Source organism: Empidonax traillii, unplaced genomic scaffold (genome assembly GCF_003031625.1).
Source record: "Empidonax traillii isolate 1590-97213 ecotype Southwest subspecies unplaced genomic scaffold, ASM303162v1 scaffold30:size3273891, whole genome shotgun sequence".
Classification (NCBI taxonomy): domain Eukaryota; kingdom Metazoa; phylum Chordata; class Aves; order Passeriformes; family Tyrannidae; genus Empidonax; species Empidonax traillii.
The window spans coordinates 1,375,227-1,446,552 of NW_020955223.1; the positions used below are offsets into that span (position 1 = coordinate 1,375,227).

The 71,326-nt window shown below is 41.0% G+C and overlaps 3 protein-coding genes across 9 annotated transcripts in view; 2 read left to right on the forward strand and 1 right to left on the reverse strand.

Moving 5' to 3' along the window:
- The first annotated feature begins 18,511 nt into the window (after window positions 1-18,511).
- TAC1 (tachykinin precursor 1) lies at window positions 18,512-25,847 on the forward strand. Of its 2 annotated transcripts, XM_027910863.1 has the most exons (6): window positions 18,512-18,622; window positions 19,338-19,475; window positions 19,589-19,685; window positions 20,319-20,342; window positions 22,006-22,059; window positions 24,123-25,847. In XM_027910863.1, the coding sequence occupies exons 2-6, from the start codon at window positions 19,353-19,355 to the stop codon at window positions 24,170-24,172; spliced, it is 348 nt and encodes a 115-aa protein (XP_027766664.1). In that variant the 5' UTR covers window positions 18,512-18,622; window positions 19,338-19,352; the 3' UTR covers window positions 24,173-25,847. The 2 variants fall into 2 exon arrangements, with proteins under 2 accessions (XP_027766664.1, XP_027766670.1); XM_027910869.1 differs by lacking the exon at window positions 22,006-22,059 and having other exon boundaries at window positions 18,513-18,622.
- An 8,233-nt stretch (window positions 25,848-34,080) lies between these two features.
- On the reverse strand, window positions 34,081-51,399 carry ASNS (asparagine synthetase (glutamine-hydrolyzing)). 5 transcript variants are annotated; one of them, XM_027910897.1, is made up of 12 exons: window positions 51,309-51,399; window positions 49,033-49,316; window positions 45,587-45,824; window positions 43,943-44,128; window positions 43,532-43,633; window positions 41,368-41,495; window positions 40,512-40,638; window positions 39,101-39,207; window positions 38,685-38,785; window positions 37,238-37,319; window positions 36,822-36,977; window positions 34,081-35,520 (listed from the first exon to the last, which is right to left on the reverse strand). In XM_027910897.1, exons 2-12 carry the CDS (start codon window positions 49,279-49,281, stop codon window positions 35,311-35,313), a joined length of 1,686 nt encoding a protein of 561 aa, XP_027766698.1. In that variant the 5' UTR covers window positions 49,282-49,316; window positions 51,309-51,399; the 3' UTR covers window positions 34,081-35,310. The 5 variants fall into 5 exon arrangements, with proteins under 5 accessions (XP_027766698.1, XP_027766693.1, XP_027766680.1 ...); XM_027910892.1 differs by lacking the exon at window positions 51,309-51,399 and adding an exon at window positions 51,015-51,217 and having other exon boundaries at window positions 49,033-49,315; XM_027910879.1 differs by lacking the exon at window positions 51,309-51,399 and adding an exon at window positions 50,998-51,217 and having other exon boundaries at window positions 49,033-49,315.
- A 10,517-nt stretch (window positions 51,400-61,916) lies between these two features.
- The window catches only part of C1GALT1 (core 1 synthase, glycoprotein-N-acetylgalactosamine 3-beta-galactosyltransferase 1), a 14,343-nt gene continuing 4,933 nt past the window's right edge, over window positions 61,917-71,326 (forward strand). Inside the window, exons 1-3 of one of the 2 annotated variants that reach the window (XM_027910914.1) lie at window positions 61,917-62,120; window positions 68,414-68,653; window positions 70,324-70,991. In XM_027910914.1, coding sequence (XP_027766715.1) covers window positions 68,431-68,653; window positions 70,324-70,991 — 891 coding nt within the window. In that variant the 5' untranslated portion in view covers window positions 61,917-62,120; window positions 68,414-68,430. Of the gene's footprint in view, window positions 62,121-62,821; window positions 62,913-68,413; window positions 68,654-70,323; window positions 70,992-71,326 lie in introns of those variants that run through there. The other variant, XM_027910920.1, reaches the window with a different exon arrangement.

Here is a 71,326-nt window from a genome sequence, read left to right on the forward strand (position 1 = left end):
TTAATGTAAATATTAGTTTATGGAACAAAGCCAAATAACTCTGAATATTCACTTGAGGTTTACAAGCATATTTTTCACATGTGTCTGTAACTAAGGCTGGGGTAGGGATGCACTATCCACAAAGGTGGATGCTGGAGCACTCCTGCCACACTGAGCTGTAGATCAAACCCTACTTACCCCTTCTAGACAAGTGAGGAGAGAGTAGCCCTGAGCTGAGAAACCCTGTTTGTTACTTGCATTTAAACCTTTACTGTTATTTTTCACTTTCTCTATCTCACTCCTTCTGTCTCCCCAGTTAAGTACTAGGCATTTGGAGAAGTACTTGTCCTATTATAATATTATCTAGTGCCCCAAAACTCCCTTTCCTAAAAAAAGAATTTTTTTCTACACCCAGGAGTAAGGGTGGGTGGGAGAATGGATTCTGCTACATTGTCAGTTTGAAAGCAAATGGTATGAAAGGATGAACACTAGTAGCTTCTGCTCCATTAGCTATTTTTATGCACCATAAGGTGCCTGGTAGCTAAAACATCATTTTTCTACTGCAGGATTTGATAACTTATATCACATACCAAAGAGGGCACTTGGGCAGATTTTGAGAGTGGGCATGGCTGAGAGATGAGCATTGAAGTAAGTAGAAGGGACCAGCTGTGCTGCAAATCTTTGTCTCCCTGCAAAGAAAGAGATATCATTGGTCTGTCAGCTGCCTTTTGCTCCTTTAACAGCATCTCCAACCTCTACTGAGCTCCTGCCAACAAAGATTGCATCAGCATAATTTTTTCTGCTAGGTTTCTTTGTTCTCCATGGCTTGTTCTAAAGTATCTTGCAACTAGATAAAATTTTTTTGCGGTTTCTGTCTATGTCTTTCAAAAGATGGGGAATAGGAATATCTTACACAAAGTTAAATGTTTTTTCCAGGTTTGAAAAGTATTTTGAAATGATTTGAAATATTAATTTTCTGTATCAGAAATAGTGTGGCCAGCAAGACTAGGGCAGTGATTCTTCCCCAGTACTCAGCACTGTGAGGCCACACCTTGAGTACTGTGTACAGTCCACTGAGGGGCAGGAGCAAGTTCAAAGAAGGGCAACAAAGCTGGTGAAGGGTCTGAAACGCAAGGAGCAGCTCAGGTAGGTGGGGTTGTTTAGCCTGGAGAAAAGGAGGCTCAGGTGAGACCTTATCACACAGTGTTTGGGCAGAGGGAATGAATCATCCTACAGAGGCTCTGGGTTATTCCCACTGAATACAGAGGGACTCTGGGAACTAGTTTATACTAAATATCTAATGTCAAATAATGATACATGGAATAAGCTTCAGTAGGTCACTAAAGTTTGTATGAAATATTAATTAACCATACAAGTAATTTGTTATTTTATTATACCAACACAATACAGTCTGTAGCTTCTTCTAGGTATACCTGGACTCATAATGAAAATGCTGATGATTTCTGGTAAAAGTCTTGCCACCACAGTAGGCCATAGACATGACTTTGCTTCAGTTTTACTTTTCAGAGTCTTTATGCTGCAAATGAAAAACTTCTATTCAATGCAAGCTGAATTACAAGGCTAAATACTATGATAATGGAAGTTGTTGAAGATAGCATCATTAATTCATAACCCAGCTTTTATTTTAAGATTCTACTTAGCCTGAAAGGACATGGTGTAAATTAACCTTAGTATTATGATTTACCACTGTGAACATATATAAGTTAGCTAAATCACCTATAGAGCTGTAACTATTAATGAAGTGTGGGGAATAGACAGCAGTTGTAAGTTGTGTTACTTGTCTTGCCACTATGAATATTAATGAAGTCTGGTGAGGAGTCCTTTGGCTGTGAATGACATTACTAGGTGTAAAACTGTAAATACCAATGGTGCGGAAAAGGAAGCCTATTTGGTTGTGACTTATGCTCTTTTCTAAGCCAGTATGTATATATTTCACCCTTCAGGGTTTTGATGGGGGTTAAAGCAACAGGCTCAGCCTCCACTGCTTCTACAATAAAACAGTATTTTGACAAACGTGTCCATCCAAAATGCATGAGGTGGTTCCATTTAAGAGTTTTGAACAAAGCTCTGTTTGCCAAAGGCTGTCTCAGTCCCACCATCAGTGCTGCATTTCAGGGCTTTTAGAGGAGGATGTATCTGCTGAACTTTTGGCAGCCCCAGACACACATTTTGTACTTTGTGCTATAAGCAGTGCAGATGGCAGCACTTATGTTTAACTTTTCCCGCTGCTTCCCATTGTAAAACTTGGGTTTCAGTTGTTCTAACATTTCCCAGAGTTTTCTTGTGTGCCAGTCCCCAGCTCAGGTTTTCTCTTAATCTGTTTCTGTCAGTGCTGCAGGGAAGGGGAGGGCATGGGCCATCTCTGCATGTCCGAGGGAGGACAGCATCCTCTTTGCCCTCATTCCTCACTGAAGCCTGAGATGGTGCTCCATCAGATCTGCCTTGGAAATTCTGTGCAGTTACTTGTGTAAATCAGGGCAGAGCTCCTACTGTGCAGCTTATGGAAGGGTGAGTGCAGTGCTAGAGCAGGGTGCAGCCTGAAAATCCACCTATCTGCCAGTATCCTCTCTAATTATGTAGTGTGTATAAACATTTATGACAGAAGGATTCTCAGGCCAACTCATACTGTTGCCGTATTTATGCACTTTCCAATGCTGTGCTGTTAGACACAAGTGTGATGATTTCCAGAAAAAAAAACCCCACTGGGATGGGCAAACTGGAGATACGAAAAATACTAAAAAGAGGACTACTTTTCTGAGCAGTTAATCACAACAGTCTAATACTTCAAGGGAACTGAATTTCCTTTACTTTGTACATTTGCCTTTGAGTTTCTACAACCAGACAGGCACGTGGGCTTGTGGAAGAGGGCAGCAAATGCCTACTTTCACACTTGTTACATTTGGTGGCTTTTTTTAAGAAGGAGCAAGAATGAAAGTCCACGAGCAGAAAAAATTTTGGGGAAGAGATCTGAATTAGGAGAGGAGGTACTGTGGGGCATTAAAAGGAGTACAGGAACTGCAAACTCTCACCTTTGTCAGATATGAGAAAGCAATTCTTCGAGATTTCCTTTTCCTTTTCAGACTTTCATTTGGGAGGTTAGGTAAACACAGCTATTTCTAGATATCCAGTAATGAATATTAGATGAAACTACATTTTCTAATAAATGTCCAAGACTTCTTGACATAGCTCATATCTTTACTTCCGTTCCAGTAAAGCTGACATTTTCTGTAACAATCACAAAACTACACCGAACATGTCTTTTCCACGTCTTTCTTTCTCTTTTTTAGTTTATGGCAATTTTTTTTTCAGAGTGTTTCTATTAAAAAAGAAATGGCTTTGGAAAATGACTGTAATCCAAATGGAGTTTGTAACTATGGTACCAATAATATAACACTTTGACAGAAGAAAAGGAGCATGAAAAAAATGCAAGAAAAAGTCTGTACTGAACTTTCTTCCAGGGGTGCAAAGCACAATGGTAATAGATCCACCAGTCTTCTGGTACCTGTTAACAAAATGAGTGGTTCTGAAGATTTGTCTTTCAAGTACAAGAATGAAATTGTTTCTTGCGTCAAGACTGTGGAAACCAGGCTGTAATAGTATCGTGATGTTGCTTGAGAAGTGCCGATTTAACCAGACTAAACTTTCTGATAAAGACTTTGAATCCTAGGAGGAAAGTTTCTTAGGTTGCCTGATATAAATGTGGGTTTCTAATCCAGAAAAAGTCTGTTGATTTGTAAATGAGATTCTGTCTTAGAGTAAAGCATGGAGTGTATCCTAACATCCAAAACTTTATTAGTGTTAAGAATCCCCATGCCTACTCCAGAAATTACTGTCTAGAACAGCTTCAGTATATAGGATATGAATTAAGCAATTATATTATATTGATACTTTTAAAATACTTTTAATGCAGATGTAATTGTCTATCATGTATCAACAATTTGTATTAGTGCATATTAGCTTGTCACATTTATCAGCAATATCACCATCACTCATGTCTGCCTGTGTTTGTGTCTATTTGTATGGGAGGGAAAAAGTGACAGAGTCAGTGCTCTTTGATATGATCTTATGATTAGTCTAATACCTAAAAAAAACTAAAAAAAAAGAAAAAAATTATACAGTTGTCTACCTTTACATAATGCTACTCTACGGGATCACATTCTTAAAATCCCATGTCATTCTCATTTGCTTTTCCATTCAGGTTCAGTTCCTATTCAACCTTTTCCTCTCCAGATATTAGCAGCCTTGTTCACCTTGTCCTTCTACTCCTTTGTGATCATCTCCATATCAGTACGCTCATACCCACAGCGAGGTCTCCCAAACCCATCTGCTTGCTCCACACCCTACTGCCCAGCAATAGCTTTCAGGGAAAAATCTCACACAAATTGAGCTCTCCTTTCTCATATTTAGAGCTACATTGCATTGGATAAAACCATGGCCAGCAGGTATTAGCTTTCTTCATACTGCTTCACTTTCAAGAGCTGAAAAAAAATACCTCTAGATTTTATTTAACCTTTATTTGACTGCCTAATATGATAATGACACAGCTCTCTAAATATTATGACCAGTAATTATTATTTGCAAACAGCTCATTTCTGTGAAGGCCCAGTTTTCTGTATAAAATAAATAAAGAACAAAAGTATTTGTAGTTTTAAATGTCTATTTGCCAAAGGAAACTAGGAATTTTCTCTACTTGACTAGCCCAATTGTCAGATCCTCTGCCTGCCACCCACCTGAAGTTCCCAAAGCATCTCACATCATTATGAACTCAATGGCTTCAAACCAAATGGCAAGGACTCTGCATAAATTTTTATTATATATATAAATAAGGGTAAGTCTGAGGTCTAAAGAATATGGATACGTTCAAGTAGACAAACTGTTCAGTGAGCAGGCAAATATATGCATTTGATTTCTTTAGGCTCAACCCTATTTTAGTTTTCCACAGCCACATCCTATGTCCTTCTCTCCAAAAGGGAGCAGTAATTTCAGCCTTGCTGTTAAAACAGGCACTCTGTTTCCCTGAAATTTGAGGAAAATCTTTCAGGGGTCATTACTTTTATCAGATTTGGTTGGAATTGTGACTATCATGTTGAAAAATATTCATAGTGAGCTGAAGGACTGATGCAGAAACACACAGACATCATGATGATCTAAGCCTTATTTCCTAGGAAGCCGAGCTAAAGCTTACAATGAACTAATAAATTATTACTCATTCCAAATCACATTTCTCATATGATCTATTCTTTTATGAGCAGAAAGGGATATTAGGCCCATAAATCCTTTATTCACTGACAAGATAACAGACCTGTTAACATAAAAGCATTTTTATTTTACATATGAAAGGTAAGTCTTTTAACCAGTTTAATAAGAAAGCATTTATCTTCTCTTTTTTCTATTGTTTTAGTGATTCAAAGGTGGAAAAATCCTGAATTAATTAGAGAATGAATTAGCTACTAAATTAATTATCCTGCATATTACTTTACTTTGAAATATAAATGCTGGTGCAAAACAGATGAGAATGAAATTCTACATATGAAGTGTTAATATGGAGGGAATAATTTAATCAAAGCAGGAGAATGATTCTTTGGTAGTGGTAGAGGTGAAGGAAGGGGGAGAAAAAGCGTTCCAGACCCCAAATTTAAATCCTCTTTAAATGAAAATGGGTCCACCCTTGATAAAGCAACCTTGTGCTACATACTGGCACATTTGGCACATTGTATATAATCACAGCAGTATAGCATCACTCTGCATTCCCATTTCCAAACATGATTTAGTGGTTAGAATCCAAAATTCCTGGCTTATTGCCTTTCTGTATCATCTTTATTATGCAGATACCCTCAATACATTTGCAATGAGTTCCCATATCCTCCCTATTTTTAAGCAGCTCAGGTGCTTTTGAAGCAGTATGGAAGCTCTCCACTTTTCTCATCATATTTCTTGTCCATTTCTCTTCTCATGGTATAATTTCTGTTGAGCAGCTCCCAATTTTGGCAGTGATATATGGTCTTGAAAAATTTATTTGCTCTAAAATGTTGAACAGGGATTGCAGTCAGCTGAGAGACATTGGTGGCATTGACAGCTTAGACACTGCACGGCCCATCACTGAGAGGAAGAAATTGCAACATGTTTTAGGAATAGCAAATGAACCTTTGAAGATCAGCTAACTTTCTTCACCAAGACAGATTGATTGAGTGGAAAAAAACCTTTTACATATTTTGTGCTTCTTTTGTATCATTTTTTAATGTCCTACCACAGCACATTAACCTGTGCAGTTTACCTAACATGGTGGTCTGATCATGATTTAATGGATTTTCTTTTTTTCCCCTCCATTTTTTACCTACTCTGTTAAAATAAAACCTTTCGAGTGAGAATATCCACCAGATCCTGCTTCTATGAATTATTAGGAAAATTATTTTGTCAGCACTTCACAGAGTCGTGTATAAAGCCATCTCTACTGAGTGTCATAGGTAAGGTTATTTTACATGACACAATCTTCTTAGATCAAAACCAGGGTTTCTGACAGAGTAATGTAATATATGAATGTACTGGAAAACACTATTTTCTACCCAAACAAGGTGGAATATATGAGGGATAAACATTTCAGAACTAAGGGGATCAAATCCTCACTATTCTTATTTACTCTGATCATATATAATTCTGAGCTTGGTTTTCCTTCTAGAAATCTGAAAATTGTCTTGTACATCCCTAAGGGCAAATTGGCCAGGCATTGGAGCATTCAGTGAAAATGGGAAGTTGTAATTCTTTTATTTTGAAAACGGAAGATGCAGTCACTCTTCAGTGTTTGAATGCTACAGGTAACATGATCTTAAATTCTCTGTAGGATGCTTGATGCACCCTTGGAATAGGAATAAAGCTGTGCAACTGTATCCATATAATATTTATTATGGTAAAATGCCATCATATAGGCAATGTCTATATTACTGGCTTTGGAAAACAGAATCCTGACTTCGGGTACAAAACTTAGCCATAGACTAACTCTGTCCCACAGTAAAACTCAAGTACTCACTACCAGGATGCGGGAGAGGAATCACAGAAGATGCAAATAGGTTGTGTGTAACTGATGGTAGTCCCGTGGCATATCACAGTGTGCATCAGAAGGTGACTCAAGATGCTAACTCAGGGCTCTTTTGGAAAGGCGGCTCATCCCTACTGTCACAGGACAAATCCCACCCTGCAGAGTCCCTTAGGCAAAAACAGTTTTAAATGCTCCTCTGTGAAATACAGCCAGTCAGAAAAGGATGAGAACAGAGCAGGAAATTTGTATCACGAATCTTGAAGAAACCAGAAAAATACTATTGCTCTATGCAATTTTAAATATAATAGTTCCTTTTTGGAAAGAAAGAAAAAAAATCATATTTTAATATTACCTTACTGCCATGTTATATTCAAACCATCTACGACTTCAACGAAATTACTATGTACAAGGCAGTGATAAACTACTCAAATAATCTGTTTTCCCTTGTGAGTAGAAATAGTCAACATGATCATTTCTCTCTCTTGATTGTACTAGCAGCCCTGGACAAGCAATGGTTCTTTTTGCCTGAGTAAATAGAGCACAGCAGCCCTGATCACTAGTGGAACACAGATGTATCCTAAGTCACAAACCCAAAGTGCAAAAACACTCCCTGCCCCCCAACTCTCCCTCTGCACAGGAAAGACAACACTATCTTTTCTGAGCTCTTTTCAGGTCTGCTGTTTCATGTATCATCTTTCTGTTTATCCCAAACAAAAAACTCCTTAATTTAAAGGGAGTTTCTTTTTTTTTTTTTTTAATTGATTCTCTGCTGATGTGCTAAAGCATTAAGCTAAAGTCAAGCAGCAGATCCTCACCACCTCAACAACTGTAGCACCAGTTCTGACGTAGATGTGCAACAAACGAGGTCTTCCATTAGACCAGGGCACTTGCGACAGGAAGGCATCCAGCTTGAAAACAGCATATTCCTCACTCAGCAGTCACCAGGCTGACTGGGACGTGGGGGGCAATGGTTGCAGGAGAGTAACAAGAAAAGAGGGAGTTTGAGATGTGTTTCCCAAACCAACTCTGCCTGTGTCACTGATCTTGCTGCTCATCGTTAAATGCATCCCTCTTCACCAGAGAAGAGGCTGAAAAGTACCTCTGAGCATCATCCAGTTCATCCCTTCTCAGTGCTAGGGTAACTTCAAAGTTAGGTTTGGGACAACAAGGCTACTCTAGTTGCTTGGTCATGTAGACATGACTAAGCTTCTTACTCATGAACAGACTGAGAGTGCACAATCTCGTGATTTTCAAGCAGTTATATGTACATCACTACATGGAAGGGGATCATCTTCCACAGCAAAGATTCCACCTAGCTAACCAACTGGGACACGTTATTTTCTGATCATTGAATCAGTGTGAGTTAAAGCAACTATAAAAATTTTTCTCCAAGTCCCAAACTCTTTTATTTCCTCCAAGGAAGTATTACCTCCAGCACGCAAGCCAGAGCTGCAGTTCTATCTTTAGCTCTTACCCTGTCTTGCTCTACTTTGTTTCTTCCTCTTCATCATCACTTTTCAGATTCTCAGAGGGTGGGATCCCCTCTCCCATAATGAGATCAATCTAGTGTAAGTACTAGTCTTCAGGACTGGCCATGTGACTGAGAGTAACTTGAAGAAATGGTTTCATTTATAGGTGATTTTTGACATTTTGGTGACTCCTTACCAGCATCTTCTTCCTTCTAGAAACCAACAAAATTTCTCTAAGATCTTGTCTGTATGCAGGGCTGTATGTGACTGCTTCGTGATCATCTTCATGCTTTAGTTCTGTTTGCCACCTTCTGTTCCTTAGGTACTGAACTCACATCTTTTTCCACAGATCTTGAGAGCATGTGGGGAGTATGGCATTTGTGAAGACCCTTGGGGTAGAGAAGACCAAGAACTGCTTGCAGTATCACAGCCTCTGTTCAAGATGCACAGCTATAGCAAAAAAAAATTACAGACTTGTCTCTTTAAGAGGAAGCACCAGATAAATCTATGCATGTTTTGACATCAAAGGGATTAAAATGGTGCTTATGTATGCTCTGGATTGGGGATGCTCTCCTAATCACCGCTTTACTTCTCTGAAAAGTCACAACAAAATAATTTATGCTCTCTAAAAGGTACAAAAGAGATAAAATGCTTTTAAAGTACAAGTAATAGTGACAGTGATGGCAAAAGTATTCTAGCCCTTAACAAATGTGTTTATTGATGTTTTTAAGAGAAAAGGATTTTTTTCACCTGATGTTTGTTTTCCATGTTGTATATTTGACCATGTGTGTAGAGTTTGGCTGTACATTAATAAAAGAATTGTAATCAAATCATAGTCTACCAGAGACAAACCTTTGCTTTCAAAAGATAGTATAAAAAATAGTTTGATTCAGAAACCAAATGCAGTCCTCTTCCATTTTTCTCAGGCAAAGTATCAAGGGAAAAGTATAAAAAATGTAAAAAACTACTAATGTTTAATGAAACACTTGAGAAACATATGAGAAACAGAATACATAATGTGTCCTGAGGTAACAGACCTCAGATCTATGAGTAATATTTTTATCTTTGATGTGTCCAAATATATTTAACATTTCTCATTATTTGCTACACAAAACTTGGGGTAAGTTACTCAAACTTAGAAATATCATAACTAGTATTTTTATGAATTATATATCAGCACATTCATGTGGAAAGATGTGAGCATTTTATAAGTGCAAGTTACCTTCATTTTAAGATGGACAAGAAACTGTCCACCACTCTAGCTTTCACCTCTACAGCAGACTTCTTTATTCTGGCATAAATCTTATATCCTTCTAATATTATTAACAAATAATTTTACCTAAATGTGGTTTAGAAATGCTGTGATGGAGGAACCAGTGATTCTACCACCACTACTAAAACCAGTATCACCTTTCAATCTATTTTCCCTAACCAGAGCTTTACCTGAAGGTTGATGTCTTCATCCCTCTTTTCTAAAGCTAAGGATAAATTACTCAGCAATATGCATTGCCTTTTATGCATTGCACAGTGAATGTGCACCAATTATGGTAGATCCATACGTAATCTACTTCTCAGATTAGCTAAAATGAGCAGCACCTTGCTTGCCATGTTAAAAGACCACAGCGATTCCCCTTTGCCCCTTGGCAGAGCAGTTGTAGTTCTTTGCTTTCAGGGAAGAGCAAACAGCTGATGAGATGACTAACTCGAAGATGGGCAGGATAGGAGACCTCCACACTTTCTACTGACTAATGCCAGGTGGTCTCACTGTTTGTTCACTGGATGTTTGAACTCTGTTTTCAAGCATGTTATTCATTTCGGTGTTGGTCAGAAGAAGTAAGAAACTGATTTTCATTCATTTAAGTGCTCTAATAAGCAGGTAAAAACTTAAACACTGCAGTCCTTAGGTTTTTGTGTACCTAAATCCATCATCATCATCATCATCATCATCATAATAGTAATTGTGTATGAGAATGCAGGAAGAGTTCTCTTCTGTAATTTGGAATGCATGCAAGGCATGAGATATGGTTCCATCATTTAGACATAAACACTGTGCCAATTGAAGTACATTTTACTAAATAATCATTCTTCTGTCACATTCCTGGCCACAGACAAGCAGTGTTGCTTGTGAACAGCCAATACACCCTTCTCCATGTTCAGCTGTGGGTGAATAGAGCCAACTGGACTTGCAAGTTGGCAGGTTCTGTGGGAGTCAGTACAGCTGCAAATTTGCTCATAATTTCTGCCTGAATTAATTATTCTGGATGTCTTGGGAAAATCAACTGTCTGGGAAACTTTTCAGGATACACTTTCATAATCAATACAAACAACTAGAACTATTTGCATACACATAGTACAATGCATTTGTGAAGGAACTGGCACTGAGGGCACTGGCACTGAGGGCATTAAGAGCACAGGCCTTGATGGCCAGTCTGAGATAAATCCTCATGCGTCTCTTGATTAGTTAAAATATGACAACTTTGCCTTAAAGAAGAATGGTATGAACCAAGGTGAGACCCTCCTCTTATTGCTTCAAGTGCACAGAAAGGGGAGGAATTCAGCAGAATTCAGGAAATCAGCCCTCTTTTGAGTAGGTTTGGGTGGTGTGCAGAATCGGGCCTTAAATTTGGGAATGACACAGTCCTCTTCTGCATGACTGCCTGAAGGGATGAAAGCTTTCATTTCTAGCCAAGTGATGACCAAGTGATGTTTTCTCACAGGTGTACCTAAAAGACTCTGCAATCCCAGACTGCGACCTCATTTACCATTGTTCATTGGTCTCCATTAACCAGAGGGAGACTCTCAGGCAAAGTCATAGAAGCGGGTGAGATGCAAATGAGTGAAAAGGGAGGGTGAGGAAGAGGGCTCTTACAGAACTGACTTTCAGGGCACCACAGGGCACAGCAGGCAGGGCCCAAGCACTCAGCAGGGAGTCCCCTTTCCTTAGCTTAACCCAAGGCTTTGTGATGCTCATGTTCTGTCCTCCAGCCCTTTGCAAAGTGCTCTTGAGTCTTTCATCGTGCACATCAAAAGGAATAGTAGAAGAAACAGATGCAAATTATCTAAACATGAATCCCACCATATCACGGACTTTGTATCAAGCAGTGGAGGCTGCGGGGTGAGAGAAAGCTTCTTTGATTTCCTTGGGCATGGAGGTGGCCCCCCAAGACTTGCTGTGAGAAGTTGCCCCTGCCTCTATCTGCTGAGAACAGTGGGTGCTCGCCCCTTGTTAAAGCCTTTGCGTCAGACATGGCAAGGTTTTAAAATCACTCAGAAGTCAGCGTGGGGTGAGTGGGAAAGGGTAACGGTGACAAACAGGTAAAATGCAATATTATGAAAAAGACTCAGGTTTCCATAGCATCCACCAGCACCTTCCTCCTCAGGACACACGTTTGAATTCCAGCATGAATACCCCTTCTTTGGTCAGGCAGCCACTTTTGTAAAACTTCTGTGTAATATACAATCACTATAAATTCATTGGACACTTTTTGTTATCTTTCCAGATGGAGGATTTGGCAGGAAATGACATACTTAAAAGGTAACTTGTCACAGACATGAGTTTAGAACTTGAGAGTTTTTTAAAAATATGGCCGTATTATGAGATTCAAAATGGGAAGAGAAGACAGTCAAGCCGTAGAAAAATATTTTACTTCAAGTGATTATCAAAACAGTACAACTGTCCTTGGTATTTTCTCCCTTTCACTGCCTTTTTTTTTTCTGCTTTATTAAAGTATTTAAACTCCTTACGTCTCCCACTGAGATGTAAGGGTTCGACTTCATGATCTTGGAGATCTTTTCCAACACAGTTGATTCTATGATTCTATGATTTTGTGCTCAAGCTATTTCTTTTTCTTTACTTCACTTTTACCTCACCATACATCCAAGACTAAATTTGTGGATGTTTGTTCCAAAAATGCCAATATGCTTTTAGAAGTTGTTGCACAGGATTTCAAACACAGATTAAGGATTTAAAATGAAGTCCCCTAAAAATCATGAAGCAAACACAAAGCAGAAAATTCATAAGAAAAATTTTTGAGAACTTTTAACTTCTGGAGGTGTTATGAACTTATGTTGAAGATAAGTGAGGAAGGAGATACACTGAGATGCAACAAGTGCAAATAATTAAGAAGATAGTGTTACTATGGATTTGTAAAAGCTGTTTAACATAACTACTAAAAAACTGGTAGTTGTAGTAATATTAGAATCCACTTAAATGTTGCCAAAATGATGCCCTTTTATCCTGCTGATTTCTGAATCCATTTTTCAAATGTACTGTGTTAGTGAGAAAAAATATTAATATTCAACGAAGGTATAGTCATATAAATTATCTAGTTTCTAAAACAGCATAGAAAAGAGGATGATTCATCAGTGTTTGATCTCAAGAAAGTGTTTCAATTAAGCACAAATCATAGCAGCCATGAGTAGCTAATCCTTTTCTGCCATTGCCATGATCACTGGGAAGCTGTGGGGAATCAGCAGAAGAAGTCAAGGCAAAATAAGCCTCATCCTCCCTGCAGGAGAACACCTGGAAGTAGGGATGGGAGGGAAGGTTACCCAGGTTCATGCCCAGACACTGAGAGCTGCTGTTGCATGGGTGAAAATAGAGTGAGTGGAACAGTCATGTGTCCATTGCTTTTCCAGATAACTAAGTAGTGCTGTTGTGTATTCCCATGGTATGAGATCATGACTGTTCCTCCTCCTGGGCTATCACTCCAGCCTGACCATTCTCCTCTACCACCACTGTCTGCAACAGGAGCCAGCCAGAGGTCAGTGCAATGAGGACAGCTTCTGGTGAAAGGATCAGATAGAAGATACTTGGGTGTTGAAAACAGGGCAAGGGCCTGACTTTCATGATCCATCTGCAAACTTTAGTGAGACTGAGATCAGTCTTTGAGGAGTCCCTGAGAAAAGATTGTCCTTCCTACATAAAAGGTGCTCTAAGCGTAGATTAAAAGCCAGGATTTTGCTTTCACCTCTAGATGAAGTAAGTTTACTTTACCCTTTACCCTCACAGATCACTGCAAGGTAGTTTGCAAATAAGCCTGGACAGCTGAAGCAAAAAGCCTTAGAGAGTGAGCTCCAGACTCAGAAGGTTTGGTTTGAATCAAATCAACTGATTTATAAATATATTTGTAATCTAATAAGTATTAAGGAGACAAAACAGGGTCTTTGTTTGCATCAGAACAACACAATGTCAGCAATTTTCTTCCAAGAGTGACGAACTTAATCTCAAGCATCTGCTCCTTTACTGCTCTGAGTCCTTCGCACTGTGAGGAGAGTTCATATTGCAGGTTTTTCCTGGTCAAGCTCAGACCAGTGATGCCCACAATCTGCATCAGCTTTTGGAAATATTTTTTGCCACATTTCATGGTTGTTCCTGGCCATTTTATTAGTGTTGGCAAATGTGAAAAAAAACCCCACCTGGTTTCATGGTTAAAAGCAACAAGACACTGTCTCTATGAGAGGAATACCATCCTGTATTTGTTATTGAAATGTGCTGTTAGTATGTCATTCTCTGTCATGCTTTTTTACCAAAATTAGCAAACATTGCATATTCCATGTTTCTTGTGAAAACTGTTTGGAGATTTATGGTAAGGCATTTCCAAGTAGCTGCAAGTCCATTTCTTCTCCATCTGTTATTCAAATAACACAGATCTAGAAATGCCACAGAGGCCCTTCTCCTCACCAGCTCCCCCATAGTTCCTGCAGATGTTCAGATGCCTTTGCACAGCTTTGTTTCTTGTTCTCAGAGACTTCCAAACAGCTGAGAATAAATGATTTTTCTCCTCTAAGGACATGCTTTCTTGAGTAGCTCAAGAAGATCGACAGGACTGCAATTATTTCCCTTTGCCTCTAGAGATACTAGGCTGGGGGATTGTCTCCTCTGCAATATTTATATTGTACATTTACAATCAGCATCTTAACACCCTGATATTTATTTTTATTTCAGTTGATCTCACATCCCACCCCTATGCCTAACTTAGTGTGGACAAAAGTGGTCCTCAGATTGGGGTTAAAGAAGCTTATTCTAGGTAAATTGCAAGTGATAATAATGGCTTGGTGGGATGGACAGCAGTAATGGGAGTGTAGAAGATGACAGAGATTAGAAGAGTGGGGAAACCCATTAACTTTTCAAAGTGAGAATCAAAGACCATCACTGCATTTCCAGCTCTTACCAGATGAATCAGTAAGTGTGAGATCAGCCTTGCTTTTCTCTGTATCTGCCCAGGAAAGGGCATTCCTTTGGCATGCAGTTCCCACTGTTCTCCTCCTTGCCTGTCTGTGAGCACAACATAATTGAACCTATAATGTCTTATTGCACAGACAGAAGAATAATCACTCATTCTTTATAGATGGAGAGGGGGGAAGAGAGAGAGAGATGTATAATTATCACACATGCTTCATATGCATTTATGTGTACAAGCATATGCTCTGAAAATGTAATCTTTCATTAAAGGAAAAACTGAAGATGACAAACTTGTCCTGTAAAAATTTAAATACAGGGGAAAGACTAATTCAATAACCTGTCCCCACTTAGAAAATCAAGATGCTACTGTGAGTTCTGCTAATTTTTCCAATGCCACTCGGATGCTTTGCCAATAAATAATCTCACGGTGCCAAAATGAATCACTGTGTTACAAAGAGTCCTCATCTGTGATCAAAATCATTCTATTTACCCTGGAGACACATATCTATGAAAAATTTAGGAGGTAATCAATCGTGGTCTCTCTTTCCAATGTTTATAAAGTTGTATCTTTGAATAAGAATATTTCCAGTCTTCTTGCCATGACTGAAAACATCTGAGGTCTCGTATGTTTACAGACAGGATCACTGTGCTTAGGTAGACTGCATCTCATCCCTAATTTTTTGAAGTTATATAAAATAACTGTTCTAGGTCTGTCTCTATTATTTGTAGCTCCCTGGTAAAGTGACAAAAAGAGATCTCAATATACATGAGAATTAGGCTCTAGGTTTAAATATATAGCATGTAATTGTATAGCATAAGGCCACTGAAGAACAATGCCAGATGCACTCTTTTCATGTCAAGCGCTCTGAAATTGTGCATAGTCAGAAAATTCAGATCTGCACAAAACCTTCCATGGTCACATGTAATTTTCTATTTTCCCATTGTACATTTGCTGTTTGTTAATGGTATTAGAATCACTTGATAACAGTGTGGCAGCCAATGTGACTTACTGTTAAACTATCGGACATTTTCCTGGAAACCAAAACATCATCATAAAATTCAAATAAACATTTCACAAGGATCATCACACAGGAGGTATCACATTAAGCCTACTGTAAAAAGAATTCTCTGAGGTGCGTTTCACAGGCAATTGCTTCCCAAATAGTTTTCCATTAGTGTTGAGATTCAAGCTACAAAAAGTGCCGTTAGTTCAGTTCCTAACCTTGATTAGGGAAATATCTGGATAAGAACTCCAAAAGTGCCTTTCTTTGTCACCCTCACCGGAAATGTCAACCCCTATTTAGTTTACTTTGGGTCTAATGATCTCTTGATTCATGAACAAAACTCTTCATCCTGGTTGTTAGAAATCACATGGTCTTACAAGAACAGGAGGGTGAGATCAGTGCCCTGAGCATGGATAGAGCAGAGATATTCACCATAGACCATGCAAGCTCACATATTTATTCACAAGGTTACTCACAGATAGATACATGCTACTATCATATGCCTGAGGAAGAGGCAGTTTTCGTAAAACTGTGGATTTTTGTTTGTGTACAAAGGACATTTTACCATGCTGTAGTGCATCCCTAGGGCAGTGACTGGGGAGCACAAAAACAGTAGCTTCAGCTGCTTTCAGGTCAAGATGTAGCTCTTGCTTCCTTATTTGAGTCTTTTGCCTCTCTTCCACGTGAAAAAAAATGAACTCAGAAAATCCCCCTAGGAATCAGCATTGCTCATAGCCATGAAATCTGCTCATTTCCTGAAAAGTTCGTAGTGCAGTGTCTGGGTATTGCAGGTCAAAGAAAGATTAAACAGCCAATTTATTTTAGAAATTGAGAAAGAGAAAAGTGAGCATGACCTATTAGTCAGTTTTTCTCTTCCACAAAACTATTAGGTAAGTCTAATAAGTCTAGATAAAGTACTTGAATTCATTAAAGTTTCTGAAGAATAGAATGGACCCCTTTTTAATTTTTCTTTTCTTGTTCTTTCAAAAAAAGGAAATCCCTGTAATTTGATAGGTCAAGTTATGATTACATCCTCTTTGGTAAAATGTTGAATTAGAGAACAGAGACTTTCAGTTCAAACTTATACTTTACATGGACTCTTGGATGATAGAAATTGATTTCTCAGGAAGTTGGGAGTTCTCAAGATTTCTGTGAGACGTGAGCTTCATTAACATCTGTAGGATTGGCAAGCCTGGTTTGATATATATAACCTTTGCTCCATTGTCACTATAGTAAACAGAAATGACATAATGAAAAAAACCCACAAGAAAACAATTTTCTTCAGAGTTTTCAAAGTTCACACATCAAAACAAAGGATCAAAGCTGCAGCATGAAAATCTGATGGTTTGGGTTCCCAGAGTTGCTAAACATTTCTATTTCTGCCAGCCTTTGATAGGCAGAATGAGAAGCATTGTCACCACTCATACTTGTGGTCTCAGCAGAGATGCCCACATCAGGTGCTGGTACTCCATGCTGGCCTTTTCCAAACCACTGTTTTTCTCAAACACCCTGCAAAGCAGCCCGTGTTGACTAGAGGGACCCTCAGGTCACTGGGTTACAATCTTTCCTGTTTATGTGCAGTCCTATAGACAAAGAGTAGACACCTCCAGAACGTGGAAGAGTCTCATTCCTGGCTGTGCTCTGGGGAATACTTTGTGTTCTGAGCAGCATTTCCAGCAGCATAACAGGAAGGCCTGGTATTAATCACACCTTTATTTAGAGTACAAAGGTCCAGGTCCTCCTTGGATCCACAGTTATACGTCAATGAAAGTCCTTCTAGAGGAGATTTACTACTGTCACCTTAATGGTAGCATCCTGGAGCAAGCAGAGGTGTGGTACCAAGGAGCTTATTCCAGCTCCTGAGTACTCACTTCTTTATCAAAAGAAACATTGTTAACTCTGTCCAGACCACATGATTTAGGCTGTGATACCATGCACCGTGATAACATGGGGGCTGAGGGAGCAGCAAGGTTAACTGAGAAGCCTCATGCACAGCTGACCTTGGAGAAATAAGATGGAACAACCATGAAAGGGAAGATAGCCTAAGCAGTTATCTGAGCCGAATGCCAGCAGCAATGCAAAGCTGTCGTAGGGGAAGGATGCAGGCAGGGATGTGCTCCTAGAGAGACTGGCTCATTTCCAGTAAAGGCATTCGCCTGTCACAGCAGCCAGCCCAGCGGTACCAGCCTGCTGCCCTGTGACGGCAGCCCGTCTGCAAGCACACACGCGCCAGACCTGGGGTGCACTCACTCGGCCAGGCGCTTCTCAGCTTCGTGCATTCCTCACTTCTGGTCCCAGCGGGCCGGAGCTGCTTGAGCAGTGGTATGGGGAGGGCAAAGCTGCGGGGAAAAAACTTGCCCGGGCGCGGGAGGCAACCTGCTCCCCGCATCCCGCTCGCCCCCGGCCCCTGCCCCGCTCTCCCTCCCGGCGGTGCCACTCGCGGCGGAGACCAGCTCTCCCTGCCGCAGGGGAACGGGGCGGGGGGGGCAGAAGTGAAAATCGGCATTCACAGCCTTAGGTCCGCGCCCGCATCTCGCATCCACATCCAGAGCCTCATCCCGCGTCCGCACCCGTATCCACAGCTGCCGCCGGGACGCGCCCTCGCCCCGGCGGTGCGGGGCGGCCCCGGGGGTGCGGAGCTGCAGGGAGAGGGGGTGTGGTGGGGAAATGTCGGGGAGAAGCCGCCCGGCCGCCGCGCTACTCCCGGCCCCGGGCAGATCCTGGAGGTGCCGCGGGAGCGGGAAAGGGGGGCGGGAGCTGTTCGCCGGGGCGGGGGCTGTCACGGGGCTGGGACCATAAAACCGGGGGTAATTGTATTTAGGCAAATGAGCTTGCCTCGGCCCTCCCCGTCTCCAGGTATATAAAGTGGGGAGCGCGCCTGCGGCCGGTCAATGCGCTCCGAGAGCAGCTCCCGCCCTCCGTGCTGCTGACGGTGCGTGCGCCTGCGGGAGTCTCTCCGTGCCTGAGAGGGTGCGCTTGTCCGTGTGGTTGTGAGGAGTGTCCGTGGGTACTTCTTTGTGTGTGCAGGGTGGTCTGCATGTGTGTACCTCTACGGGGTGGGTGCCTATACCTGCTTGTGCGTCTCTGAATGTGCCAGCATGTTTTCGTGCCTGTCCTGATGTGCGAAGGAATGAGGATGTACCTCTGGACAGCTGTGTGTGTGCGTACAGAGAGCTGCAGCCCTACGTAGGTGTGAGCATTTAAGGTGTGTAGCTATTTGTGTGAGTTTTTAAGTGGATGCGTGTGTACTTGGATGTTTGTACGAGGGAAATGTAACTGTCTGGATGTGTGTATGTGGGAAGGTGTGAATACCTGGATGTACATCGACGTGTGAGGGTGTGTTTATGTATAACCCTGTATGTCCGTGTGTGGAGGGGTACCTCTGGCTGCGTGTGCGTGTCTGTGCGCTGGTGTGCACACCGAGCTGCGTGCCAGTCTATATTATGTGTGGGGTGTGCGTATGTCCAGAGGTGTCTGTAGCAGTGGCGGGGAAGGGAGGGTGGTGTAACGGCGCCTGTGGAGTCTATACGCGCGAGGTGGCTTGTTCCCAGGTGTGCCCCGGAGGCAGCTGTGAGTGTGTGTGCAAGGCTGTGCGGGCTCGCCCCGCCGGGCTCGGAGTGCCGCTGCTCCAACCTCTGCCCCTGCAGGACGTCGAGGCGGCGATGAGGCTCCCGCTGGCATTCGCCGTGCTCCTCCTGGCCTCGGCGCAGGCGCTGGCCGAGGAGATGGGAGCCAGCGACGACCTCAGCTACTGGTCCGACTGGTCGGACAGTGACCAGGCGAAGGTGAGCCCTGGTGGCCCCGAGGGGTGCGGAAGCGAGGGGCTCGGTGCCGGGCACTGCCTGGGCAAAACGGGGTGGGGGGTTCGCACTGAGCGCCGGCCGCTGTCGCCCCGCAGGAGGAGCTGCCGCTGCCCCTGGAGCACTTCCTGCAGAGGATGGCCCGGAGACCCCGGCCCCAGCAGTTCTTCGGCCTCATGGGCAAGCGGGATGCCGGTGAGCGGGGTGGGGGGCTGGCTGCTGCTCACGCCTCTCCACTCGCCCCTTCTCCTGGTGCCTCCCCAAACTCCACAGCGGTTGTCGCTTGGGTTCAGTGTGTTACATCTTTTTCAAAAGCTACCATGCGGGGGGTTTGGGTTTGGTTTTTTTGTTTGTTTGATTGTTTATTTCAATTTTTATATCAGATAAACTCACCAGTTGGAAAAGAGAGGGCTTCTCATTAAAGTGCCATGTGCACACAAATTACAGCACGCAAATCCTGGTGAGGAATGTCATGGCAATTCATGGGATAATTCATACATGCTACTGAATTGCCCATGCGGGGAAATTTGTTGTATGTACAATTATTGCCGTGTTTTCTACATGTTTACTGATCCAAGAACTGATCTAAGAAATTGGAGCTAAACTGATCTAAATTATGTGGGCTTAGCTAAAACAAGTTTTTGTAGTCTCTTTGAAGAGAAATGCAATTGTAAACCATCACTTTAATTTCCCTTAAGTGGAACATGTGTAGGGTAGTTTTTGTATTTGATTTTTCAAAACATTTCAGTAGTATCATATGTATATGCCAGTGCTTTTTCAACAATGCTTTTTTTCCATTTTTTCTCTTTCCTTTTGTCTTCCAATCAGGATATGGCCAGATCTCTCACAAAAGTAAGTTTTTAAAAACATGCAAATAAGTAATTATTAGAAGATATTAAATAGGGAATAGTGTATTTGACGGGATTATTTAGGAGGTGACTGGTTTCAACCAAGGACTGGCAGCACTGCTGGTGAAGAAATGTTGTGTTAAAGGATTGAAACCTCCGCCCCAGTGCTGCTGTGAGCGTGTATCTCATCTGAGCTGCTGCAAGCTTTGAAATTTCAATCCATATTAATGTGCGGATGTTGCAGCTCTCACTTATTTCCCTAGGGGGGGATTCTGTAAGCCTTTCTTATAGTCAAGGCAGGCTTACTGCCAGACTCAGAGAGGAGCAATTAAGATGACAAAATCTGGAAAATTAGAGTATTGAATTTCCAAATCCCCAAGAATGCTTTCACAGGAGAGCCCAAGTCCTCATATGCAAGATACTGTATCTTTGCTCTCAGCATTGTCTGGTTTGGAATCAGACCCTTGCTCACAGTAAGGGCTGATTGATGATGTGCTGCCATATGAACAAGCCTATCTTGCCCTATTAATAGTGTGCCTTGCTCTGCTTCTGTGTAACACCAAGCAGGAGATGGTATCAGCACTGTGGTGTTACTTTGTTCTGCACAGTGACAGTTTTATCCTCTGAATTTATCTGAAGATGTTTAAACAGAAGCTGCAAGACTTTTAGTAAGTAAAAGTGATCTTGTGTTCTGTGACACCTCCTCTGTCCTCAGAGGTCAACAACCGTCCCAGTGTTTTGTTATCCACAAGATGCTTTCACTAAGGTTATGTCTCTGAAGACCAATAAAGAGTTTGATACAAAGCTCATGCCAAATAACCTGCTGACAAAAGTAAAAAAATTATAGCTTTCTGAAACTGCTTCAGCTTCAATTAATACATATGAGGTCTGAGGATCTTGTTTTGTAGATGAATTAGCCAAGCAAAATTCTTTTCAAAGAGAAATTTCTAAGTTTGCCTCAAAAGTCAGTTTAGATAAGGAATGAAAATGAGCCATTCTTCTTTATCTGAAACTATAGCTACTATATCTTGATAGATGCTATAGACCAAAACTTGGAGTAATTTATCCTCTGCACATCCAATGCCTTGAGAAGCACTAATGGGACAGGAGGGCAATACCTGAACTCATAAATATTCCAAATACAAAGCCAGACTGTCTAGCTCAGACGTGTCCAGACATAGAATCCCATTGGCTTCATCTCCAGTAAGGGCTCTGCCTGACCCGTGAAGGAAATTTTTCTTCCACATTACAGAAATAAAACAACAACAGATAGAAGAGATGCCTCACACAGATGCAGGCTATACCAAGACACTACTGCCTTCTTGTGCATTTTCTCAAATCAATAGGAATTGTACTGGGAGAAAAATAAGAATCCTTTAGTGGAAATTTGTTTTTTTCATTATACTTAAAGAAACAATTCCACAAAACAAAAAGTCTATCTAAACTAATGAGAAGGTGTCTACTAACTGGCCCGTGCCTTGGTCTAACCTGGTAAGTCTGATTAGTCAGGTTGACATTCATTCTCTGTTGTCTGAGAGATGGATGTGAACAACTGCTCTGTGAGATAAACAGTTTTGGAGCCTGTCTTCCTGCCTCGCGAGAACACATTATCTCAGAAGCCTGCTTAGTTAAAATGTATTAAAACACCCCTAAATATATTTTTTCAGGGCATAAAACAGACTCCTTTGTTGGACTTATGGGCAAAAGATCTTTAAATTCTGGTATGTATATGACTAAATCTGATACTTGGTGATATACAGCCTCTTCGTTCCGTTGCCTCTTTGTTCTCTCCCAGCGGATGGAAGAAGCAAGCTTTATGTAGTGTAGACTCAGAGTTCTCTGAAAAAGACCCAGGATTTTCTTTGCCACCCAAGATATTTCAGGGTTTGCTTCACTCCAATGCTTGAGATAATCAGGCTGCTTTGAGCTGCAGGCGAGCTCAGGTAGAAGTCCCCAGGACACTTTCATTACTGCCCTCTCCTTGCATGTTCTGCTGGTCCCCAAAGTACTAATACAAGAAAAAAAATCTAAATTTTACCGACATGTCAAGAAAAATTCAGAGGCCAAAAATGTAAAGTTCATTTAAACTTGTGGTCCAAATCCAGATCTCATCAGGTATTGGAATATCCTCATCGTCTCTGGAGATCATTATTCCTAAACCCTAGAGCAGAAGGTGGAAGAAGAGCACTTCAATCTGCAGATCAGGCAGTTAAACATTCCCAGCCTCTTCCAGCTTTTCACTTTACCCAAAGCATTTTAAGCTTTGAATGGATACTGTGAGTTTGTGTTATTTTCCCATAGCATCCATATGGGGCACGATTCTCCTCTCCCCTAATGTGCAGAACCCCTGTGGGTATCTGCTGATTGCCTGTAGCTCTACCTTCCCTGTGCTGTAGGGCTGTACTGAGGAAATCCCTCTGTATGAACCAAAGTATCAGTTGATTCTCTAGAATGGGAAGTAAAAAAAATAAAAACTCTAATATGTATTTCACATCTCTGAAATAGTTCCCACTGTTTTGTTAAATGGATGATATAAGTTAAATTACTAGCTGACACCTTTATGTTATGTGGATACATGCTGTGATCTATAGTCTGCAATTATGGTTGTCAGTAACTTTTATTTTCAATTAAACTCCATTTAAGACTAGTAATATTGCTCTCTGCATCATTTTACAAATTGCTATGTATCATGAATAATTTCGTACAATTTTATTTGTGGTGGCAATAGCTGTTAAATGCATAATACCTGTAAATATACCTGCTATCACAAAAGTAAATAGCCTGGAAGTAATAAAGTGGGTTTGGTTTCCATTGGGATTACATTTACATTAATATGAGAATGTGAAGTACAGCAAATGTTTTAAAAAATGTAAAGATTTTAATGCCCTAATTTCAAATTGCTAGTAGTCAAGCTACTGTTATGTGGTATTTTTAACAAAGGATAATAATGAAGTTTTACCCTGTTGGGCTATGTAATACCTGCTTGACAGGCAAAACTAGAATTTACTGCTTTTCTGCCTGATTCCTTGGGAGGGAAAGGGTAAGAATTTGCTTCTGCTCCTGAGGAGGAGCAGATAGGTCCAAAGGACTGTGTAATCAAAGCAAGATCAGGAGTAATAAATGTTAGGACTATCTTTACTTCTTCCTACTGGAAGATATTTAACTGGGCAGGACCTTTACCTAGTGCTATGGTTTTCTTCTGCAGAAAGCCCCTGAGAGCTCTGACAATGTGCAGGAGTTCACTCCATCCTGCTGGGTGTGAGTGTGATGCTGATTTAAAGCCTCATGTGACAAAGCAGGGTGCCCAGATGCTGATGTCTTACTCCCTGTTTTGGGGACAAACCTGGCCAAGAGGGGCTCTCTGGGGTTCACTCTCATTTTAAAAGAGGAAAAAGGAGAGATCTACCACTACTAAGCACAAAATATGTTACTGAAGACTATTTTAGGCTGCAGCTAGTCCACAGGAAGTCTGAGTCAGTCTGAGGAGCTTGACTTCTGCCACAGTCTTCAGTAAAAGTTAACCCTGTGTGCGACAGGTGCTTCAAGCAGCTCAACAGACAAGAGGTGGAAAACACTGCTCAGACCTTCAGCCTCTGGGAGGATAGTGTAGTCTGAGAGGAAAAACCAAATCAAAGAAGCTCAGGGTTGGGCGGGGAGGCCTGATCTCTGTTCCAAACATGCCACTGGGGTCCAGCAGCGACCTAGCTGGCTGCAGATCTCTGACATTTCTTGTGCTTGCAGGGTTTTATGCAAGGTGTGCTTCATTCTGCTTCATTTTTTGCAGGGTCCTCTGAAGGGAGCATAGCACAGAATTATGAACAGAGGCGTAAATGAGACATTCCCACGCATTATTTATTAAACTTCATTTGTTCTGATGGCCAATGCAGTGTAATATAAACTAATCACTGTATGGAATAATTATTTATTTAACAACTGATGGGGTTTGGGGTTTTTTGAGTTGTACATTCAATAAAATTATTATTTTTCATATTGTGGCAGTGATACATGTTGTGTAGGTGTGTTGTGGTTCTGAAAGGACCAGCAACCCTGGTGATGTCTCACAACAAAGCACATAATTTGATATGACCCATAAAGTTATGTTTACTAAACCAAGCAAATATTCTTTAGTTCATTGAAAGCGAGTCTATCAGCTTCACAGCCCGTGCAGAACAGAGCTGATGTTCAGTCTAGTGCCTCAATTTGTTTTCATGGTTTATAATGTACTGTAATTTCTGTATCAAAAAATATATTTGTATCATTACAGCATGTTTTATGTTCTGTGACTACGTATCTATATATTTTAAAAGGGGGGGGGTGGGTAATGTTTGAATGGGAATACAAGGTCTTCATTTCATAGTCTGGAATTTTATGACAGCAACATTTTAAATAAAAACTACTCTGGGGCTTTTGCAACATAATTCCTTTGGTGATAGTAATGGAGTTATTTCTCACGTTGGTCTGGAATGAGATTTAGATCCAAGCAAGAGTGATCTAAGACTGGAAATAAATATCAAATTAATGATTTCTTTTTGCAGGGAGGCTGTGAGCTTCCTCATGTGTGTTTGGTGAATGTTTGGAGGATATGCTACTGGAGACAGAAATTTCTGAGATTGCTCCAGGTCACACAAAGTGCCATCCATCCTAAACCTGATGGAAATCAAGAAACATGTTGTCTGAATGAAAAGGGTGTGGTGTACCCCCCCAGCTCCAAGTGGAATAATTTGCTGTAGAATTCATCCAATATTGCAGGTTTATTATTTAAAGCTAAGCTTTTAATAAATTCTAGCCTTCAGATTCACAATTAAAGCACCTGTTGGCTTGAATCCATGCAATATAAGAGAAAGAAAAAGTGAGTGTAATTACCTTTATAATTAAACTCTCTGGTTACTATATAGCCAGGACTGTGCTGAAATGCTACATACACTCACCAGATGCCAGGGCATCTGGAGACCTATCTTCTTTCCCCCTGCTAAAAGCTATATTTCTCTGTTTGATGCTATGGTGATGTGAGCTTTCGTTGCAGATGAATTAGCAAGAAAAACAATATATGCAAACCAAATTTCAAAATAAGTAATACAAAGGGATTCACTGGTTGGTTTTTTCCATTTTGGAAGTGAACTCAGCAACCTCCATTTTCAAGGTTACCTAAGGCATCAGCAGAGCTGCCCTCATTACGAGTGGGTGGGTGCAGGACCTCTCTCCTGCTAGATTAGAAGCAGCATCTAAACCTGTCCATGTTTCAAACAGATCCCACTTTCAGCTAAGTAGGAGGCAATCTAGCAAGGTGGGGGGCTGTATGGTAGGAAACCTGAAGCTGACTTACAACAGGGACTACATTCTTGTGAGGCACAGTGGTTGTACTGGCACTTTGCCAGCTCTTTGTCTTGCCAGTGCTAATTTTCAGACTAATAAACTTCTGTATGACCTCCTGCTGTGAAGAGGGGAAAATGATTGTCTAACAGCATGGCAAAAGGACTGTGGAAATGGATGTTGAATAATGCTCAGTGAAGGGTAAAAAGAGAAAAAACTTTCAAATTCCTCTAGCCCGGGAGCCTACAGTGCTCCCAGAGCTCACGGCTCATGTGCCCTGAATTGTGAGATGCAGAGAGTAAAGTGAAAGCCCAAGTGTTCGCTTCCTGCAGCCTGCACATCTCACAAACCTCTCTGCAGAGGCAACCACTGCAAACATATTTGCATCCAGAGAAAACCACAGAGGGTGGGTTTTAAATGTTTGGAGGACAGCACAAGTACTATTTAATGGCATCCAGTAAATAGATAGGACTGCCTTTTCTGGAAAAAACATAGAATGGTTTGGGTTGGAAGGCACCTTCAAAGATCACCTAGTCCAACCCTCTACCATTGGCAGGGACATTTTTGACTAGATGAGTTTTTTTAGAGTTCCAACAAACTGACACTGAACACTTCCAGGGATGAGACAGACACAACTTCTCTGGGCAACCTTTTGCAGAGTCTCACCACCCTGATTGTAAAGAATTCCTTCCTAACAACCAATCTAAATGTACCCTCTTTCAGTTTAAATATCTGATCATCTTCATGGCCCTCTTCTGGACTTGTTCCAACAGATCCATGCCCTTCCTGTGCTGGGGACCCCAGAGCTGGATGCAGTACTCTGTGTGGGGTCTCATCAGAGTAGAGTAGAGGGATGGGATGACCTCCTTCAACCTGCTGCCCACACTGCTTTTGATGCAGCCCAGGATGTGGTTGTCTTTCTGGGCTGCGAGCTGCGTCATGTTGTTTCACATCCACAAACAACCCCAAGTCCTTTTCCTCAGGGATGCTTTCAATCCATACTCTCTGCTCAGCCTGTATCTGTGCTTGGGATTGCCCTGACGTTGCACTTGGCCTTGTTGAACTTCATGAAGTTCACGTAGCCTCACTCTTCGTGCCTGTAAAAATTGTTATTGGTGGCATCCCTTCCCTCAAGCGTGTCATGGCACTACTACCATTGTTCCACTGCCAAGGCTGAGCCTCTGGCACCAAAGCAGTCTCCTTTTACTTGTCATTCTAATCAGTGTTTTTAATCTGGCATTTGGAAACAATTCAGTTTAATTTCTGGTGGTAAAATAATGTCAGATTTGTGCTAATTTGAGTTTTGAACATTAAGGTTCAAATTGGCATTGATTTATATGTTTGTATAGATATCTATTCCAAGTTAGAAATAAAGCAAATACATCAAGAGGCACAGTCTGAAACATTCCAACTGACTCTACTAACAATACAAAAAAAGCCCCTCATCACATTTCAGCACTGGCAGGGACCACTCGGTCAAGCTGTGCCATGTTGGGGCTGTGGGGTTGTGCCTGCCCAGAATGTCTAGGGCAGATGGGGAGATGCATAAATGACACATCTGCAGGCATCCAGCTCAGCAGCTGCCTGTCCCTACCATGGGCTCACTCCAAACATTTGTCCTCACAGGCATCCTGGGATACTGGAGATGTACACAGGAATTCTTATTCTTACATCTTTTATCTGCCTTTAGTCTTAAGCGATACAGTCTATGCATTACTGAGTAATTCAAAGGGACTTTGAAATAATTTCTATGGTCTTTAATCTCCCTTTTAAGGCTCGTTCACCTTTTAAACACTTTAATGTGTTGGGCAGCATTGTTTGGAGCCCTGGGCCACTGGGCCACTTGTGCTTTCGATCACTGGGCAGGGCCAGCTTTCCAGAGCCATTGCAGGTTTTGGAGAGGCTTTCACTAAATTCCCCGCTGCCTCCACAACAGCCAGCCACAACCATGACACAGACTTAGCTCTTTTTGATGGCAACAGTCTGACACCCCTCAGGCTGCAAATGCTAATCAATAACACTGCAGCAAGGGCATCTGTCAGCAAAATGCAAGTGAGCTTTAAATAAAGCAATAAAAATCTTCCTAGGAAATCAGCATGAGGAGTAAACTCTGGGTGATGCTGGTAATGGTCACCACTGGGGAGGTGCTACAGGCAGTTTGTCTGCAGCCCACCTCCAACATACTCAGCCCCCTTTTTGTTTCTTTTTTTCCCCCGGAAACACATCGTTCATCTGCATCTTGACAGGTGGCTGCTCTTCTGGTAGGCACTGTCTCCCTCACACACACAGCCTTCCCTTCCCTTGGATGGGGATGCTGAAGTCAAGATCTCGGCAGTCTGCCTTGCCCAAGCATGACCCGGAGGACATAATTTCCATCCAGCATCTCCATCTCTCTGCTGTTGCATGCAGACTGGTCATCCCTGGCAGCCAAACTTATCCTGGGAAGCCAGAATCATTGCACACATACCCTGTTCATGAACAGGGGAGCTGGGAGGGGGGTTTGGCCCCGCTATATGCACCTCACCAGGAGAGCTCAGGTTCTGCAGCACTTGCAAATCCTTCACTGTATTCACATCAGGAATCTGGTGTTTTTCATCATGATCCTAAACAAAAGAAAAGGAAGAATCTGGAAATATTTAGGCGCAGAGATCGTGCAGGAACCCAGCCCCCAGTCATCATTAGCTAGAGCAGAATAACACCAAGAGATTTTTGTAAATTATTAAAGTGATTCTTTAAAACGCTGTTTATTCAGAGTACGTCAGTAGCAGCTCCTTCAGAGCTACCAAGAGCCATTACTTAAATGCAGACTTTGTCCCTTAAAATATGTCTCTTAAACTATGGCTTAGATAACTGCTTTAGCATTAAGAGATACCAAGCAAGTCCCAGTGCAAACTTTGGTAATGACAAAATTTTCTTCTGATGAGCCCAAACAGTTCCCTTAGCCAGAATATCACAGACTGCATTAGCAAACATCTCCCAGAGTGACAGGACAAAAGCACACAGCAACTCCTTCCCTCAAGTTGTATTGTGTCAGGATGCAGACACCTGCTGTTCCAGATACACCCTCATGTCCTCATATATCTCCAAAATAACTCACCTTTGCAGAAAATAGTCATTACTGGAAGAGTACGGATTTTTTTTAATTTGTTTTTGCTGTTAGCAAGTGTACAAATATCCTCAAACTATGTCTTTCAGGGAAGACTCGCATTATTCTTTTAATGGTTCTGAAAGAGCATAGACTAAAACAATTGTCAACGGAAGAAGCTGTATGAAATTCATTATGATAGTAATTAAAAACTGTCACTGCTCCATCCCTGATAGATATCTGGTTTCCATCACAATAAAAGCGCAACTCACCAGCTCAGAAACTCCTTTTTAAAGAGAGGTACACAGAGCATGTGCAACAAACATCACCTCTTGTTTTCTCATCCATCTCTGAATTAAGCAAGGTCACCACTTACTGCATATAGAAGAAATGAAATGTGAACAGATTGTTAAACAACAAAACACTTCATCCGTCATGGTGCTTCATGCTTTCCCAGAAGCCTGGAGGGAGGTCAAGGCGGATGGCTTGGCCAGAGATAACTGCAGTGGTTGAGCTAGAAATGCAGTGCACACCCTGTACCTAGCCAGCCACTTCTGCAAGGTGCTACCTAAGTGCAAAGAAATTTAGGAAATTACAAAAGAGAACACTGAATGTTTACAAAAACTCCTGCAAATTAAAACAAAACAAAACAAAACAAGCCTTTCTTTTCCTATCTAAACTGTTTCTCACATTGTTATTTCAGAAGCCTAGCTGTAAGAGATTTAAGACATGTAAGATATGCACCAACACAACATAGAAGACCCATCAAGTTCCAATCATATGTTAACCATTATGTTTACACTGGAGACACCATCTGAAGGCAAGAGAGGGCAGAGTTGTGTGGATCAGGTAAAGAGCTGCATAAATTCATGCCATATATTCTCAACCAGAGCTTGAGTGCCTCGGTGCCAATATATGCTGATATAATTTTAACATTGTTTTCTACATAAACTAGTTTGCATTGAAAACATCTAGTTGGGTAACAGAAGAAACCTTTAATCACAGACATTCAATTTTGGCACATAGAAGTGCATTTTATTTTCACTGTTTTAACACTCAGACAACAATAGGCATATTGTATTTCTGTGTACCAAAGCATTAAAATTCAAGCAATACCCTCTGGAAGCAAATTTTGCTTGGAGAATATACACATTAATTACTGAAGGAATATATACATATGGTGTAGCTACTCTAAGACTGCATTTAAAAAATGTTTATAATTCATTGAATTTTAAAGCAGTGAATTTTTATGATTCCCAAAAGATGTAAGAGCTGTTTTGTGAGACCTGAGCATTTGCAGCTTGGATTCCCATTGTGTCAATTCAGCCCAGGCAAGGCCTGCACCATGTGGGCATGAGTGAGACCAGCCCAGGGCACCAGCAGTTGTCACCAAAATTGTACATAGGCACAAGACAGCACTTCAGAACAGTTTCTTGAAATATGACGTAATGAATTCTGATGTCTACAGATAGCAACCTGTTTATCCACAGCACATCTTCCCCACACTTCCTTGCCAACCCAATTCCAGCTCTAGGAAACAATCAAACCTTCCTGCCCTGCCCTCCCAGGCTGCCAAAGGAGTTCCAATTAGTGTCAATTGAGATAATAGTTCTATTTGCATTTTTAAGCTATTATTAGCAAGTTGTCAGTCAGCCAGTAATTTGTATCCTTTTGGAATAATGAGTATTTAAATATTTAAAAAGACAACGTTCCTTTCTACCACCCCCTTCCTTTTTGTGCTAAAATAATAATAATGGTTTTAATCAAAAGTAATTTTTATTAATATACATTTTGCCCCAGGTGTTAAAGGCAGTCTTCAAGAGCAGTGGTGAGAGATGTTAAGTAATACAGTTTATTAATATAGACAATTACTTCTATCCTTAATAGTAGCAGTAAGACTGCTTTTGCAACCAGATCATTGTGAGTCTCCTCTTGGTCTCTGCAAGATGATTATGGTGTAAGAATTGAGGTCAGTTCCAATAATTTTATGTACCCAGGATTATAATTTTCTAAAGGACTATTTTGGACACAATTACTCTGTCTTCTTCTTGGTGAAAATTCATAAGCACAGCAAAAGGCAGAAGACCTGTCTCAGAGCGAGCCTGGAGCGGGCAAAGGGTTGTGTGTCAGAATGGACAGCCAGCTCTACAGTGTCATTACACCACTGATGAAGACTGGGTGATGTTTTTTTCTGACAGGGTTCAAGTCTGGGTGCTCAGGTATATGGAATCGGTTGCTGAGAGAAAAAAGGCCTTAAACCTTTCTGATGTGCATCTGTAAAACTTTCCAGTAGGCTTCAGAAGTGGGTCCATGTGAATTTCATGAAGTTCAAAAGAGTCAAGTGCAAGGCCCTGCACATGGGACAGCACAAACTCAGACTGGGCAGAGAATGGATTGAGAATACCCCAGGGGTGAAAGACTTGGGGATGCTGGTGATGAGAAGCTCAACATGACCTGGCAACATGCACTCACAGCCCAGAAAACCAACCTGGGCTGCACCAAAAGCAGCGTGACCATCAGGTCATGGGAGGTGATTCCCCCTCTACTTTTGTGAGGCCCCATCCAGAGTGCTGCATCCAGCTCTGGTGCCCCCAAAATAAGAAGGATGTGGACCAGTTGGAGAGAGTCCTGAGGAGGCTACAAAAATGATCAGACAGCTGGAGCACCTCTCCTATGAAAACAGCCTCAGAGAGTTGTGGTTGTTCAACCCGGAAAAGAGAAGGGAGACCTTACAGCACCTTCCAGTATGCACAGAGGGCCAAACGAGAGCTGGAGAGGACATTTAGTGATAGGACACAGGGTAATGGCTTTAAACTGAAAAAGGATAGATTCCGATTAAAGGAAGAATTCTTTACAGTGAGGGTGGTGAGGCACTGGAACATGTTGCCCAGAGAAGTTGCGGATGCCCTGTACCTGGAAACGTTCAAGGCCAGGTTGGATAGGACTTTGAGCATCCTGGTCTAGTGGAAGGTGTTCCTGCCCAGGGCAGGGGCATTGCAACTAGATGATATTTAAGGTCTCTTCCAACCTAAATCTTTTTAACTCTATCATAGCATTCTGTCTGTATGACTATCTGAAATTCTGTGATTCACATGTTAAAAATGAGTAAGGAAAAAGTGCTTAACAACTTCAGAAGTAAAATTAACATTACTTATTCCCTAGCCTGGGAATTATCTTCCATATTCCCTAGAACTGACATTGTATATGTGTTCCAACTCACAATACTAATTTTAAATATAACTGGTTTTGAATTATCTCTAAATTGAATACTGAATGTCCTCAATACTAATGCAATTCAACTCTTAGCTGCCTTCTTACCTGCAGCACCAGCATAAGAAGCTCTGCACATCATCTTGTGAGCAAGATCAATTAAAAAACATTTTTCATTTATGCTTGGCTTTATCCCTATTCTGATCAAGTACTTATTAAATTCCATGAGGCTCACGCACAAATCCCAGTGACAAGCATGTGTGAAGGAAGAGACTAAAAGCATAGCAGCCTTCCCTAGGGATGAAGAGCTCTTTTGCACAGATGTGCTAACAGCGGCTGCCATCTGGTGGCTAAAAAAAAAAAAAAAAGTAAAAAATTATGAAATCATTCCTCAATCAACCTCTCAATCTGAATTCAAACTTTGACAGACACTTTTTGTCATGTGGGAGGAAACGTGTCGGTTTGTTGGCTTACTGGACAACAGTGCAAGGAGCAGAGCGAGCCCCGACACATGGTGCAGGTGATGTGCCTTAGCTTTCCCCAGGAAAATGGCTGAGGAAAAAATAAGTATACCTTGCTACAGAAATAAGCAGCCCCACCCACATTTCAGCCCCACTGTCCTTTGGACACTGTTCAATAGTCAGCTCAAACACAGGCTTACCTTGTACAAATCCCCCTTCCACAACTCCACTCTCTCATTTATTAAAGGGAATCAGACATTAGGTCTGTATAAAAAAAAAAAAGAGTAAGTCCACCCGTCCAAAGTCTCAGTGTGATTTTTTGGTTTTAGCTACAATTTTACCTTGGTTCTGAGTGGAGAAAAACGACTACCCGGACTGATATTAATTCTGAATCTGAATAAAAGTATAACTCACTGAGGAATTAGCTTCCACAGCACTACTATGAAAAGGTTCAACATTGGTTCCTGCAGCCTAGTTCAGCAAAGTTGTTTTTTTAATTATTATTCTTGGTGAAGACAGTTACACACCTTGTAGATGTTCATCAAATGATATTTCCCACACCAAAAGTCCTTCACAAAGACAATCCCCATATTCTCCTATTAAGATAGGATGCTTTTACACTTTGCTGTGATTTTAAACACAGTTTAAAACATTTTATATTGTTTCAGACCATCCCACATAAAAAAACCAATGGATTAATGGTCTCCAAAGTCCTGTCAAGTGATCCCTGGATCTTACTTACTGTAGAATAGTCCAGCTTCATTTTATCCAAAAGAAATGGAGTGGGAAAAGAGGCAACCACAGCAGGAAGAAGAGTAGACAAGATAGCATTACACAGCAGACCTGCATCCCATTCCCTCCCGTGACAAACTACAAATATGTATGTAGTTCGCAATGATCAAGCATAACTAGATCTTTTTGTTTTAAATTTTTGGTGTGCTTTTTGTTGTTGTTTTTGCGTTTTTTTTGGGGTTTGGTTTGTTTTGTTTTAAAGGAGAAAAGCAAAGAGGAAGTTCAGAGTGTCGTGGAAGCCAAATAAGGTCATAGAAATCAAGTCTATATACAGAGAAGGAATGAACAGATTTACACTCCTGATAGCCCTAGCATTTTTACCTTTCACAAGAATAAAGCAGCAACCACTGTTGCCAATTCTTCCTCTGCACATCAGAAAAAACCTAAAATAACTGGATCGCCTGTCTAGAATATAGCCTTGATATGTATATGCCCAATTAATTAGGAATTAAAAAAAATTAGGTGGATTTCCTTGAATGCCTGAAAATGCTGCAGCAGAAAGTGCATTTGAGTAATGACCCAAAAATGTGTTTAGCCTATTTTCACTTCATGCAAATGCCATTTTTTATCTCAGCCTTGGGAAGTTTACAGTAAGCAGTAAATCTTATCACATCAGCACCTAGTCAACATAATCTATACTCCTCTGTTCCCTCAAAATATACTTTACTGCTTCAAAAAGATCCAAAAAGACAACTGCATGGCCATTAAAAGGACTGCAGGAACATATTAACTTAATATGTGCAAGTTTATGTCAAAATATTGCCACTACTAGCCATAACTGGGCAGTTCATGAGTGCTCTGGTGCCACTCAAAGGTTTCCGTAAAGTTCCTGGAACACAGATTCAAGATGAGGGTGGAGTAAAAAATAGACATCAGTCATTTCATGAAGATTTTAAATCAGAACAGCATATATTTTATCTTTTAAATAAAAAATGGCTTTGGTTTCCTAGTCAAGAGGGACAATAAAGCAGACTTGTCTTCACAAAGAGCATGATGCTAATCAAGTCAATCTGCAGCACACACATCTCTTGACCACCTTTAAGTTACCTTTAAAAAAGCAGCCTCCGTGACTAAGTAGTTAATAAAAAGTTGTTCTGGAGAAAAACACAGGTTCTTTTCAACAGAGCATTAGAGGTTCTTGTAGTTTGTGAAGCAGCTTTTTTCCCATTCTTCCAAGCAATGCATCTGATCCCATTGTCATTGGTGATGCTCTGTCTGACCGAAATCGATGGTTAACAAGGTTGATTCACAAAGTTCAGCAGCAACACAGTCTACCTTTTCATCACACAGGTGGAAAAACTCTCAAAGTCAGTGAAAAATTTCTTAAAATACTCATGCAATTTCCATCAGACTGACACCCAGTTAACAACCTTTTTTTTTTCCAAGAGTAATAAATAAATTTAAAAATTGAAGTCCTTGAGTTAGAAACAAAGACATAATTTGGCTTCTCATCTGTTCTGCTCTTCAATAACAGTCACAAAATCTTTAGGCTCATGGTATATTTATAAGACTCAAAACAGCCAACCGGTGGCTTCACAGGAACAAATAAGATTCCCATTCATTTAATTAATTAACATCCAGCACCACACCTATTATAGTCTCTAGTAAGCATGTCTGCATAGCTATGAATATCTAAATACTTTTTGAAAACTACACTGAGGTTCTCAGAAGTACGTAGAAAGACATTCAGAATGGAATAATATAGAGATTATCCAAGTCCCACAGCCAGGAACACAAGTCACTAAATAGCTACAGCCAAATTGCCCTTTGCGGAGATGGCCTTCAGCAGTTTGCATCCCTCAGCCTGATTCAAGTCCTTGTAACAGAGCTCACATTAAAATATATTAAATAACTGCCAGGCAACTGAATACAATGGAGGTCAGAGTAGTCAAATAATGTAGTTTTCTGTCAATGGAGTATTTTCGCATGAATTACAAAGTTTTGGTACAGCAGGGTAAATTTTTAATAATACACTAACTACAGAAAGCTCTCATTTCCAATAGCATTGTCAAAATACATCTTAAAGACGATTTAAGCTTTAGGTTTGCATAATTTGTTTGGTTTTCTTAAAACAATGCTTGCAGCACTTTCATTTGGGGGATTATTTCAACAGCCTATTCTTGAGTGGCTGACTTGTAATGTTTCAGTGTGCGTGCAGAAGGATCAGTAGCTTTAACCCATCTTGGCATCCAGTAGTGGGGCAGCCAGCTGCTTCGCCCTGGGTAGTGTTTTTCAAAGATCTGGCGGTAGTAGTAACTTTCTTTTGTCTTAGGAGGATTGAAAGGATATTTCTCCGCTGCCTTTTCCAGCAAAAGGTCATCAACCTACAGACACAAGCAAAATTCAAGTTAAGATGCAAATACATTTAATTTTTAAAGACACACAAGAATTTACCAACCACTAAATGCCCCCAGGTTTAAAAAAAAAAAAAAAAAGTCTATTCCAGAAGCAGAAGTTTGACAGGTCAAATCTTTGTCATACACTCCCTTGATCTTTATGAATATGTAACTCTATTTCTAGTGCTATTGATATTTTTATCTGTGTGACACGTGAAGCCTATTTGTCTGGGTTACAACCACCTTTGTTAGTAAACTCAAAAAAACTTCTTTCCTATCCTTTCCTTTGCTGTGAAACAAGTGGAAAATCTTAAAGCAGTCACTTTGCCATGTAAGTGGCTGCCAAGGGTTTTTTTTCAACTTGGAGAACTGTTGACTCTGTTTGTGTAATTAAGCTCTTAGAAACAAAAGACCTGCGATGCAGAGGCAAAGACACCTGCAGTTGCTAAACTGGCTCTAAAGGGAGCATGAATAGTTGCACCAGTTGAGGCAATTTCTAAAGCAACTTCCATTGCCAACAGGCTGTCTAACTTTTCACAGCCATGAAATAAACTTGCTCCTCCTACAACACTGCAGGCTCAGAACAGGCAGCACAACACTTGCCTGACCCAACTACTTTCTTGCTGATGGATATAGGGAAACAAAATGGTATGGTGATAGGACAGACAAGCACCCATCCACAGGCTTGACTACACATATTTCTGTGAAACAGAGCTCTGGTGTAAATAGGGTGTTATTCCTTTCTCTTGGGGATTAAACTACCCCTGTACTCCAGAGAGGATTATACTTTACCCAGAGCCAAAATGCCCTAGAGTCTTCACATGTTAGCAATACAAGTAGAGGCTTTAAAAAGCAAAATGGCTTAGCTAGGAACAGCTTTGAAAAACGAATGATGTAAATGAGAAAGTACATTATAAAGTCATTATGTTGTTACTCAGCAGCAGAGTAAGTTCATGCAAGTGCCATCAGCTGAAGCAGCTGCTTTGCCTGTAACCCAAAAATTGTGTTTGTCAACACTTAATATGATTTGCAATGCAGACACTTAAACGATGTTCATTTCCTTACACAACCATTTCTGTTAGGTTCTTGCATTTCTTTGTACCTGGCATTACAAATGCCTTTAACCAACTTAGATACCTACGAGGGCATTGACTAAGGTTTATCTTGCTCCTTCATATTAACTGGTACACCCAGATTTATTCAGTCAACTAAGCATGTAAGCTGCCTCCCCTTGGCAACCATATCTAATACACTAAAATGAGAAAGACCAAAACAAAGTGATATCATACCTGTTGATCAATATAGTCCTGAAGAATAGAAAACCAGGATTTCTTTACTGATGCTATACCATCACTGAAAGCTTCTTTGGGTCTCCAGAGTATTTCTTTGGGAAGTAAATTGGAATCTTCAAAGGACAATCTTAAAAGGTATTTTTCAATTCCATTCTGTTTGCAGAACAAAAAACAATGTCATGAGTCTCAGGAAGTGCAAAAATCTGGATTTAAACACTTATGAAACATTTCCTTTCAGAAGGTCTAGTCAGAAAAGGGTTCCAAGTACTACAACGATCCAGGAAAATATTTAAGAGCATGCTTGACTTTGGGTAGAGCACTTAACCACTGAATTCAGCAATTTGGTGATGCTTAGAACACATATCAGTAAATTTTTACACTTACACTTGGGTCCAACCCTAGTTTTTACATACCTTTGGAATTCGCAATTCTGCTGGTAGAGATAAATAATAAGAAGTAAACCGATGATCCAAAAATGGGACTCTCAGTTCAAGGCTAAACAGGGGGAATAAACAGAAAAGATACTGAATTAATCCCATAAGTCATCTACTTACAAATTCCACGACAGTCAAGCTTTTCCTGTCTTTCACATAACACCAGGTTTTGTTTTACTTAGAAGAAATTTTTCTTGCGTAATTATGACTATCTGCATTTAATTCACCAATTTGGAAAGTTAAGTGTATGGTCCACACAGATTAAAGGCAATGATGATTTATGATGTCATATGCTGGGCAGCTTCTAGTACCCTGAATTTAAAGACTATAGTGTTGTAGGATTTGCAACAACCATTGCAACATCTATGCAAAAATGCATTAAAAAAATCCTCTTGCTCCCAGAGAACTAACAAGTCACTTAGATGTCAGTCTGTGGTGGTCAGTCACACATATTGTATCCTACTACCTCTTTATATTATAGTCAGCTACCTGACTATACACACACTTTTCTCTTTTCAGTATGTTGTTTTAGTTCTTTTTATGCATGCTGATAATCAGATTCAATATTCCTCTTAGTCTAAACCTCAAAAAACCCCAACGTCAAATTCAACTTTGCTTTCCCTCCTCAACTCTGAATATTGGTATTTCTAACTCACTGCTTCTGTAAAGAACAGCACAGTCCCAGACAAAAGATATTTCCTGCATCGGTTGGCAAGAGTGAGCCCTGTGGTCACAGACCAGACTAAATTTTGCAGTGTGCTTTGCTGTTGCTGAAATTCCTTCAGACTACATCTTAAATTTCACCTTGGCATACAAATTCTCAGCAGTCTTTTCTTGCTACTCTAAGAATCAAAAGCTACTCTAAGCATATGCAATTAACTGAGAGGTACTGTAAGCAGTTGCAATTAAGATCCAGTTCTATTCCTCCTCTATTTGCTCATCCAAAAAAACTTTCTTTCATAAAATGTTGTCTGTAGCAATTGCAATAGCAAGTTTGTCTCGCAGTGTTTAAAACAGAAATGGGATTGATGATTCCTCTGAAGACCAGATTTGCCTGCCCTCATATACTGTGCTTCCCACCCACTCAGAGCTCAGGGACCCTGAGTGCCTGTGCGCACCTGGAACATTAGCAATGCCTGTTCTGCCAAAGTGGGTCATGTCTTCATTTATATTATGATACGGAGCTCAAGCAGAACATGGGGCGTGCCCCGTTTGTTACTAGTATTCGGAAGACTGATGACAATCTTAGATTAGCTTAGACCTAGAGAGCAGGAGTAAAATTATCCTGCAGCACAATATTCTGAATCACTTAGTTATTCAGCCAACAGTTAACTGTTGTAATTTCCTCAGCGGCAGCAGAACTTTTAAGATCTTCTTGTGCTTTTAAATCCCATGAGTCCTCACCATCCAAGAGAGTACGTTTTACCCGTGTGCTGCAGTAGTTCTGTCTGCACGAAGTACATCAAACAGGTAGAGCTCCTTCAGAAGCCTCTCGCTCTCCTCTGCAGCTTCCTCTGGAGACGGCGCCTGGAACCAAACATATGCATGGAGCGCACAGCTGGAACACAGCTGCACTGAGGGAGCTATTGCTTGCTGTCCTGCGTTTGTAGTGATCACAGAGTGATCTCAGAACTAGCAAAAACTACATACAAGAAGGAACAGTGTCAGGAATTGCTGAAGATTAAAAAAGTTACTTTTCAGGTGATCAAATCCCTTGAATTTTAAGCCAGCAAATATACAGTTGTGACAACTCTCAAACATCACACCTTGAAACCTCAGAGATGTTCTGCTGATCAGGAGAACAAGCAGCTCAAGGGCTTTCTGTATAGTGAATATATTTACCTTATGGAAATATATATATCCTTGTGTCAGCTCATCCGATCCTTCTCCTGAAAAAATTACCACGCTGTCTGTTTTCTTCCGAATATATTTGGAGACAAGATACATACCTTAAAAAAAAAGTATATTAAAGTACAGCTACATGTATGATGCCATATACAGTTAATAGTTTCAAATTTAGTGTTTTAGAAGTTTGTCTCCTACACTACTTTCTTCTGTAGCAAATGAATGATGTAAAATAAAATCTTGCTACTCAAAGTCATCATCAGCCATGCTAAGTGCTGCTGATACATCTAAACTGTGTATTTACACTTAGCAAATATCAGAAAGATGTGTCTATTTGTGATCCTGGGAATGCTGAAGGATTCCCATGGGAACACGTAGAGGAGCTGTTTTGACTCAATTTGAAATTAAGCACGTGATTAATTCCAGTAGAGTGCTGAACAAACCCTTTAGCCTTAGGGAACAAAACTACCAGCAAAAGTTGCTGTTTAAGTCTCTGCCACTGTGGGTTGAACTGGATAAAGCCCCTTTTAAAAAACTTTTGTAAAGAATTATTTATTAAACAGAATTATTTCTTCCCCTCAATGCATCTTTCTGAACAACATGCTTTTATAACTAAAGTATTACAAATCTAATGAAAAGGATCTAGTTCATTATTTCTCATACTATGCAGCAAATCACAAAGAAAAAATTACAGATAAAAAGTTGGCTTTAATTTTTAAAGAATTGCATTCAGTATTTCACATTTCACAAATTCAGTATTTCATAAATCCTATCTTCTTGGAGCAAATTCCACACAGGGAATTGTTGACTATTTGGCTTCATAACACTTTACAACATTTTAGGATGACACAAGATTAACTGGGTTAAGTGTTGTAGCATGCATGTTATAGAATTGCATTCGATTTGTGTTTTTCCACTCTAATCAGGCTGCCAATGCTTTGTAAAAAGCTGCTGGTAACTTCCTTCACTTCTCAGAATCAAACATACATTATAAGAATCTGTGTTACTAAAGGGTGACAAGAAGTACTTCCCATTAGCTTAAAAATCATGCAAGGAAAGGGTAATCATAATTGTTCTGCTAACATTCAGTACCTCAGATAACTTATAAATATCTCCCCTTTCTCCAAGGTTTTTACTCATCAGAGCAGAAAACCTAATGTTTCTTCTTGTTTTTCATCTCAAAACTTCAGGAACAGTTTTTTGACAGTTGTTTTTTGCAGTCAGGGAGTGCGAAACTAGTAACTGCTTTTGCCTCTGTGTGGCATCACAGATCAGACTGGGAAGCAGAACTTCAGTCACAGTTCCCAAGTTCCATGTCAGCTAAGGAATCCAGTAGATGACCACATGGTTTTGCATAAAATTTTGCGTGGGTGAAATAAACCAAAGATTACCATTAAAAAAATCTTACCAATTGAAGCTCTTATTGTTGTTATATCATAGGTTTCCAACGAGAAGATAACCTCTTCTATTGCCTGAATTCCCTCTTCAGTATTCAGTATTACTTCATGATGTTCACTGCCTATATGTGCAGCCACCTGTTTGTAAAAGGTTACAATAATGTATCCCTTTTCAATTAAAACATTTTATAAATATGCACTGTGTTTAAAACACACAAATTGAGCGAAAGTACCAGCTCCCTCCTGCTACAGTGACAATTATGACATTAGGCCAAGAAAAGATGTTACTTAGCAGCCACTCTGACCTACAGTGGTACATTCACCAGAGAGAACACAGTCTCCCTGATTACAGTGTTCAATCATGATTGCAACAGACCATCCAGCTGCTTGCCAAAAGCATAACCAAATCTGTAGAGGCTCTAAATACTCCAGATATTTGCTTTTAACAGAAAAAGCAGCTCAAAAGTCATGACAGCCTGCATACTTAAGGGGTATCCCAGATGCCAAACAGTTTGCATAAAGAACTTAATTCAGAAAAGTGATGATTAACTTGCAATATTTAACACATATACAAATGCCATAGTATAGGAACCATAGCATGGAGATCTACTCGAAAACTCAGAGGCAGAACTGAGACAAGTCCAAAGTACTGTCCTTTTGCAACAGCACAATGGGACTATGTCATGAAAGTCTTCTGATTTCAAGGAAAGATAAGGTTCAGTTTTCTATTTTGTAAGATTAAACAGTAAATGTTATACTAAATGATTTACTGCAAACTGATTTACATCCTAGCAATAAATGAATATTCAGTGTTACTATTAATGCCATACCATGAAGTTAGAAACATTAATACACAGCTTAGGATACCTTTCTGGCAGCCAGTAAATCAGGACTGTTTTCCATTCCAATTGCAAAGGTTTGTAATGGATAATTGATGTTGATTTCTTTCATCAGTTTCAGAAGAACAGCTGCAACCAAGCTGGAATCTAAGCCCCCTGCCAACAAAACAAATTATCTGATTAGGCGTTTGAATGATGTTTTATTTCCCCCTTAAGAACACTGAATCTAGATACTGGAATCTTATGAGTGGACCTAATTTTTAAGCTGTGTGAATATAAGGTACTTCTCACACAAATGTACATTTACCTCTGTTTAACAAGAGAATCAGGTAACTTCAGTAGAATGTCTTTAGTAAGAGCTGTTATGTGGTGTCAGAAACATCAGTGGAGATCCCTCTTTAAGATACACAGAAAGTATACTGAACACACTGTACCACTAGAGAACATGCCCCTTCTCAACTCTACCAAAATTGGATTTATTCATTTCAAAACTGCTCCCTAGCCTCTCCTTATGTACACATTTGACAGGCTGACAGGACTGTGGAGGTTTTTTTGTTTGTTTGAATAAAAAAGAATTAAGTAAAAAACCAGAATGCTTAGTGTAAGCATTTCCCAATAATTCTTTTTTTCCTCCTCTTTCTAGAGGACAGTTTGGAAAACAAGTAAAAAATGAAACCAATAGTCTAATACAATAAAGCCAATGCTCTAATACAATAAACCCAGGACTCTAAGGGTCCACCTTCTTATTCTTATGAGCTCATTCTGCTAATCCTTGACTAGTTCTACTTGCTTTGAAGTACTGAGCAAAACACAGTACCTGTTTGCCCACATCTGCCTGCAGTTCTGACAAGCATGAAGCAAAACCCTCTTTTCTTTGCTTCCTACAGTCTGCACGTGTTTTTTCAACCGAGTGCATTAGCATCAATTCCCACCCTGATCCACTTTGTGGGCATGCTATCTTGTAAAAAAAAAAAATCGTGTAGAAATTACATGCAGACCCTGAGAAAAGCAGAGCACAGAAAACAGAGTGCTTAGGATGCGGAAATCAAAACCTGAGTTTCCACTGTGAAGCTGCAGAACTCCCTCTGTGATTGGAAACAGAAGCAATTCTCTATCTGTGATGTGCCAAGCATACTCAAAACTGTGAAGCACTGAGATACTCTGGTATTATGCCAGCACAGGCACTTAGTTTTGCTACTACAGCTTTCTGCATGTGCATCTGAGGAGCTGCTGACTGCCTTCTAATTTGGTATCTGAAATCTGGGGTTTAAACAGGCTTTTTACTGAGATTTGGATCTCCCAACTCTCCATATCTTCCTGTTTAATTTACCTCCTTCCTACTTTTTATGATGCTATAGTAGGGAAATGGTCCAACAGTATCTCCTGGTCAGTTCTCTCTCATTCAGATGCCCATTTAATAGGGTTCATGACAAAAGAGTGTAATTACTGATGTTCAATGAATGCATGAACAGCATGAACTCTAAGTAAAAAGTGCTACACAAACACAGGAAATAAGGTGTCAGTTCCACGGCTGCAGAGCTTTGGCTCTGTAAAGTACCTCTGTGACACTGAACCACCGGATCACAACAGTGATCAGCTAAGTCAGTGAACAACTTCCTTAACCACATGCTATTACCTCATCTGCAAAAGAGTGCAGCAAATAATTTTGGTCCAGATGGTCTCCTGTAATTTGGTAAATCAAGGGAGTTTAGGATGGAGACTATAGCAAAGGTGACAAGTAAGAATTTCAATTCCTCCTGCTAAATGAAGCATGCCAAGGCTTCTTTTCTAGGCTCAATCTGTGCAAAGTGAACGTAATAATTACACTTATCTTTCAGACAACAATGTAAGCATAAATCTCATGTATTTAAGAATATATTGAGTGATTTTTCAATAAGAATATATATATTTCCTCTTATTTAAAAATGGTGTCTCAACAAGCCAAGATCCCAGCCCAGAGTAAATTTTAAAAGCATAAGACTTTCAAGATACTTCTAAACTGTAGAACTTTATCCCAAACTAACAACTTCTCTGTTGCCTGATCTAAAAAACAAATGAAGATAAAAAGCAAATGAAGATTCAGATCACTTCACGTACATCACAGCTGAAGAGCCAATATACTTTCCTCTAACAAGCAGAGGATGGGCAAAAGAGAGAGAAGATACAAAATCACTGTGGTTCTTGTTACTTACCTGACAGAAGACAACCAATTCTTCTGTGAGCCATCAAACGTTTTCTAACAGCATTTTCAAATAGAATACGGATGTTGCTTTTCACTGTCTCAAGGTCAAAGCCTGCTCAAAGAAAGAGAAAGAGGAAGAAAGTCCAAAAAGTGTTACTTAGACTTTAGTGGATTATGCTAATTAGGAAACAAAGATATTTGTCCTAATCTCCACTGATAACAAAGGCATTCAAGTCCACCTTTGTACATGACAGCCTACTAGAACAATTCTAAAATCCTAAATTTTAAAAGTTCTTTTAAGTTGTTTTTTTTTTCTCTTAAATGATATTTTTTTAAACCAATCAGTACAAATTTTATATTCAAAGATTCTGATTTTTTCACTTTTAAATTAGAATACATAACAAAATCTTTGCTGTACTACCTGAAGGCAGAGCTTCCACTGTATCACACGCAACATGGAGCGGTTCATCTTTACAGCTATGAAATTTTACTAATTCCACTGATGCAACCTTGCCAGAGGGCTTTAAATCCAATACTTCATAATGACCCGGGAGAAACGGTTCCACTTTAGAACATAAGGATGTTGAATGCTTTAAGTTGATAAGTCCTACACATGAAATGGGAAAAAAGAAAAATGTCAGCGTTTCTGACCTATGATGGTTAAGTTATACTTCACTCAACAGACTCTGTACTAAAACTATATACAAATATTTTCTCCAGATCCTAAATCTGGCATTAAAAAATATCCTTTTGAGTCAGTCAGTCCTGGCTAGAGCATGACTCTGCTTCTGGCAGGATGCACACACAGATCTGAGCTGTCTCAAGCTGAGACAGACAGCAGAGCAAACAAACCAGAAAGTTTTACTAATTGGCAAGTAGCAATTTATCCCTGTGAGCATTAAGATCACTTTTCTAACTGACTACATGATGTCCAGGTCAAGGTGTAATATGCTTATGAGAATTCAAATGACAATTATGAACTGATTTTGTATTTAAAATTAAGTGTAGTCAAGCTAACAAGGGGATTGAAATAAAACAACATTACTGAAGTGATAACTTAATTGACATTGATTTAGTGATTTCATAATTCATTGGTTCCAGACTGATCTACTCCAATACTTTTGAATGCCAAGAATTAAACCTTATCTACATTCCTCTTGTGAAAGAGGATGTTGTGCACCTGCTGGTGACCTGGATGCCCCTTGAGGAAGTCCTCAAAAGAGATATTGAAGAGAGGGACTGTTAGACGGGCTGTTAGAGAGGGGCTGACAATTCACTGTGATGGTTATAGGACAGTCTCCAGAACATTCACTTCCCTTCTTCCTTCACAAGAAGCAGAGATGGTACAGCTCTTAGTACTAGTACATAGTACTACTATTAGAGGAGTCAAACCACATTGCAATCTGATAATAAAATAGATACACAGTAAATGGAAGAGACACAAGCAACCCTGAAAGTAAATTTTAGCCAAAGTGCATTTTAGGCAATAAACTCCCTTTTGACACTGTTCAGACTTGTTTATGAAAGTGCCAAGATTATTTTAAAAAAAAGAGAAGTGGATGTGTCCTCTCAAAGGAATAAACTGTCACCAAATAAAATAAGTGATACTGGAAAGTTACCCAATGCTGCAGGCAATTCCAGTAAGGTTTCAAAATCATGGCTTTTACAGATTAGCAGTTCTTGTGGCATTATTTCCCAGTTCATTATAGAACACCAGGAACAAAGTCTAATACATTTATTGCAGCATAAATCTAGTCTAACTCTATAGACTGCATTTAACTTTGGGGTAACATAAAAAAAAGTCTTGATTTCAATACTGCCATGATTTCAGAACACAGAATTCTAAAATTAAATAAACAAATTATTTTAGAGATATTAAGGACAATTAAACATCTTGGAGGTTTTTGTTTTAATGATGTGTAGCTCTTATACTACTAAATAGTTCATATATTACTGAACTTACAGTTCATTTTCTCTTCACACTTAGAAGAAAAGCCTGACAAAGAAGTTTGTCTCCAACACCAATACCTAAGATTTTTTAGGCACTAAACACAACTAGTTTTACCTTTTGCCTCAGAACAGACACCCAAAAATCCATCATCAGTCAGCACCTTAAACAGCGGTCTGACTCCATAGGTATCTCTCGCCAGAAACACTTTTCTGTTTGCAGTGTCCAGAAGGATAAAAGCAAATACACCATCTAGCATGGATGCCGTTTGTTCTATTCCTCCTCTGTTGTAAAGATGAAGGATAACCTCACCATCCACTAATGTTTGATATTCAAATCCAAACTGCTTCTGCAGCTAAGAAAAAAGATAAACACGAATAAGCATTTGCAAACACTGACTGCTTATTAACTGAAAAAGCAACACCAATCATGTAACTGTTTAATAAGAAAACCAATTTTTGATTTGTGTAAAATCACACTTTAAAAGTTATGCAAATATTTCCACCAAAGAAGGAAATTATACTTTGGTGTTCCAAGTTGTATTGGGTTTGCGTGGCCAGGTTTTGGTAGCAGGGGAGCTACAGGGGATGCCTTCTGCGAGAAGCTGCCAGAAGCTTAACCCATATCCAGCAGAGACAATGCCAGCCAGGTCCAGGACGCACCCACCGCTGGCCAAGGCTGAGCCAGTCAGGAATGATGGTAATGCCTCTGTAATAATATATTTAAGAAGAAAAAAAAAGTTATTGCGCAGATGAAATTGTGGCCAGGGAAGAGCAGAGTGAGAATATGTGAGAGGAACAATTCTGCAGACACCAAGGTCAGTGAAGGAGGGGGAGGAGGTGCTCCAGGTGCCAGAGCTGAGGTTCCCCTGCAGGCCACGGTGCAGCCCATGGTGAAGCAGCTGTGCCCCTGAAGCCCATGGAGGTCCACAGGAGCACAGAGATCCACCTGTGCCCATGGAGGAGACCCACGCCAGAGCAGGTGGATGCCTGAAGGAGGCTGTGACTCCACAGGAGGCCCATGATGGAGCAGCATCCGGGCAGGGACCTGCTGACCTGCAGAAAGGGGAGCCCATGCTGGAACAGGTTTCTTGGTAGGACTTGGGGCCCTGTGGGGGACCAATGCTGGAGCAGCCTGTGCCTGAAGGAATGCACCCTCATGGAAAAGTGACCCATGCTAGAGCAGTTCGTGGAGAACTGCTGCTGTGGGATGGATTCACATTGGAGAAGGTCATGGAGAACTGTCTTCCATGTGAGGGACCCCATGCTGGAGCAGGGGAAGGAATCTTCTCCTTGAGCAGCTGTAGGAAGAACATGTGATAAACTGACCATAACCCCCACTCCCCATCTCCCTACATCACTGGGGGGGAGGAGGAAGAGCTTGAGAAGGAAGTAGGGGTGAGGGGAAGGTTTCTTTTTTAAGACTTATTAAAATAAGTCTTCTCATTATCTTGCTTTGATTTTGTTGGCAATAAATTCAATTAATATCCCCAAGCTGAGTCTGTTTTGCCCATGACAGTAATTGGTGAGTGATCTCTTCCAGTCCTTATCTCAACTCATGAACCTTTCACTATATTTTCTCTTCCCTGTCCACTTGAAGGGGGGAGTGATAGTGCAGCTTTGGTGGATGCCTGGCATCCACTACCAAAGTATTATCCAGGATGACCTCTTAGGTAATGAGACTGACTCTGCAGTCTTAAGCAATTGACATTACGGCAAGTTTTCAGGGATACAGTTCTATCTGAGGATGTGAAAATGCAAACCCATGAACCTGGTCTTCAGAAGCACCAGCCAGCCACCATCTCAAAAATGAAAAAAAAACAACTCTAAACACACAGACACTTGCAACATCTCTGCAGGGTCAAGTATTTCGGAAAGAAACTTTGGTTTACTTATGCAGTCACTGCAATTCCTCAGTGGTTTTTTATGCACAGAGAATGTCCTTCTGCCTGCTCTTCCTCCATTCCTCAAACCAGCCTTTTCACTCTGCCTGTGCAGATGGACTGGGGGAGGAAGAAATTAGTTGTCAGACTTAGGTCAGTCCAAATATTCTTCATGTTCTTGTGGTGCTACTCTAAAAGGCCTTTCAATACGTACAAGACAGAGAGAAAGAGAGGGTTTCCATATAACACTGACAAGAAACCCCACAAAACCAATACTGTAGCATTTGAACTGAAGTTCTTTGATTTTAATTGTTATTTATGGGGCAGTCAAATTGAGTCAATATTAAAATAACTAAGTCATTGCCCTAAACAAGACACTTGTTTCTCCAATGACACTTTTCTAGGTTAGTTTCTGCCACAAGCTTGAAAGTAAAATCGCATTATAAAAAAGAAGATGCATAATGTAGTGACAATGACCGAACAAATTCCTGCAGATGGCAATGCAAGTTTTGCATAATTAAGGTCTGTATGAAATTATGTGTAGCATGATTGAGAGTAAATCTTATTGCTTTCAAGAGCAGAAAAGCCACAATGCAAAACACTGCAAGTATTACAGACTGTTGGTACAATACATTCCACATCTACTGCAGGGCAAAGTTTATCTCATCCTTCAAACAGCCAGATACTTGAAGACTGGGAAAAAAAGATAAAATCTCCTGCCTATTCAGTCAAATTCCCAATGACACTACTGATGTCACTGACATGACTAACAGGATCCTGAGTCTGACTTCAAAACTATGATGTTAGAAATACTGTGACATCTCAGATTATTCATACATTTCTGATACTACCACACTTGGTACATGATACACTTTACACATTCACTCAGCATGATTCAGAATCGAGACACAATTTTAAGCTGCTTTATACATCAAATTTGGATTATCTGAATCATCTTCCCAAGTAACACAGGCAGCACAGACATCTCAGCACAGGGACTAAGGCCAACTGACAATGTTTAGCCCATCAGGGATATTCAGACACTTTAGGAAGTAAGTAGAGTTGCTGCTCGTTTTGTGGCTAAGAGACTTACTTAGATGGCTGTCAACCCCACAAAGAATCTGACTTCTGCTGCAGACACCTAAGGACTTAAGTGGCATAGTGGAAACATCTCCTTAATGCTTATTGCTTTTACATAAATATATAAGCATGCATACCATACATTAATATATTTTAAGTGACAAATCCCACCTAGATTAATATGCAATAATGAAAATGCAATACCAAACAACTTGGAGTTTGACGACCCAAAATAACTGAAGATCAAGACGTTCTAAAGCGTTTGCATTATGAAGAGAAAAGGGGAGAAAGAAGTTTGAAATTCCCCTACCCAAGAGATAAGGAAGAATGCATCTTTATTTAAAATTGATCAAACCTGAACATACAAATACTTATTGCCCTTCTTTTCAATTAAAAAGTGATTTTTCAGTATTAAAGACTAAGTACGTTACTAAGCCACAAGATTCACAGTCCATCATTAGTCCTTTACCAACTTTAATTTTTTTTCTGATATTCTAGTCTACCATGTTTCAAAGATTTTCTGAATATCCACTAATTTTTAAATGAAAAAAAAAAACACCACAAATAAAAAAAAAAGCCATGTCATCCATACAATGCTTACTTGTTTGAAATTGTAGATTTCTCCATTGTAACACAGCCACAGATACGGGAATTTCTTCACCCGGATAGGCTGCATACCATATAACTGATCAACAACTGCAAGGCGGTGGAAACCAAAGCAACAGTTGGTGAAACCATTGACGTTCTCAAAACGAAATGCATCGGGACCTCTGTGTGCTATCTTCATGGCACTGAGACACTGGACGGAAAGGCATTCATCGCTCCCAAACAGGGCCCAGATCCCGCACATTGTGAGGCTGTTGTTCTACGTGCAACTGGAGAACCTGTTCAATAAAGACATGAACTTTATAAGCAAGAGGTGACACTCTGTATTGAGTCTGGCTGACAGGGAGCTCATTTTCCCTTCAGCAGCCCTCATAGTGCTGTGTTTTGTACTGGTAGCTAGAGAGGTGACGGTATCACACCAGGGTTTTGGCTACTGCTAAGCAGTGCTCCCACAGCATCAGTGCTCTCCAATGTTCCCCCTCACCAGTAGGGTGGAGGCAGGCAAGATCTTGGAATCAGAGGCAGGCAACATAGCCAGGACAGCTGACACAAATGGTCCAAAGGGATAATCCTTTTCATATGATATCTGCTCAGATAAAAAAAAACTAAGGGAATGAAGGAGGAAGGGGGGCATTTGTTATTTACGACATTTATGACATTTCCTTCTAGAGCAACCACTATGTGCCCTGAAGCCTTGCTTCCCAGGAAGTGGATAGATGTCACTTGCTGATGGGAAGAATAAAATCTTTGGGTTTTTTCTTCTGCTTATGACTTTTATTTTTGCTTTAGTAAACTGCCTTTATCTCGACCCATGAGGTTGCGTTGGGCTTTTTCATCATATTTTCTTCACCCTCCTACCCCACCCTGCTGAAGAGAGGAGTGATAGAGTGGCTTGGTGAGCATCTGGTATCCAGCCAAGGTCAACCCACCACATACCTACAAAACACAGATGACAAATGTAGGCTATTAATCGCTTAACTACCAAGATGACTGATCAAGAGAATAGCAGACTTTACTAACTAAGTAAAACCTGGCTTGCCCAGAGTGTGATAAACAAACTTTGGACAGCAAGAAATTAGGTTTAATTTTTACCTTTAGATACAGCAAGGTTGTCTATGATTTTTTTCATAGAGCACAAATAGAACAAATAATTACTGCGAATATAGTATGATCTCTTGAAGTAACATCATCTCAGCAGAAACATTAATGGTCCTTTCAGTTTCTTGCATTTACATACAAAGGGGGGGTTATAACAAAGGTAGAGAGAGGATCTTTAGCGAGACCTTCAGTGATAAGATAAGGGGGAATGGTTTCAACCCAAAAGAGGATGGGTTTAGGCTGGAGTTCCCCAGCAGCGTGGTAGGCCCAGACGGGAAAGATGTGAAGGGCGCAACTGTTGTTGCAGTGCCATATTTGCCCCGGCATGCCTTTTGCAGCCCCGGTGTCGCTGGAGATACACAAAGGCCTCGTAGCTCTCAGAGTAACAGCAGAGGTCTCAGTAGAGGTGGGCTGCAGCTGGGCACCTCCAGATCAAGTGATGTTGCTGGAGACCTAAGCCCTGAGGGTTCAGGTAGCTACAAAACCTGCAGCTCCAGGGACTCTGGGGCTGCAAAAGGCGCGCCAATGCGAGCCCTGCACTGCCACACTGCTCCCTCCACATCCTTCCCATATGGACAAGTGATGGCGCTGCGCACCTCAGCCCCAGCACATGCAGCTGGGCTCTCCCACCAGCTGGAGAGTCCTCCCGGGAGCGCACGGTCTCCGTGCGACCGCGGATACCGACCACGCTGCTGCCCCGGACTCCCTGGGCACGGCCACCCCTCCCTCCGGCGGCTGCCGCTCTCCGGGCCCGCCGCCCCCGTCCGCCGCTCCCCGCCGCTCCCCCGCAGGCCGCTCCGTGCGGCTCCGCTCGGGCCCCGGCCGGCCCTGCCCGGTACAGCCCCATGGCCCGGTGCCTCACCCGCTCCGGTGCCTCACCCGCTGCCGGCCGCCGTCGCACGGAGACCCGCCGTCCGCGCCACGCCAGGGGATGGAAGAGGCGGCTCCCTCCGGCTCCTCCCCCGCCGCCAGCTGCTGTTGAAACACGCCGCGAAGTTTCATCATGTGCCTCCCTGTCCTGCCCTTCCGCCTTTTTCCTGCTCGCAGGGCCGGCGAGGCGGCGGGAAGCACGGCCGGGGCCCGCACGCACATCATCTGCATCTGTGTCCGTATCCGCACGCACATCTGTATCCGTGTCCGCACGCACATCTGTATCCGTGTCCGCAGCGCAGCCGCATCCGCACCCGCACAGCGGCCCTTCCCGGCGGCCCCAGCTCGGGCTGCCCCGCGGCAGAGCGGCAGCTAGCAGGCCGAGTAGTCCTGTCTCTGGCTCCTTCCCCAGAGCGCTGAGAAGACAAGCGTGCACCAGCAGCGTTGCTGGGCGCACTGGGCATCGCTGGGCTCATGAGGGCGACCTGGACCCATCAGAAATACTGTCTCTGCAGATCTTGTGTGGCTTCTGCGGTGTCCAGTGGAACACCTGCGTTGCCTTAAAGCCACTTTATTTGGTTTGGAAGACGGAGTGCGTGCAAAGCACACACCTCTGGAAGCGTTTGCTGAGGATGTATGATTTTGCAGTGCAAAACTCAGTTCTGAATCATAGACACGATGGGTAAAATGGGATTTTGGTGCTTACCTGAACTCCATTATGGACAGTTTTGCCTGTTTGCCTTTGAGAGTGCTAAAGTAAATGAAATTCAGCTCTGAAGACTAGGACGCAAAGCACTAAATACAACCTCTAATTCTCCATGCATACTTCAAGAGAGCCATTAGTAATCTGCATGCAGTATGTTTTCATAGCTAGTTTTAATGGACTTAGTGTAAAACTGCAGTGCTGTGCATAAAGTTCTTCAGGTCATGCAGACTGTCAGCAGTAAGTGTAGTCTGTGTGTAGAATTTTAAAAGGACTTTTAAGAAGCCATTTAAAGGATATTTTTAGGCTTTAGAAAGAAAAATGTGTTGAAGTGTCCTGTGCATGAGAAGTAGACTCCAGTGCCGATCAGGAATAGATGTAGGATAGTTGTGTTCAGCACAGCCTCACCTGAACACAGGACTGGCCTTGGCAGAGGCCATATGTGCAATTCTCAGAGCTGTGCACTGCCTGGAAGAGCAGTGCAATGGCTCGTGGAGTCACTGTGCATAGAAGAGTAGTGGTTGTGCTGGGGAACACCTTATCAACAACCTTAGTGTTCTGATTTTTTCCTCCCAAATATCTAAATGTCACTCTGCATTTTGAAAAGATACAAGAAATACTGGACAAACGTACTGTCCTAGGTTGTTGGGGGTGTTTGTATGTTTGTTTGTTTGCCAGAGACTTTTGTAAATTGCTATTCTTTACATCTCCTTTTCTCTGCACAGGAAAGATTTTTGGATGGGTCAGATTAGGTTTAAGTTGTTGTCTGGGTATTTTCATTCAATGAGCAATTTCTAGTTCATAACTAGAACTCATACAGTGCTTTATATGAAGTAAGTCACAAAACATTTGCTAAAATAAGAATATTTTCATGGAGAAACTGAAGCAGGGACAGTGAGAAGAAAGTGGCCCGGTAAGGCTGGGCAGGTACAGCCAGGGAAAGAGCAACACCTCCCAGGTCCTCATTAATGTCTGCATCATTAGGACACATTGAGTAACAGTCATATATTTATCCTCCCTTTTACTTCCACTTCTAAAAACTGGGGATAGCTACATTTCACTATGGCTTACATGTTAAATTCCCTATTTTAATGGCATTGATGGTGTTATATATGAGACTAATGGTAGAAATACTGCATATGATCTGCTTTTAAACACTGGCAGTGTTACTGTTTTGTAGTTACAATGGTGCAAGTAATAACTGGTATGTCCTTGGCCTTTTCTGGCCTCTTCTCTACTATTGTCAAGTAGCCCATTACAGTCTGTTTACATTGTGTTGTTTTTCAATATCCAATCTTTTCTTTCAGCATATCTGCAGACAGCACTAGATGTAATTACACCCCAGTCTCACACCTCTGTGTTTCCCAAGTCACATGAGAAACCCTCTGGGTTTTTTCATTCCTGCAGACAGTATTATGTGTAATAGCTTCACTGAAGCATTGTTTTCTCCACTCTACCCCTTTAAAGCTGATTTTTCCCTCCATTTTTGTTGAGAGGAATTTAAATTGATGCTAGATGGGTGGAGAGAACAGGTTTCAATGTAAATATTGGGTGCCATTAGTAGCTAGGAGACTTTCCGCTTTGTGATATCATTTGTTCAGTATCTGAGAGTAACCACTTGGCCACAGACTAAAGCCATTTAAGGAATGGCTGGAACACCCTGTAAGAAAGTTACTGATTAATTAGTTAGAAAGTGCTTGCATTAGTTTTGTTTCTAATCAGCTGAAATGAAAGGCTTAGAGGTTTCTCTGCAGGCAACAGGTAAATGAGTAAATTCAAGGTCCATAATGTAGAACAAATTGGTGCAGCCTCGTGACTTACACTGAGCTGGCCACTGTCAGCACAGTTCTCAGTTGAACATTGATCATTAATGAAGTCTGTGCTCCTCATTTTTTTCCCAGTAAATATAAACATCTTTGCTGCATCCATTGGATGTGGTGCCACCAACATGCCTGGAAGACTGGAAATAAGTGAGTTTTGTGAGATTGGTGAAATGTGTTCGGAGAGGAGACAAAACTGAGGGGGAAGTGGAGAAGTCAGACACTGTAATTAGGAGAGACACACAGTGAAGGTCTTTTGCTTTCACAGTGAGGACTAACAGAGAGTAGCCTCCTGATGGTAACCCTCATGATTTCTGTCTTTTTGCTGGAGACAACACATTTCAGCTCTTTTTGTGATAGTGGCTCTCCCAGCTCTCTGTTCTCATCCTTTGCTCTCACTGGAGCTGTGCGAGAAAACAAGATCTGAATTAAAAACAATGGCCAGACTCAAATATGAGAGAAAGACTTTCCCTTTTCTGTCAGCATCCAATGCATGTTCTCTGCAGTTTCTTAGGCAGGAATTGAAGACATTTTGTTGATGGTCAAGGTTATCACAAGTGGATTCATGGGCCAGGGGTCATTATGATGGGCAGGACTGTAAAACATCAGAAATTCTATTGGTATGCAAGAGCTTGGCCTTGTACCAGCCCTTTACACATAAATTACTAGTAAGTAGCAGTGGAACACAGGCATTCTGCACCCTACGAAACCATCTATGTAGTCATGGACTGTTTAAGATGCTTCACCACCAACAATTCGAGGGATAATAAAGATAATGCTGAAACAATTTCTATTTTTGAAAAATAGAAATTGAAGATTGTGGTTGCGGGAAGGAGAAGGATGTATCTTGTCTACAATCTCAGGACTCCCTTTGCATCCAGAATCCAGTTTTAGCTTGGACCAACTACTTGGACCAGCTACTCTCCATCTGGCCTTGATCACATCCTGAATTGCAATAGCAAGACTTGGCTTTTCCTTCTCCAGTCCTAACTTGTGTAATAATGGAGTTGTGGGAAAAGGCAATTCCAAGTTTCCAGATACCTCAAACTATACTTTTCGCATCTCTCAGTGACTGAATGTTGATGATGTGAGCTGGGAAAAGATCACCAAGAATCCTGTATTTTCCCCATCTGAATTTCTTCCTTGATATGTTTGCTACACAACACTTTGCCACACATCGTCACAGTCCTAACTGAATGGCATGTAGTACTATTGGTTTGCTTGTAATTGTCAGCATCTACAATTTACTTTGGTGTTGAAGTCTCCCATACTTTTACTTTGTGTATTTACATCTGTTCCTGAATGCGCTGTAATAAGAATCTAATGCCATTCTTGGTGCAGGGAGTTAGTGTACGGCTTCGTTTCCACCAGGAAAGAAAAATCATGACTTTAGACAGACATGAGCCAGCACTGTAGCAATAACAGAAAATGCAGTGACAAGTGCTCTTTCTGGAAGCAGCATAGTCTGTTTTCTATGACAGGGACTGAGCTTGAAAGCAGAAGGTTGTTTCTCTTAAAGGAGCCCTACAGAAACATCCATATACCATGGCAGCATTTGCAGCCTATTATACACTGGGACAGATCAGTGGTGGGCAGGACTAAGGGAAAGGTAGAGATCAGTTCTTCCTCCCATGGGTTGACATAAATAGCATAACTCATACCCTGTCTGTCTTTCAAATATAAAGGCTTGTTGGATACACGTACATTCACCAGGCAATAACTGTAGTCCCAGGTGTTCTGGTAACGCATCCGACATCTGAAATGTGTTTGCATGTCAAGGACGTGTATGCAGAGAGCAAAGATCTTTGCCTATATTGGTTTTCCATCCCCAGGAGACTAGTAACACTATGTTTGAGAGCTTGCACTCAAAATCTCAGGCAGAACCACACTTTAATTTCTGTATCTGAGTGGAGAAAAAAAAATGAAAAGACAAACTGTCAAATTCAAAAGCTGTTTGAAGATCTGTAGTTTGAAGTAAGGTAGGCTCCCATTTGTATCACTTAGTCTGGCTTTTACCCAGTGGAATTTATCACATGCCAGAGAACTTGCAGCTTTTAAATAACTTATCAACCTAACAGAGCTGTTTGTTCCTGTAGTTTGAATATCTTTATTTTTCCTTTTTTTATTATTTTTTTATTTTCTCTGTTCTTTTCTCTTCTTTTTGAAGACATTTAAAGGACATGCAGTCTTCTTTTCTCTCCTCCAGACAAAATTTTTTCTCTCACAGTACAAAAAGTAGTTGTCTCTCCCACTGGGAGTTGCTATTGCTATAGTCTCTCTTATTTAATCCTTTTTCTTTCCTTTCTGCTTAATTATGTTAAGCTTCAAAACAAATAAGACTTGCTCTGACCCCTGAGTTAAAGGTCACAGCACTACTGAAGTGTTAAAAGAAAATCTTTTCTAGAGCCTGGGCATTCAGGACTTCAGTAAAGTACGAGGAAGACATGTCTAGTGTAGCAGCAAGAGAGAACACAAAGTAAGGTGATTTGTTATTGCCTGCACAAAAGACTAAGCATTTTTTCCCTACACCCCATCCTTTTTTTAACATCCCAGCCCTTCCATTATCTCCCATGTTTCTTAGCACAGACAAGAAAGGGTTGTTGAAAGAGCTGTTGGCCATACAGTGCACATGGCAGGCACGGCATATGGCATACCAATGGCTCTATTGTCGGCAGGCCCAGGACCACAGAGGAATGAAACATTGCTGACTTTAACTCAATAGTGGTCTTGGTTAATGAGAAAGAATCCAGTGTAATTTATTCTCTTCCTGGGGAGGGGGAGAGGGAAACGAACTACAAAACCGAAGCACTATACATATGCTTTTTTAACCGCTTACAGATTAAGAAAGAAAAAATTAGCTGTCTGATATTGACTCTGCAACATAAAGCAGCATAATTCTCTAGAGTTTTCAGAACCATAATGGTAGAACTAATTTAAATTCTGGTTCTTTTTCATACAGTGGTAAAGACTGAGTGTGAGTTGAATTAGCATTTAAAGTAACTCTTGTAGTCAATACTACAATCTTCAATTCACTTTTACATTGTAATTAGCCCATTGTGAGATTTTGCCCTGTTCAATAGATGCTCTGCTTAATACAAGCAAGATTTATTTTCACCTAGAATACAGCTAAATTCAGCTGTAAGAGACATAGTTTGCTGGTATAAAGTTGTAACAGCTAAATTCATGCTTGAATACATATAACTGAGTTTTAAAATACACTAAAATGTATTTTTTCAGCTGGAATAAATGGACATGATTCTAACAAAGTTATTTTGACACCCTCAGTTGTGCTGCTTTAGTCTTTTAAAGCACTGTATTTAATTTTGTGATTTGTGTCTGGAGGACATAAAAAGTGTTCGGTAAAATGTGCTAAAAAGGCACCTATATGCTCTCTTAAATAAAATTAAGAACAATTGAGAAAGAATAATAACAGTTATTGAACACTGCATGAGATTTTTTTTAAAGAAAGTTAGACAGTCATTGGTTTATAAAAGATTGAGAAACTATTCTAATACATACGACTGTAGCAGCTCTTTCTCATCACTAGGTCGAGCTATTTCCTCAAAATGAGAAACTGCCACCCTGCTAATACTGTTGTTACCAGAAATAGAGGTGTAGAACAAATACAACAAAGGTCTGCAATGAAATAAATAGACTGGCAAATGTAACACTTTGCAGCATGGAAAAGAAAAAACGGCACTACCACATATACTAAGCCAATTACTTCTGTAAAGAAAAAAGATAATAATGAAAAAAATTTCTCCCCCTTTTCTCATACAAGTTCACACTAAAATAGAGCTCACTTTACAGAATGTCTTACTAGTTTTGTTAAATCCAGCAGCATTGAACCCTTCAAATATTATATAATTATTACAGCTACTTATTCTCCTTTTTTCCTAGGAATTAATTCTGAATTCTGTACAGAGGTAAAACATCTGTTGTTGTTACTGCTATCGTATAAACAATAAAATCAAACGCCTCTCCTCCTGATTCCTCCATAACTAGAAACTAACAACAGACTTCATAAAAATGGCTTTGTTTCTTTACATGTAAAGAGAATTCTTCCTGATTCAGAAATAGAAAACCAAAAAAGAGAAGAAAACCAATTCTAAAGGAACTCAAAATGCAGTACCAATTAAAAAGGATTAAAATAATTAAACAGTGGATTATTGCAAAGAAGAGTTAGTTCTGCATTCTAATTCTTACTAAACAATACCTCATCTCTTATCATAGATGCCAGATAATAATGTGGTTTCCAGTATTAATTCCAACATTTTTATTAAGCTTTTTTTTCCCAAAGAAAAGAAACACAAGCCAACTAAAATCGTCTATCAACTCTCATAGAAATGCAGTTATACAAAAGTGATACCTTATAGCAGCATTACTTGGAGTCCTGGCTGACAACAACGCTCGGAACCTCTTTGCTTTTGACTGGTACCAGACAGGCAAATGAAATAATCTAACTGCAAGGGTTGGCTACTCCTTGATCTGTTCTGAAATATATCTCTCTTATCAGAGTATTTATTGTTAGAGAATATATTATTTTATTTCTATTGTAGGATTTGACAGAGAAAATATTTGCACTTGCCCTAGCTAACTTTTAAGTTGCATGCATATGTAAAATAAACAGAAATAAACTTATCTATACAGAAATGTATCAGTAATAAGAATAAAAAAAGATGCATTTTTCTAAAGTGCTTGAAGAAGGTTTTATGAGGCTATTTCTACAAATAAATCAGGGCCGAAAAGTAAATTCAGGTACGGGAGCCTGACTGCTAGCACACTGATTAGTGGGATTTATGTCCCTGCTAAGTAGCATTCCTGCAGAAAATGCCTGGGCAAGGTAATAGAGTAACCCTTGCCAAGTGCTACTTCTAAAGAGCAACATGGACATTGTTGAGGTTTTGGTCCATCCACCATGCAGCTCTCCAGGGGAATCCCAGCAGACTTCCTAATCTGTCAGTCCTCCTGCATGCCTTCCCATCACTTTCCACAGCACTGAAAGTAAGTGTAATTTTCTCAGTTTCATGATATGAAAATCTCATTTTGAGGGCTGCAACACAGCCCTCAACTTACTTTGAATGGTCTTTGGCACTGTTTCACCCATAGAAATACAGATGTAGTCCAGAGCGTTCTGAAGTGGGTTTTGGGACAAGTCAGTAAACAGGATAGAAACATTGTGACACGTGTTTTTCATGCAGAATTTCTGGAATGACCACCTAATAAATTTTGTCTGATACTTCCAATCAAACTGAAAGACTTTTTTTTATTATTATTATTAATTCTGATAATGAAAAAATTCTCTTTATTTCAAACTTTTAAAAAGTGTTCTTTCAAATTTCAAATTTTTTTAGCATGATTCAGTAGTTAATTTCTTATTCTGCCATTCAAAATATATCACTGAAGTTTCTGGAACACACTGAATACTGATTTTGAAGTTCACAATGGCTTGGTTTAAGTCAATTATTTGTTGTAAGCAGATCTGGTTAGCACAAACAGCAGAGATTGTACAATTATTTAAATGCAGACAGTACTTCTGACTTCACTAATCAGTAATGCATATTATTCCACTATTGGCAGTTCTGCTATTGTTTGTTCAAGAAATACAGTGAGTAAGGTCCCGTATCATAATAGGATGTCAGACTTTCAGCCACATGGTGTTCCCAGACTCCTGTACATGGAAATGAGGGAAGTTGAGAGCAGTAGCTGATCTGTGAGTGGCTTTTTATGGTTGGTCCATACTACAAAATGGTCTCCAGAGGATGTAGATGTGAAAATGTCCAGACAACTATCTCACGAAGACCTACCTAGTGATGAGCAGACAGATTAAGGGCCTGCTACCCTGCTCTTGCTCTGCACCTTTTGGAATCATGCACAAAACTGTCTTCATGTTGAATATGGCTGGCCCTCCCAGGTAGAGACAGATCTCATCTCTTTACTGACATGAAGACCAAAGTGAGTGATTTCCTTTTAAATTAAAATACTAGAAATTCAATTTCCCTCTCATTTGTTCCCAGCCACATGTGCCAGAAGGTAAGTGATCTGAATCTCCTTGACATATGATCGTGATAGGATTGTGTTCCCCACCTCTGCTGGGCATTCTCAGCACTTGAGGAGTCTCCTGTAGCAGTAGTATATTAATACAGAAAGGCACTGTGGTCAAGCAGATCTGCACACCCTGCAAACAAGAGAGAGCACCAGGCCTGATTCCCCTTTCTGACCCAGAACAAGAATGGCTTTCCCCTCTGTGAATCCACCCACAGGCAATGTGTTATGCAAAGCAGTGCTGAACAGTAGAAGGTGTGGAAGTATTTGCTACCACTGCATATGCAGGACAATCCCTTCCAGGGGCACATATCCTTACTCTGAACTGTAAGAGATTGCTCATCTATCCCCTAGTGAAGAACCCCCCAAAACAAACAAACAAAACCTGCTTGTATATGTGGTATGTAAATATCTCCATAAAATATTAAACAGCCATTGCAATGTGGCCAAAACAGTCACATTTGTTAAAACAAACTTCATGTACCAATATTAATAGACAAGCTGTGAGCGACTTTGGTTAAATTACAGTACATTCCACCTTCCCTCTTTGAAATTTTCCTTTCAAACTAGCCTAACAGAGACTGAAACGACTCAATGAACATGTCAGTATGAAAAAAGTGTAGCACTTCATGCATAACTATATGTGTATGTAATATACATGGGACACCGTCCTTGACAGTATAGCTCCTGTGATGCAAGGCTAGCTTTTAGAGTTCACCGAGCAAAATGGAAGTCTTGCATTCAACTCAGACATGCTGCATTATCTGTAGTATAAGACAGGTTGAAAACTTCACTTGATCTATTTCAGAAATTAAATGCATACACTGGAAATGGGATGGACAGTACTGTGGTGGGGATTAAAAAAGGGAAACAAGAAGTCACTTTTTTTTTTTGGTTTCACAGCCTCTGCAACTTCCATTGTCTTATTGTTTATTGTTGATTTTCTTAATGAGAAACAAACTCCCTCCCTATGAGAAATGTGCTCAACTCACTTCTGCATTTCTTCTGTGATGAAATTAGTTCGATACCATTCACCAGGTGGTTGTAATTTTTATTTAAAGGGGGCAGCAAACTGCAGGATAGGAAAGGAATGAGAAACCACAACCTGGAGCTATATATGGAACATGGAAGCTTCCTAGAGTGGTACAAAAGCAAGAATCTCCTGCCTAACCCAAGGCCACACCTTGAGAAGTGTGTCTAGTTCTGGGTCCCTCACTTCAAGAATATCAAGGTGCTGGAGCGTGTCCAGAGAAGGGCAACAGGGGTGGTGAAGGGTCTAGTGAGAAGTCATATGGGAAGTGGCTGAAGGAGTTGGCGGTGTTCAGTCTGGAATAAAAAAGGGCTCCGGGGAGACCTTATCACTCTCTCCAACTACTTTAAAAAGGAGGTTGTTGCAAGGTGGGTGTTGGCCTCTTCTCCCAGGAAACCATCAACAGGACAAGAGGAAATGCCTCAAGCTGTACCAGGGGAGGTTCTGCTTGGACAGCAGGAAGAATTTTCTTCATGGAAGGACTTGTAATATTGGAATGGACTGCCCAGGAGATGTGGTGGAGTTGCCATCCCTGGAAGTGTTCAAGAAATGAGTGAATGTGACATTTAGTGTTACAGTCTAGTTGACGAGGTGGAGATTGGCCAAAGACTGGACTCAGCCACAGAATATTCTGAGTAGAGAGGGACTCTACCTGGATCATATGGTCCAACTCTTAAATGAATGGCTTGTATAGGGATCGAACCTCTGACCTTGGTGTTATTAGCACATACCTATATCAACTGAGCTAATCTCAGTGATGCTGGATGTCTTTTCCAACCTAAATGATTCTGTGTCACCCATCATCTAGAGAGAGAACTAAAAATAGACATGAAAATAGAAAGGACACATGCCGAGGGGGTAATTGTTTCAGAGAGAGGGGAGACAGAAGGAAAATACAGAGCTACAGCAATTAAAAGGGAAAGCTATGGTTTGGACTGAGCCTCTACACAGGCTGGAGGAAGGACTGAGAACCATCGGGAGGGAGGAGAAACAGTGAGGCATCAAGAGCAGTGACCTCCATTTACAGAAACTCTAGGGGCCTTCAGGAGGGACCAATTCTTGTTTGCACGTACCTGCACCCAGTACTTAAACGCCCCCCCTGAAAAAAAACCCAACAACCAAACCCCAAAACAAACCACAACACAAATACTCTCCCTATAAACTATAGAGATCCATTACCCATAGTTTGCAAAATTCTATCCTTCGGCTACATTGTAATGAAAAACACGTTTTAAATCTGAAATCCCCCTTATTTAAGAGATTTTTCTTACGGAAAGACACCGAGAGATAAACGTCAGAACTGTTGGAAAGGTAGGCAGCGTTAGCACAGGGAGATAAGGAGCGACTGCAGAGGGCTCGGTATCCTAGCAACACCCCTTGCAGTTGCCTAATGGTATTTTGGAAGAGCAGCAGCTCCAGACCGGCTGAAGTGAGGGAATGAGGGGTTGGAGCGCAGCTGAGCTCCGCAGCCCAGCCTGAGCGCCCAGCACAGCCGCTCCCAGGCAGGCGAGAGCAAGGTAACGCGGTGGAAGGGCGGGCGGACAATGCCCGGGGCATTTCCCCGCCGACCGTGCCGGGGATGCACTGCTGGAGCGCCGCGCCGCTCACCGACCCCCTGGGCGCCCTGGGGTCGCTCTGCGCTCCCCCGTTCCTCCCGTACCCTCCCCTTCCCCCTGGCGCGTTTTTTCCCCGCACCCCTCGAAGTCCTGACCGAGCCGCGGAGCGCGGCAGCCGAGCCGCTCTCCCGCTCCGGCCCCGACCAGGGGCACCCGCCCTCGCCCATCGCCGCGGCCGCGCCGGGGCCTCCCCGCGCGGGAAGCGCCGGTGCTACTCGCGGCCTGGCCCGACGACGTGACTGCGCTGCCGGCGGACGAGCAGGGCGGGAAGAACGGGCGGATTCCCGTCCTGTCCCCGCGGAGGGAGCGAAGGAAGGAAGGACTCGGCGGTCGCGGGAGGAACACACACACTGCCACGCGGCGCAGCTGCCGCGGCGGGAAAAGGGTTAAAGGCGCGCGTGCCGGGCCGGCCACGCCTCCCGGGCGTTCTCCGCCCAAGGAGCGGGCGGTGGGGCGGAGCGGTGCCGCTCCTCCGCCCGCCCCGGGGGCGGGCCCGCAGGGCAGCGCGGAGCGGGGCGGCCGCGGGATGGGGCTGGAGGCAGCGGAGGCACCGGCACCACCGGCACCGCGGGGCAGAGGGTCCGGCGGGTCCCGCGGCGCGCCCGCGCTCGGTCTCCTGCCCTGCGCGCGACCGGTGGGTTCCCGCGCGGCGCCGCGCGGCTGATCGCTCGCGGGGCCCCGCCGGCCTGCGAGGTGAGCAGGGAGCGGGCCGAGGGCGCGCCGGGCCCGGCCCGGCCGCGGGGGCAGCGCCCCGCCCGCGGGGGGACGCGGAAGGAGCCGCGGGAGGGGCCTCCTCCTTTTGGGGATGGGACGGGAGAGTGCGGCCCGCGGGAGCCGGGAGAGCAGGGAACCCGCGGGTGCGGGGACAGCAGGTGCCCGGCCGCCCGCCGGGAAAGGAGGGGCGCCTCAGGAGGGGTCTCCTGGGAACAGCGCCGGTGCCGCGGAGCCCAGCGCAGGGAGCGAGGTGCCTGTGCAGGGGCACTTCCTGGGCCGACGGTCTTGGCGAAGGCTGGGCTGGGAGAGGTGTGGGAAGCCGCGGGCACGGGCACTTGTTGCCGAGGGAGGGTGTTAGCTTTTGGAATGAGGAAGGAGGTTACCCAATCTTCCTTCCCGCACACCTGTGCTGTGTATTGGTACACGTCTGGTTTCAGTGCAGTTGTATACTTGGTTTATATTTTTTGGTAGAAAGAGCAGTATTTTTTTTTTTTTTTGATGGGAAGAGTTTTTCTCCAAAGAAATGCTCATAGCATTAGATTTTTCCCTTTTTTAGTGGAAAATTATAATCTATGCTTAGTTGATGGGAAACTGCAGCAGCTCACATTAATCCTTGATGCAGGCAACTTTATGTACAATTTCTACGTATGGTTTCATTTTAGAAGCGTATGAATATATAAAGCACCTAGCAATAAATGTTACTTAGCAAAAGACCTTTCTCGTGCATTGCACAGCTAACTAAGTTTTTTTCTCCATTTTGACTTAAATTATTCTGATATGTTGCTTGACTGTTAAGGATATGGTAGTAGATATCAATTTCATTGCTATTTATGCAGCTCTCAGAGGATATTTAGGCCCTATTTCATCCTGGGGCCTCAGAGCTTCCCCCTCATTTCCTAAGTAAGGGATACAAGAAAGAGCCATGTATATGGTTTTAACCACATTTCACATTGTTGATTCATCAAATCTTAAATAATACTGGGATAAATATGTGTAAAATTAGAGTTATGTTTTGCATTCTGTAAGTTTCAAAATCCCAGATTTAATGGTTGGGTGGTTGGTTGTGGTTATTTTTGTTTTGGGTTTGTGTTGTTGATTTTTTTTTTTTTTTTTAATTGGTTGGGGTTTTTTTTGTTGAATGCATTTCCCCTTTAAACAAGTTCAGAAAGTTACATGGTTTGAAGATTGTGTGAAAGTATTAATTTTAAAGGTGGTTGAGTTATTTCTTTTTGAGCGTTTTGGAATGGGGCAAGCTCCAGTATCATAGGTATTCCCTATGTTTCCATTGGTTTGGGAAGGTGACCTTAACATACTGTTGCAGAGTGAGAACAGTAATTTAAATTGATATGTTACAAAGTTTGTCACCAGGACTGCACAGAGGCACAGGAGGAATAGGAGGGTTTCAGTCTCATCAGAGACAGCAGCCCTTCTCCATTCTGTCACTGGAGAACCACCAGCCCCACTGCCTAGGTGTGACATGCAGCAAGAGGAGTCTCCAGGAAGGCTCTCTGAAGCAGCTCACAAGATGGAGGGGGCTAACTGCCTAGAAAATAAGGGACACATTAGGGGATTAAGGAAAAAAGTATCTTGTGACTATACAGAATTTATGGGGTGCTCAAGGGTGGGCCTAAAGGAAGGAAACAAGTATAGGAAAATAAAAGGATAAGATAAAAGGCCTGGTCAGTTGGAAACAAGTGGCTGGTCACTATGTTTGACTGTGCCCTGCCTGTCCTCTTTGCTCATTAAGCTGTACTTCCAACTGTTTTCCTGGACAAGAGGACTCTGTGCTTCGTTTATGTGTGCATACTGAGCTATGAGTGGCAGCAATTTGAGACACACAGTAAGTAGCAGAGTAGTAGGGACCTGTGTCTGGTGTGCCAACAATTGGAGACACTGGAGTGAGTGAGGCTCGGGAGCCACGTTTTGAGGCAGCTGAAAGTGTGGGACAGATTCTAGTAAGATCAGAGAATCTTCAATTTGACAACAGAGTAGGACTCTGGGGACACTGAGGATCTAGAGTTGGTTCCTGAATGGATTGAGGGTTTGAAACCAGTTACTGAAGGTATCCACATTGTACATGTGTGTGTATTCCCCACTAACAAACTTTTGTACCGATCAGCTAAGGAGAGGAGCAGCATAAGGCCAGACCATGTTTGTGTTTGCATGAGCACCTCTTTTAGCTGTGTTGATCTGGGTGGTCAGCCATGTGTATATCCTTCTTTGCATGCATAACTATGGTAATACATCCTCAGCCTGGCTGGATCTGGGGACATGGAGCTGCAGCAGCCTTGTCTCCAGTGGGCTGCTGGGTTCAGCAGCCCCCTAACACAGAAAAATTAGTTTTTCTGTAAGCTTGAAGATGTAGAAATCATTGCTCACAAAACTTAAATTTGGAGCCAAATCTAAAATTACTCTTATATTGTGGCAGAATTTGAAAACATTTGTTGGTCTGATTGATATGAATAGGGCTACTTACATGAATATCTAAATATCTATATTTGAGCTGCCATGATAGAGCAGTGGAGCATAAATTAAATTCAAACCTATGCTTTTGTTATTGGTGGTTTTTTAAGTAGTGGCTTTTTTAAACTCAAGTAAAAATAGAAATACAAATAAAAATGGTGATCTTCCAGTGACGTGATAGGGTTTGCACTTACCTTTGAATGCCAGAGTCGTAGTACCACAGAATGGTTTGGGCTGGAAGGGTCCTTTAAAGACTTTTCCAACCCCTTTCCAGGAGCAGGGATATCTTTCATTAGATCAGTTTGCTTAAAACCTTGTCCAACCTGGCCTTAAATGTTTTGCCTGTCTTGCCTCTGAATAAATCCCTGTGTTGAAAAGAATATCAACAAAGAGTCTGAGTGGGGATGCTTATCATAACAACAACTGACCTTCCTTTCAGACATTTTCTGGTCATAGTGTAATGCTGTAATATTCAGTTATTTTTGCTGTCACATTAAAGACTCTATTTATGTTAAATATCAAGATAATATAAAAAAATCAAGATTTCTGTCCAGTTTACTGTTGGAGTTTACAAACATATGGATACACACCCACACACATTTGTAGTGATCCAGTCTGTTGGTGTAAAATTGATAGAATGATAAGCAGATTATTTTAGATTGAAAACTGTAACTAGAGACATTTCACATCAAATATGAAGCATAGCTATCTACCTACTCTGAGAAATCCTCTTTGTATGTGAAGTACTGCCAAATCAGCTTCTGATTGACAGAGTATCCAATGTGATAAATGCAGTTTTATTTTTTAGCATTTCTAATACATTTAATTTTTTTCTAAAGTATCCAATTTAACTTAATTCCATAGTTTAATAAGCTGCAGTTATTTTCCTTTTTTTCTCTCCAAACAAGAGTAATTTTAAGAGCTGTTAGAGCAGATAAGTGAAATTGTATGGCAGAGACACCTAATATTGAAAAGTAGAACAACAGAGAAGGTGCTGTAGCTACACTGTGTGCATGCATGCATTTTTATTTTTTTCCCCTTTTAATATGCTGAAGGAATGCACTGTTTTATTGTGGCCATTCCCCTTTGTGTATTGCAAATTTTGAGGGGACTTTGTGGAAAGTAAAACAAAAAAAAATAATAATTTTATTACAATGGATCCTTTGCATTCTCAAAGGCTGCTCAAAATCCTCATGTTTTCTCCTCAATTTAGCAGCATAAAAGAATAAAGCTGGAAACCAAGTAATTTTTTCAAGGCCTGGGTCAGAAATGATTATACAGTCAATTTTATAGTTTGAGATGTGCTGTCTAAAGGCAATCATTTATCTCTACCAAGATGTAGCACTAAAGTGAGGCAAGGCAATATGCAATTAAAAAATTGTATAATGTGCTTTCACAGCTCCTTATCAACCACAGTTATAATCATGTGAATTTTATACAGCCTTTACAATTCTTGATTTTTATTTTGTGCTTCAAGCTGTATTTTCAGTTTTATTTCCTTTTCTTAGCAGTGCAGAAAGAAAAACATTATCACATTAGAGCTGCTTCACTCTCAAACGATCTTGATCTGCACGTGTGCAGTAAATCTGATGGATTTCTGAGCGTGCCAACCTAGCAACATGCACACCTGCATTCCGTCCTCTCTGCTTTTCCTTCAGGAGGGCGAAAGGACAGACAGACAGCTGGACTTCTGCGTGCGTGTTGCTGCACAGTGATTGATTCTTGCTTGGTTGGGGACAGCCTGTTTCCCATAGTCTGTACAGCCAATGAGAGAAGGTGGGGAGCAGGCTAAATGAGTTGTTTTGGTGGCTGCAGCTCTGCTCTGATCGATGGTTTTCATCGATGCCCTGTACACTCCCTAATTTTCTTTTTTTGGCTCCCTAATACACTTAATTGGGTTCTACCCCCTGTCGTTAATAATGATCCTAACGGAGGGAACATCACTGACTTGTTTGTAAGGCTCTGGCTTGAATCCAGTATATATTTAGCAGTCAATGTTTTTGTAGTTTAGTCATGAGTTATTAGAAAATATCTCCACTCTTTGCAAAGATGAAAAAACCTCAGGCCTCAACAACTTGAAATCTGTTTTCAAATATTTATTATATTAAAACTCACACTTGTTTTGGATGTAGAAAGCTCCCTTTATGCAGGTGTAGATGCTCATTTAGTTTAATAAAAAATGGTCACTCAAATACTTTATTTTTTGAGGAGCAAGAGTGTGGCTGAAATGAAGGGGTTTTTTTATTACTGGAATACAAGTTTTTGAAGTGTAAAAGAGGTCTTAAGGCTGATGCACTTTCTTCTCTTCATTTTAAAAATGGCTGTTTCTGTATGAAAATTCAGATGTCACCTTACTCTTTCTTCTGAAAGTCTATCGTCAGTACTTCCTAAAAGTGTAAGGAAAACTGCCCTAATTTGGGAGTAGATTTGCTTTTATAATCTTCAAAACCTACTTGTGATTGACATCTGCTACAGAATTCTGTAATATACTTACTCCTAGAATTTTAAGAACACCTCATGACCATACTGTATCTTGACCTGTAAATTGCTGTTAATCATCTTCTTTTAGCTCATAGAAGATTTAGGTATTGCATTTTAAAGTGCAGTTTCATGGGATGAAGAGAATAAAAAAGTCGACCTGTATTACAGTTTTATAAAGCTACTGCCCTTCAATGTATACATCCTTATATAAATGTTGTATAAATATAATGAGTAGGGTTTTTTATGTACAACCACTACTGTGATTTATTACTGTCCTTTCTAGTTTTAAGATAAAGAAAATATGATAGGCCTTTTGCACTAAACTTACCAATGGAGGTACAATTTTACGTGGATATTTGCATTTGCTCTTGTGCTTAAACTTCTGTGCAAGCTCATGGGAGCTGAATCTGAGCTAGAACTCCTGAGCTAAAACTTCTCTGCTTTCAGAGATTTAGTCCTTGGTTTCTTCCGTTTTGGATTTGATTTCCGTGTTAAGTGGCTTTAAGCTTAGTGTATTTTTCATTTGTTTTTTACAGTGTCTTACCTTCAGGAGATGGCCTCTTCTAAGTCTTTGATGAACCTTCTAACCTTCACTTTTGGATCAGCAATAGGATTTTTCATCTGCTACCTTCTGTTTAGCATTATACTAGAAGAACAAGTTAAGATCCAGCCTCATGTTCTTCACAACGATCCACATGGTCAACACTCAGCAGATATTGATAACAATCAGTTGCAAGGACAAATGGATTTCAATGCAGACGCTGGACAGCATAAAGGTATTTTGTTACACCTGGCTAATGAGATAATGTGCTCCCTTTTCATGCACTGCAAAATGTTGCTTTCTTCACTGCCAAGAATTTGTATGAATAATTTTCTTTTACTTTCCCCATGTTCAGGTTGTATCTAAATAACTTTGTTCTCTTGAGGTTCTACTGAACCTTGTCTTTTTTGTTTACATTTTTGTTACAGTAGTGATTTTTTTTTTCCTGCAACTCCAACTGTTTTTCCAACTTCTATATCCAGACTTGTTTGTAGCAGTAACATCTCAAATGAAATACTGACATCAAATGACAGTTTTACTAAGCAGATATATTTGCTGGCGTTACAGATGTGGCTGAATTGCTTTTTAGCCATAAGGAACTAATTTTGCACCACTTTTAACTTTTGATCTAGCCTCTAAGGTAAATCTATAAAAAAAGAAACTCTTTTTGATATGATTAGTAAAACAGGGTATTGGGGCCAGGAGGGAGGACGGAGGGAGTCACTGTGGGCATGTGACTTGCCAAGCTGATTATGCAGCAGTCCAAGCACACTTTGCTGTTTGCAGTCAAAGACAGAGAAATTCTCTTGCACTCTGATTATTTTTATTTTCCCAGAGAAGGTAGACCCTTCAGATACTTCAGGACTACTTTTACATTTGACATATCTCATTAAATGAGTTCATTCTAAATCCTAAATACAGATAGTTTTTGAGTAGGGTTAGTTTGGATGAGAAAAATCGCACTGTAATGCATATGCTGAAGATGTTAGTAAATGATTGGTTATTTAAACATATTTAAACTCTGAACTTTGCAAGACGAGTTTGTGAGTGTTTCACATGTAACTGTAGAACATTGTTAGGAAGAAATCTGTTCTGTAGTTGCATAAAGTGTAAGCAGGAATATTTTATGGTACTAGTTTTGCAGATGTCACTCTCCATGAAATATTCTTTTACATCTTTCTGTATGTATCAAGTGAAAATGAGGACGCTTAAAAAATGTTATGTTACACACTTCAAATAACTTTGTTTATTCTGCTGGACTGTCTGCAAATAAAACGTTTTAGCACAACAGTAATACTAGTTTCATAGTATCCTAACTTATTTAACCTGTTTGGGTTTTTTTTTTTACAAATAAGATTTTATTTGGTAATAAATTATTTCTGGCTTACCATCTGCTTTGTTCTTGAAAAATATGTTACTGTTTTAGAAATATTCATTAGGCTTTGTTAGGTAACATGAATATATATAAAAAAGCTTATTAGCTTTTTGGCCTTTCTGTGTTGTAATCATTAAGTAGTGTTCACTGTGAATGGCAAAAATATTTTAAATTTTCATTAGTCCTCCAACACCATAAAGAGGTTGCTTCTGAACAGCTTTTGTATAGAAATCAAGGTTTGCTAAAGCCACACTTCCCTGAGCAGATACTCATTTTGATATGACTCTTATGCTCTCCTTCATCCTGTGAAGTTGAAGTAGCTTTAAGAATTTTGGTGTCTTGGTTTTAAGTCTTGCTCGTTTCCTTCTGAAATGTAACACTGAGTTCATTAACTGTTACATTTGGAATCAAAAGCTCTTTTCTGTCTGCATGTTTTTTCTGATCTGGAAACAGAATATCTAGGGGGGAGATTGCTCCTATTTCGTTTTGCAATCAAGTCTAATACTGTTGTACAACTTTCCTCTTTTTAGATGAGGATAAAAATATTGCAGAGGGACTGTATCAGAAGGTGAAAATACTGTGTTGGGTCATGACTGGACCTCAAAATCTAGAAAAGAAAGCCAAGCATGTTAAGGCCACTTGGGCCCAACGCTGTAATAAAGTACTCTTTATGAGCTCAGAAGAAAATAAAGACTTCCCAACTGTGGGCCTGGAAACCAAAGAAGGCAGAGACCAACTGTATTGGAAGACTATTAAAGCTTTTCAATATGTATATGACCATTATTTTGATGATGCTGATTGGTTTATGAAAGCAGATGATGATACATATGTTATATTGGACAATTTGAGATGGCTTCTTTCAAAATACAGTCCAGAACAACCAATATACTTTGGCAGAAGATTTAAGCCTTACGTGAAACAGGGCTACATGAGTGGAGGAGCAGGATATGTCCTGAGCAAAGAAGCTCTGAAGAGATTTGTTGCTGCATTTAAAACAAACAAATGCTCTCACAGTTCCTCTATTGAAGATCTAGCACTAGGAAAATGCATGGAGATCATTAATGTGGAAGCAGGAGATTCTAGGGATACAAGTGGTAGAGAAACATTTCATCCCTTTGTTCCAGAACATCACTTAATCAGAGGATATCTACCAAAAACATTCTGGTACTGGAATTACAATTACTATCCTGCTGTAGAGGTAAGTCCTTAGGAGCCTGGTACTCATTTTGTGAAGTGTATCCTATGATGTGTACAAGCATGTGATGTGTTAATTAGCACTTTAATAGCAGCTCAATATATTTAGAAACAAAGATTTTTTTGTGGTGTCCTCTGATAAACGTGTGTAGATGTGTTAAATACACTAATCAACTAAAGCTGACGCTAAAGAGTTAATGTTCCAGAAGAGGTAGTGAACCTTAAACTATTATTGCTGTTTTGCTGTGTTTTGTGGACAGCAAAAAATTGTGAAGCCTTTTTGACACATTTGTCAAGTGTAACCACTGGCATTGTCCTTGCGAACTTGCTGCTCTCTGG

Coding starts and splice junctions, on each gene's coding strand:
- TAC1 (XM_027910863.1), top strand. CDS start 19,353: ATGAGGCTCCCGCTGGCATTCGCCGTGCTCCTCCTGGCCTCGGCGCAG. Junction 19,476..19,588: donor CGGACAGTGACCAGGCGAAG/GTGAGCCCTGGT, acceptor GTCGCCCCGCAG/GAGGAGCTGCCGCTGCCCCT. Junction 22,060..24,122: donor CAAAAGATCTTTAAATTCTG/GTATGTATATGA, acceptor CATTTTTTGCAG/GGTCCTCTGAAGGGAGCATA.
- ASNS (XM_027910897.1), bottom strand. CDS start 49,281: ATGTGCGGGATCTGGGCCCTGTTTGGGAGCGATGAATGCCTTTCCGTC. Junction 45,825..49,032: donor AAATCTACAATTTCAAACAA/GTAAGCATTGTA, acceptor CTTTTTTCTTAG/CTGCAGAAGCAGTTTGGATT. Junction 39,208..40,511: donor AACAATAAGAGCTTCAATTG/GTAAGATTTTTT, acceptor TTTTTTTTTAAG/GTATGTATCTTGTCTCCAAA.